Source organism: Saccostrea cucullata, unplaced genomic scaffold (genome assembly GCF_032062105.1).
Source record: "Saccostrea cucullata isolate Sc308-1 unplaced genomic scaffold, CSIRO_AGI_Scuc_v1 ctg119, whole genome shotgun sequence".
Lineage (NCBI taxonomy): Eukaryota > Metazoa > Mollusca > Bivalvia > Ostreida > Ostreidae > Saccostrea > Saccostrea cuccullata.
Window position 1 is genome coordinate 69276 of NW_026929195.1, and position 71191 is coordinate 140466.

General features: G+C 32.5%; 10 protein-coding genes and 1 long non-coding RNA gene across 11 annotated transcripts; 6 read left to right on the forward strand and 5 right to left on the reverse strand.

Moving 5' to 3' along the window:
* Nucleotides 1-1206: 1206 nt before the first annotated feature.
* On the reverse strand, nucleotides 1207-2910 carry LOC134280044 (uncharacterized). The gene is made up of 2 exons (XM_062762479.1): nucleotides 2880-2910; nucleotides 1207-2757 (listed from the first exon to the last, which is right to left on the reverse strand). The coding sequence occupies exon 2, from the start codon at nucleotides 2755-2757 to the stop codon at nucleotides 1348-1350; it is 1410 nt and encodes a 469-aa protein (XP_062618463.1). The 5' UTR covers nucleotides 2880-2910; the 3' UTR covers nucleotides 1207-1347.
* A 3630-nt stretch (nucleotides 2911-6540) lies between these two features.
* LOC134280056 (uncharacterized) lies at nucleotides 6541-15472 on the forward strand. Its single transcript, XM_062762491.1, has 11 exons — nucleotides 6541-6629; nucleotides 6820-6910; nucleotides 7544-7679; nucleotides 7902-7979; nucleotides 9501-9593; nucleotides 9729-9777; nucleotides 11100-11167; nucleotides 11608-11667; nucleotides 11917-11971; nucleotides 12084-12169; nucleotides 14004-15472. Exons 1-10 carry the CDS (start codon nucleotides 6587-6589, stop codon nucleotides 12152-12154), a joined length of 744 nt encoding a protein of 247 aa, XP_062618475.1. The 5' UTR covers nucleotides 6541-6586; the 3' UTR covers nucleotides 12155-12169; nucleotides 14004-15472.
* Nucleotides 15473-17828: 2356 nt separating this feature from the next.
* On the reverse strand, nucleotides 17829-23881 carry LOC134280045 (uncharacterized). Its single transcript, XR_009994826.1, has 4 exons — nucleotides 23750-23881; nucleotides 23247-23469; nucleotides 23008-23058; nucleotides 17829-17921 (listed from the first exon to the last, which is right to left on the reverse strand). It is a non-coding gene; the product is annotated as an uncharacterized LOC134280045 (long non-coding RNA).
* A 3923-nt stretch (nucleotides 23882-27804) lies between these two features.
* Nucleotides 27805-28937, reverse strand: LOC134280046 (shematrin-like protein 2). The gene is made up of 3 exons (XM_062762480.1): nucleotides 28833-28937; nucleotides 28166-28616; nucleotides 27805-27899 (listed from the first exon to the last, which is right to left on the reverse strand). The coding sequence occupies exons 2-3, from the start codon at nucleotides 28614-28616 to the stop codon at nucleotides 27844-27846; spliced, it is 507 nt and encodes a 168-aa protein (XP_062618464.1). The 5' UTR covers nucleotides 28833-28937; the 3' UTR covers nucleotides 27805-27843.
* A 1926-nt stretch (nucleotides 28938-30863) lies between these two features.
* LOC134280047 (uncharacterized) lies at nucleotides 30864-32290 on the forward strand. The gene has a single exon (XM_062762481.1). It carries the CDS (start codon nucleotides 30864-30866, stop codon nucleotides 31827-31829), a length of 966 nt encoding a protein of 321 aa, XP_062618465.1. The 3' UTR covers nucleotides 31830-32290.
* A 1387-nt stretch (nucleotides 32291-33677) lies between these two features.
* Nucleotides 33678-34853, forward strand: LOC134280048 (uncharacterized). Its single transcript, XM_062762483.1, has 2 exons — nucleotides 33678-33885; nucleotides 34302-34853. The coding sequence occupies exons 1-2, from the start codon at nucleotides 33763-33765 to the stop codon at nucleotides 34851-34853; spliced, it is 675 nt and encodes a 224-aa protein (XP_062618467.1). The 5' UTR covers nucleotides 33678-33762.
* Nucleotides 34854-35514: 661 nt separating this feature from the next.
* Nucleotides 35515-36590, reverse strand: LOC134280049 (shematrin-like protein 2). The gene is made up of 3 exons (XM_062762484.1): nucleotides 36537-36590; nucleotides 35811-36261; nucleotides 35515-35614 (listed from the first exon to the last, which is right to left on the reverse strand). The coding sequence occupies exons 2-3, from the start codon at nucleotides 36259-36261 to the stop codon at nucleotides 35559-35561; spliced, it is 507 nt and encodes a 168-aa protein (XP_062618468.1). The 5' UTR covers nucleotides 36537-36590; the 3' UTR covers nucleotides 35515-35558.
* Nucleotides 36591-40606: 4016 nt separating this feature from the next.
* LOC134280050 (uncharacterized) lies at nucleotides 40607-41566 on the reverse strand. The gene is made up of 3 exons (XM_062762485.1): nucleotides 41165-41566; nucleotides 40857-40955; nucleotides 40607-40685 (listed from the first exon to the last, which is right to left on the reverse strand). Exons 1-2 carry the CDS (start codon nucleotides 41562-41564, stop codon nucleotides 40900-40902), a joined length of 456 nt encoding a protein of 151 aa, XP_062618469.1. The 5' UTR covers nucleotides 41565-41566; the 3' UTR covers nucleotides 40607-40685; nucleotides 40857-40899.
* A 2243-nt stretch (nucleotides 41567-43809) lies between these two features.
* On the forward strand, nucleotides 43810-44921 carry LOC134280051 (complement C1q-like protein 3). Its single transcript, XM_062762487.1, has 2 exons — nucleotides 43810-44214; nucleotides 44488-44921. Exons 1-2 carry the CDS (start codon nucleotides 43827-43829, stop codon nucleotides 44919-44921), a joined length of 822 nt encoding a protein of 273 aa, XP_062618471.1. The 5' UTR covers nucleotides 43810-43826.
* Nucleotides 44922-48826: 3905 nt separating this feature from the next.
* Nucleotides 48827-51068, forward strand: LOC134280052 (uncharacterized). The gene is made up of 2 exons (XM_062762488.1): nucleotides 48827-49234; nucleotides 50638-51068. Exons 1-2 carry the CDS (start codon nucleotides 48859-48861, stop codon nucleotides 51066-51068), a joined length of 807 nt encoding a protein of 268 aa, XP_062618472.1. The 5' UTR covers nucleotides 48827-48858.
* Nucleotides 51069-53475: 2407 nt separating this feature from the next.
* Nucleotides 53476-54182, forward strand: LOC134280042 (holotricin-3-like). The gene is made up of 2 exons (XM_062762476.1): nucleotides 53476-53866; nucleotides 54107-54182. Exons 1-2 carry the CDS (start codon nucleotides 53476-53478, stop codon nucleotides 54157-54159), a joined length of 444 nt encoding a protein of 147 aa, XP_062618460.1. The 3' UTR covers nucleotides 54160-54182.
* Nucleotides 54183-71191: the final 17009 nt, after the last annotated feature.

Consider the following 71191-nt stretch of genomic DNA (forward strand, 5'->3'; position numbering starts at 1 on the left):
AATGCGATGGGGGGGGGGGGGGGTATATAAAAAGTTAACACTGATTTCTTTATGTAATTATTACCTTTTTACTAATTACACATTGATTGCAATTTAAATAATGCATGCATAATAATTTTTATTTTTTAGTAACTTTATACATACATTTTATTTGTCATGCAGGAATGATTTTTTGTTCTGGCCCCGGGATCATACAGCATCTTAAGCTTAAGTCAAAATCCTTCTGTTGTGCACAAATGTTGTAGAAGTCAAACAGGCCAAAATCAAATTGTTTTCAATACTGCTTTACAAAAGTGTTGCTAACTGCAAAATAAGAGATTAATTCAATAAATAATAAATATCTTGCACAACATTTAAAATTTGACTTAAGTTTAAGTTTGTTTCATGATCCTGGGGCCAGGCGTCAACAAACGTTCAGATATTTCATTTAAAATGATAAAATTTGATTCATTTTAATAAATTTTGAGGTATCAATGAAATAACTTTTATCCTACTTGATGTATTTAAATAAAGAGTATTTAAAAATGCTGGGCAAAGACACTATCAAACAGTAATTAATTGTATTATATTTTACCTGAGTGTTTTCGTTTTTAACTTGCTACAATTGTTGAAATTCATTTAATTCAGTCAAAAAAAAAAAATCGGTCAAATAAAGTCAAACTAGTACGGATTGTAAAATTTTGAAAAAGAAATAATACATCATTTTTTCTTATTAAGAACATTGGAATGATAAACTTGGATTCACTTCATTATATATAATTCAATACATATATTAAAGGACCTTCAAATTATATTCATTAAAAGGGATTCCTGATCGCCCACCGTGATTTTTTTTTCACAGAATTAGATTTACTAGGGCAGCATATCTATGCATTAATTGACTTGAATTACGTGTACTTCATTTAATATTTTTATGTACTTATTAGTTTTCGCCCCAAAATATTCATTTTCGAAGACAAATTTTTGATGGATAATATTATGAAATCTCTCTCTCTCTCTCACACTCTCTCTCTCTCTCTCTCTGCATATAAATATTATCATTTGTCATTACTGTATGTATGTATATTGACATCATCAGTATCATCACGAGATTATAAAAAAGAAAATACAACTCTTCTGTACAATTAAAATATTTAATTAAAAAATACGAGACAATACATTTTTGAGATCCTTCTAAAATTATTGAAAGTTGAAACATATCCTCGCTGTATTTGTGTTCAAATGATATCGCACAGATGCATGTAACGTTCAATTACTGGAAACGCTGTCCCGTTTGGCTTATCTCATTGAAAACAGCTTTAATTATCGCCTGACACAAAAATGTTGATGCACTTTTTCTTCTGAGCTTCAAATGCAAATATTGTCAATTGATATCGTGCTGCTATGCCGTACAGATTTTTCTTTTGATGCCTTTTTACGGTATGTCTTCTTGGGTTTGCTGTAGCAGTTGCTGTTGCTAGCGCTATGGTGATCATGTTTCACGTATAATCTCTCCGGGATAGCGCATCTGATTTGTGGATCAAATGTCGCCGTGCGTTTGTTAGGATTCATGTATGTAATTGGTTGTTTGGGATTTCCGTATCCATTGTATTCATGTAGAGCCGAGCGTCCACTGTAAGAAGAGAGATTCATTTGTTCCAATACTAGATGTTGATCCATGTACGCAGCGTATTCATTTGGAGCCGAGCATTCACCACTGTAAGGAAATGGATTCAAGTGATCCAATACTTCATGTGGATCCATGTACGCATCTTGTTCTTTTGGAACCGAGAATCTTCTAGTGTGAGGCAATGGATCCAAGTTATCCAGTACTTGATGTGGATTCATGAACGCATCCTGTTCTTTTGGAGCCGAGAATCTTTTGGTGTGAGGCAATGGATCCAAGTTATCCAGTACATGATGTGGGTTCATGTACGCATCGTGTTCTTTTGGAGCCGAGAATCTTCTAGTGTAAGGATTCAAGTGATCCAGTACTTGATGTGGATCAATGTACTGTAAACCTTCAGTTGGAGCTGTACATCGATTGTAATTAACTGGATTCATAAATCTGATGGCTGGAGTAGGATCCTTGTAGACAGCGTATTCAGCTGGGTTTGGGTACTCCATATATTGCTCAGGATTCACATTCCTGGAACCCTGGTCAAAGACCATGTAGTCTTCACTGTGGTGTACGCTTCGCTGCAATATAACTGAGTTCATAGGACTTTCGTACTGCCCAATGTCTAGATCACGGCATGAAGTTGACTGTCGAAGTTTGACAATTCTTCTTTGTTTTGCTGGATCGTTTGGATTGGATGGTGGTCGAGGAATATGCGCCTGAGGCACTGTGCTTTCGTGTTGTTTATTTGAATCGTTTATTTGTTGATAGAATTCTTTGGGAGGAGGCTCTGTCGATTTCTTCTTCGCCTTTCTGCTTTTATTTTTGGCTTTGTCAATTGTTTCCCTTATTCTCTCTGTGTCGAGACAAGCAAGTGGGGCTTTCATTTTCTTAGTTTTCGGTTCAGACATGATAGTGTCGATCTTTGGGTGGAGTCTAGAGGTGTTGGCGGGAAGAGAAGGTGGGAAAATGTCTCCTGCGCGAGGCAAAACTTCATACCTTTTGCCTGATGCTTTAAGTGGAGATGGTTTTGGCCTTTGAATACTGAGGACCTTTTCCTTCTCTTGAATTCCTTTTGCTGTCGGTATGTCTGGAATAATACTATACATCTTGTCATGTACAAATAAGAGCTCTTTATTCTTCTTTTCTCTTCTTCCCATCTGAAACAGAAATAAATTGTTTATCAAAGTATGTTATGCTCGAATCTCAGGGCCCAATTTAAAAGAGAAGAAATACTGGTGTTGATAGCTTTTCCAAATTTAAGCATACAAAAAATACATACCTTGATACAATTTGCAGATTTGCAGATGCCTTGAAAACGTCAAAGTTCTACACTGTGTTTTGCCTAACAGTGCGTCACCTGATAGCAACATGTTATTATGACGTATTTGAAACAAGTATACAATTATTATGACGTCATTTTATTGTGGCGTCATAAATGAGCAAAAAATGCTTTGCAGGGTGTGGAAGAGTGGTCTAATGAGCAAAAGGCCAAATGTCTGTTCAAGGGAAATAAAAAAAAAAAGCATTATGATATTATGATAATAGAATATCAATTTATTGATTTATCTCGCTGTTTGCTAACGTAAATGCCCATATACCATATGTAAAATGCATGTTCGTATAATTTTTGTTATTACTTGATGAGATCGGATGTGTCACTTTAATTCAGCTTGCAATTAAATACTCACACCCATTAAATTTTTAAAATGACGGGTGACAACATTGCTATTTTTATTTATTGCAATATATATTTATATTAATACAACAAAATGCATTTTTCATCAGGTTCATCCCTCCCATCTTAATTTTTCATCCCAAATGAACAAATAAAAATTAGATAAAATCGCTTACGTCTTGTTTAGTAACGTAATAATTAAGGATAAATCATTATTATTTCTGAATTTCTAAATAAGTAAAACAATAAAAAAATAACCAAAAAAAAATGCCCTTTAATAAGATACATATGTATTTCATCAATTTTATAAACTTACTTAATTTGGTAAATTGTGACCTTTGGAAATTGAGTTAATATACTCCATTGATAATGCATATATTTTATTTCGACGTCGAACATCTTCAAGTATGTACTGTTTTAGTTATTTTGGTATGTTGTGACCTTTGAAAATTGAGTTAATATACTCTCAAACATTGATCATGCATGCACTTTGTTACGAAGTTAAACAAGAGTTGATCAAAGGTTATTTATTACAGTCATTAGCAAAATCTAGAGCAAGGACAAAAGAAAAACCAGTTTTTGTTAAAATATTCGTTATGACATTTTCATATATCATTTTGTCTATTCTAATGTATTGTAATTGCAGTTGTAAATGGAATTGGTAAATCATATCATAATGAATCATCGAAAAATTCTTGATCTTACATGGAAGTTCAAATAAATCATATAGAATATTCATTGCTTATTTGAAAATTTAATCATGGAAAATATATTTGTTACTGCGTATCTAGTCGAAAAGAATTTTCTTTTTTACCCATGATTCATTTTTCGTACAAACAATTACCAATTTGTGCATGCTTCTTTTTTTCCAAGCCAATGTGAATGCTATCAGTCAGCGATTTCGATTCGTATATTTGGAACATTTAATACTATAATTATTCAAGTTCACAAATTACAGTTAATGTTTATTAACCTTTTTGAATGTGAAAAACCAAGGAGTTGGAATTTGTAAGATTATATTCCATGCATAAGTACAATGCAATTACATGTACCAACATTGGTCCGACAAAAAAAGTTTTTGTTCGACCAACGTTTGAACAATATTGGTATTAATCTCGATAAAAGACATGCTTTCTATTCCGTTGAATTTGAATTTAAAATATTACGAAGTTTTATTATTATTAAGCTACAAGAATACAAACAATCCCGAAGATATAAACGCAAATACTATACATATTCATGAATGGTGTGCGGGAAAGATATCATGGTAAACTTTTATGTGTTTTGTGTACTAGAAAGTGTATTTACTGACATTAGTTATCGGATTTTTGTTAAATTTGACTTTTATTTAACATTGACATGTAGGTACAATATATTAACACCCATTTTGCGTAATTACATAAGAATGTTAATTTCAATAATTAATTACATCAAGTAACCATGTGACATTTATAAAGACAATGATGAGTCTGGATCCTTGGGATGCCAGCTGATATGCAAAGGTTACATTATGCTGAAAATTTTCAGAGGAAAATCAAGAGCAAAATATGTTATTTTGGTCAGGTAGAAAAGTACATGTACATATACATTAAACCATCCATAGCTTAAGTCAGTGGATGTATAATATACAGTATGCGCACGAGCAGCTGAAGTCGTTATAACCCCATGCACTGAACTGAAAATATTAATCAAGCAATTGTACTGAATTGCAAAAAAAAAACAAACAAACAAAAAAAAAACATTCTTTTTTTTCCTGAGAGATAGAGGGAAAGGGGTGATACCATCCATCATCATTCAGAAACGATCACTATATTAATTATATGAATTGACGTTTCTCGAGGTTTCTTATTTTTTAAAGGGGGGGGGGCACATGATCCTGTAACATTCAATTAATGAATTTACATTCCTTTTTTATTTATTCAACCATCTTTTCTGTGGTTTCCACGCTTACATTCAGCCCACGTGACTTACTCGGCATTAATGTCTTGGATTTATCAAAAAGCTTAATATATGTCTAAGAGAAAATTAGTCTTATAAAGTTCCTTTCTTCTGAAATGCAAATGCCTTGTGTAAAGCGAGATAACTTTTTTCACAAAAAAAAATACTGTTCGACCAACAGATCACTTAGAGAACCTAGTTTTTAAATTTTAATTTTGGGTGAAAATTCACTTCGATGTTTATCTCTATCATCATCTGAGGGAGCTTGTGGACTCAAAACTATGATGTGGTTTGCGACAATTTCTCTTTTAAAAAGGATTTTTTTTTTTTTTTTTTAAATCGGACAGGGGAAATTTAATAATTCTTCGGCACAAATGTGGGATTTATTTATTAACTTTTGATTAATTAATTACAAATTGATTTATTTATTTATTTTACTTCATTTATTTCTTTATAATTTAATATTCTTGTCTCTCATAACATTTTGTATAATATCTTATTATCAACATTTGTCCTTGGGATTCATGAAAAATTCCAGATTTAATGAATGTACCTTTAACTTCAAACAATCTTACCTCATGTAAACAAGCATCATTCCATCTATGTATCAGACCTTTTTCCCATCACTTCCGTTACTACGGTTGTATTATTGCGCGGTAAATTTGAACTAATAAAAACAACACAATTTTACATCCCCAGTTGTTTAATTATTTTAAAATAAATTATAAGGAATGACTCTAATTCTTGGCCAGATTATCGAGTATGGTTTGGGTCAGTTTACGCTTTTTTATAATCCGCTTCGCGGATTATAAAGCGTAAACTGACCCAAACCATATTATACTCGATAATCTGGCCAAGAATTAGAGTCATTCCTTAAATACGTATCAACATGTTGGATTCCAAGAGAAAATAAAAATAGATGTACAGTTTCATTTGAGATTTTTTTTCTTTTAAATATTTAAAGTAGTTGATTAAATCATTTTAAAAATTCTTGTCAATTCTATTTCAAAACTATCTGCTAAAATCTTTATTATTATTTCTCAGTCTCTTTCTTTCCGATGAATTCTTCGGTTTTATTATTATTATTTTCAATTTAAATTTTTTTCAACGAAATCTTTTGTATTTGTATGTGTATGCACGTTTGTGTTTTACTTACGAATTTATTTATTTATTTTATAATTCTAATTATTTTTCATTTTCATTTTGGACTGTTTATCTTTTTATTTTATGCTTTTATTTATTTATTTTGGAAAATCGAAGTAATAAAATTTTTCCAACTTTATCCGGTTTCCTGTTGCGGGACGTAACTTCAGCTTCGGTGCATAGTAAATTTTAGAGTGCATTCCCTTACAAGTAAATGGCCCACATGAAAAATGGCAAACATAAGCAAGTCCGAATTGTTAAAGGCAATAAGAGGTACTTAGCATTGTTTTGTGAGAAATATTTTACGTAAAATACATAATGAATAAAATGTAAAGCTCGCGCTTGCTAATATTTATCTCGAAGAAGCCATATTTATTGGAACCATTATGTTTCTTCGGTGTGTTTACGTTTTTATTGTTTTGTGCAACGTGCTGCAGGTATGTGTTGTTTTGTTTTTCAACAGAAATTGTCAAGGGAAATGATCTTTCATCCTTATCAGCGAAAAAAGTTCGAAGGTCATTGGAACAGAAGTTCAATGCTGATTTCACAGACAGGTTTGTAGTATTCTTTTCTGCACATGAATTGTTCAAATGTAAAATGGGGGGGGGGGGGGGGGTGTCAGTAAAATTCATCCTTCCTTAGTGCCTTAGCAAAAATTTGCATAATTATGGAAAAAATCAAATGATATATGTGTAAGAAAAGAATCTGGTAAAAGTTTGAATTGGTGATTACATGTCAGTCATGTCCCCTTTTAATATTATTTAAATTATATGTTTAAAACACTGACAGGTAAACAGATTCATTTTATTTACATTAAAATTAAAAAAAAAAAAAGGTGAAATTTCGATTTTTTAGCATATTTTAAAGAAAAATAATGACTATTCATTTAAAATCATTGTAAAAATTGCTCATAAAAATATGATATTTTTGGAAAAATCGTGATATATCACGATAAGAAATTTTTAGCGATACCCATCCGTACGAGCTACCCAGGCCAATATCTTTGGCCCAAATCGTTAGGCTACATAATATTGTATGTACATGTAATATCCCTGCTAATTTCTGTCATCATTGTCTATGATGTAGTGATGCCTCAAGATCTCATGCCTGATGATTCATGAAAAATAAGACCTTTGATGTTTTTTAAAGAATTAATTTACATAAACTGGGTAATTTTCTTTATACAGAAAGAAAGAAGTGGATGCCGCCACAATGGCAATAGTGAAAGAGATGACAGAGGCAGGGTCTGACGCAGAGGAAAGCGATGATAATGCTGCAGAAAAGAAGAGTAATGGAGCTCATGAATCATCAGATGACAATCTGGTATTATGTGTACATCATTTATTATAATTAGGATCAGATCAAGTTAACCATCCAGATGTTTGTTAAATACATGTATAATAAAACATGCTTATAGTAAAGACACTTATAGTACATTTTTAATGAATTGATGCTTATAGAGAAGTGATTTTTCATTTAATCCTGCTTTTAAATATACATGTATTGTGAACTTAATGAATAAATGGAATTCCATTTCAATCACAGTCAGATGATGAACCCCCAGCAAAGAAGGCCAAACCAGAAAAGAAGAAGAGAGACTCCGAATCATCGGCTGGTTCTGGGGTATGTACATGTATACATGTAGAAGTAACAGTCTTTGTAGAATGCTTCGTAATACATATAATTTGTTGTATTCATTAACAGTATTATTTTTCTATTAGATAAAATGATTATTATTATATTTAATGTTTTTCTGTGTTAATTCATTTTAAACTGAAACCCATGTGTGTAAATATGCTTGGTATAATGCATATGTAGGGAAAGGGGATATTAAGTTTTTAGAACTTTTGCCCAATCCCAATTGTAAAGTATATACAATAAAATATGTTCAAATCAAAAATTATATGGTAGCATAAACTTGCTATAAAGAGGTTTCACAAGTAAATAAGTATGTCTTGATGTAATCAATATTTATGTTACAAGTACAGGGATCACTCTGGATTTTAATGTTGATGGGCCAATGGGCCAATGGCCCATCAACATTAAAATCCATGGGTCATCCGCCGGGGGTATGAGGGCATTTCGGGCAAGTGTCTGGATACACAATGAGTAACTTGTACTTGTTTTGTTTCGAAATAAATAATCAAAGTTTTAAGAAATATAAGAACATATTACATAGTGGAGTATTACTTTCAAGTGTTTATTATTTAAATCATTACATATAATTTTAATAAATATAATTGACTCAGTATTCGGTAAAAAAAAATTCTAGTAGTGTAATCTTAACGAAGGAAATATTCCATGTACAATTCCGATTTTAGTCTTGATCAATCAGACGCTTTCCTGGTGTAAAGAACATACGCAGCTACAGAGTCTGATTGAACGAGTAACAGTATGCTCAGATACGTCATGAATACAATTGGTCAGCTTGAAAACGGTCCTAAAATGCACCAATATAAGAGTTTCGACCCACAATTTTGCATCTTATAGCGCCATATCTGTAAGACATGCGCCAGACTGACCCCTTTCTAATTTTTTAGTGCGCCATTTACAAATATTGAGCGCCAATGGCGCAAAGGCGCAGCCCAAAGTGATCCCTGCAAGTATTGATGAAAATATAAAGCATGAAAATTGTCATTGTTATTTGAAGCATGCATATAACCATTAATTATGCAAGTAGCTGTGTATTTGGATACATTTAATGGTCTAAGGATAAGGCTAAGGGATTAAACTAATCTTCTAACTTGCTGGAACAATTGACTGTTACAATATACAATATTATGAATATGTATACTTTGTTTGTTGATGATTTACCGCCTGGCTTTACATGTACATGTACAAGCACTTTCTTAAAATTATGGAATAATTTAATGTGCAAGAGAGTGAGGTAGTTTATCTGATACAGCATATTGTTGAATGTTCAAGTACTCATTAAGGAAAATTTTCACCCTGGTTTGATTTTACCCCTTTCATCCTTATAGGAAGAGGGCTAATTCAGAAGGACAGCAATATCTTGTTAACTTGCTGTGCATCGGACAAGATAAAACTGGCATTATTATTTTCATGCGTAAAAGGACCGAAATGGTATGGTTAAAAGTACAGTGTAAACTTTAATAGTACTGTAGAATTTTCTTGTAATTACAGGATGGAGGTGAAGATGATGAGGACATTGCTCGTCGATTACAGGAGGAAGAAAACACGTCTCGACGACCATCCCGAGCAGTCGCTAAGAAACCAGTAATATTTTACTAATCTTGAAATCTTTTGTAGTCCTGTTGTAAACTTAAAATGAAGTATTTATACTGTAACTGTTATGTTTGTAAAAGAAAAAATATTTTAAAAAAAGAATATATTTTATTTTTCAAAATGAAGAAGAAACCAAGGAAAAAGAAAGAAAAGGATCCTGAAGAGAAAAAACAGAGTGAGTTTAAAATGATTTTTTTCCTTGTACTGGGGTTTCATAATTTCTTGTTAAACACAATTTTTCGTACATTTTATTGTTTAATCAATCAACGGAATCAAATGTTCATCTTCAGAGTTTGTTGCTTAAAAGTACAGATGTAAACTTTAATAGTACCTTTTAGAAGCTATTGTAATTACAGGATGGAGGTCCCACCCAGAGACCCCCCCCCCCCCTCTCTCTCTCCACCATCATACTTGCCAACCTCCAGCATGTAAATATCTGGTCATGACCAGATTTGGAAAGTAAAAAATCTGGTCATAACGCGTAACGACATTCATGACATATTTACCATGATTAAATTTTATACATATATATATATACAAAGTATTTGTGTATTAAGAATTCTTTTATTGAAAAAGGATTTAATCTACTATGACAAAAAATTCATACATAATTTGATTTAATTTACATGTTAAAAATGAGAATTGAAGGTTTCATATAATGATATTTCAGTAATGACCTGAAGTAAGTGTGCATTTTTTTTAAAAACGCCTTTTCAGTTTCTTAAAAAAAAGTTCAATATATTATTTTTTCTCTCAAAATGCAATATGTTTTAAATGTGAAGTTAGGCCTACACTGGATCACTTTATTTTATCTAGAATGAAAAGGATTCCTTGATATGCACAAAAACAGTTCCTCTTTTTTTGAGTTTAAAATGTTTTTTTCAGTTTGTTCCTGTTGGCCCTGATAATGATCTATTTCTTCGGAAGCCATTTAATTGACTTCAAACATTGATTTGTCAAAACAACACCCAGTTAATTGTTTACACCTGCACTGATAATTAATCCAAATGTTCATCTTCAGATCTAAGCTTGGGTTGTAACTGGAAGTTAAAATGATTTACAATAAAGAAACCCTTTCCAGTTACCCGCTGGGTCATAAAAAATAATCGGGTTATGGGTTGAAAAATCGGGTGTGACCTGACGAAATCGGGTGAGTTGGCAACTATTCACCATCCTTATACATTGTCTTTTCGAAGTGTATGTTATCTAAAAAGAAAAAATAATAATTAAAGAATAAATCAGGAGGGGGCAATGATTGATACTGTAATCCCTTTTCAGCAGTCTCAGAAACCCAGCCAATGTCTTTAAGACAAAGTGTGGGTTGAAACAGCCAAAGTTTCACTGGATTATGCTGTCAGTTTGCTCTTCCTTTGTATGACTGAGTTAAATAGATTAGAGACTAAAGCTAGGGTTTAATAGTGAAATAAACACACTAAAATTAGGAAGAGTAATGTAAAATGAATAGGTAAGAGAAATCAATTTACTAATATCTTTCAGAGAAGTCTGTATACAGCAAGCCCTGTTCCTTGTCTCCTGCCCTGGCAGAAGTTGTGGGTGCTGACAAGGTAAGATGAACTGTTTCTTAAAACTTAATGTCCCAAAGTCTATTATTTTTCTGATTTTCCCCATACACAACAAATTTAACATGATACATACTCCAAACTTTCAGAAATGAATCTAGGAATGAAAACTATGCTTTGGATGCTGAATATACATGTATCTTACCAATACTTTCCATAAGCATTGTCAGATTAAATTTTTTTTAGCAGATCTATTGATTCTATTCTCGTGTACTTTTGTATAAGTCTTATCTGGGCTAAATGTGCATACAGTATGAAACTAAGTATCAAAGAAAAGCAGTATTAGTGTAGCATTGCTTCAGATGCTCTTTTTATAGCATTAAATATTCATGGAGAGAAGCTTTTGGGTTTTTCTTTACAATATGTATGCTTTTGATGGTACGTTTGTATTCTACATGTATTAATATTATTTTTTATTTTTCCAGATGGCAAGAAGTGAGGTTGTGAAAAAAATGTGGGCCATTATCAAAGAACGGAATTTACAGGTACTAATAAATGGGACCTTTATGGAGCAATGCTTTTTATCAATAGATATTTGTCACATCATTTGATAGATATTGATATTCGAAACTAACTTAAATAGTTGATGGAAATCTTTTTCTGTTGTGTTTTAAGCTATGTGATTTTATTCAGTATGGATGAAATAATCTTTTCATTCAATGGACTCTGTATGAATGAAGTTATCTTAACAGGCATATAGATTAAGAATGATTTGAAATATTCTACTTTTTAAGGACCCCAAGAATAAGCAGTTTTTACTGTGTGATGATCAGCTATTCAATGTGTTCAGTGAGTATTTTGTCAGCAAGCTTGAGTTACATTTATTTCTTGTTAAAATATCTATGAATGTTTTGAAATTTGAACTGAAATATATAGGTCCTTTTTATTTACAAATTTGCAGAGAAAAAGAGGGTGAAAACATTTGGAATGATGAAAATTCTGAGAAACCACATATATGATCTGCAGGAATAATTGCCATTTTTCGTGGTAAGCACTTCTTTAGTGTTTTTAGGTCACCTGAGTAACTCAGGTGACCTATTGCTATCTGTTTTCGTCCGTCATCGTCTGTCGTTCGTTGTACGTCGTGTGTAAACATTTGAACATTTTCAGCTTCTTCTCTGAAACCAATGAACCAATTTCAACCAAATTTGGTATACAGCATCTATGCATGAAGGGGAACATAAATTGTGAATTTCATGGTCCCTGCCCCCCTGGGGCCTGGGGATGGGGCCAAAACCACTAAAATTATTGCAATCTTTAAAAATCTTCTTCTTTACTCCATACATCAAGCAGGCAAACTGTTGGCATGAATGTATTGAGCATTGAGTTCTCTACAAAAATTGTGAAATTCATGGCCCCAGGGTCAGGGGTTGTAGTGCTAGGGCAGGGCTATATAGATTATATAGTGAAAATGCATTATTTCTTTAAAAATCTTCTTCTCTGCTCCTGGGTATTAAATAAACTAACTAAGTAAAAAGTTATGATGAGCAAGAGTGCCTCTTCCAAAATTGTGAATTTTATGGCCCCAGGGTCATGGGTTCTGGTGTTAGGGCGGGGCGCTATTGAATATATAGTGAAAATGCATTTATTCTTTGAAAATCTTCTTCTCCGCTTCTGGGTATTAAATTAACTAACTAAGCACATAGTTATGATGAGCAAGAGTAGCTCTTTCGAAATTGTGAATTTTATGACCCCAGGGTCAGGGGTTCTAGTGCTAGGGAGGGGCTATATAGATTATATAGTGAAAATGCATTATTTCTTTGAAAGTCTTTTTCTCTGCTCCTGGGTATTAAATAAACTAATTAAGTACATAGTTATGATGAGCAAGAGTGCCTCTTCTAAAATTGTGAATTTTATGGCCCCAGGGCCAGGGGTTCTGGTGTTAGGGCGGGGCGCTATTGAATATATAGTGAAAATGCATTTATTCTTTGAAAATCTTCTTCTTTGCTTCTGGGTATTAAATGAACTAACTAAGTACATAGTTATGATGAGCAAGAGTGCCTCTTCCAATATTGTAATTTTATGACCCCAGGGTCAGGGGTTCTGGTGTTAGGGTGGGACTCTATTGATTATATAGTGAAAATGCAATTATTTTTTGAAAATCTTCTTCTCTGCTTCTGGGTATTAAATTAACTAACTAAGCACATAGTTATGATGAGAAAGAGTGCCTCTTCCAAAATTTTGAATTTTATGGCCCCAGGATCAGGGGTTCTAGTGCTAGGGAGAGGCTATTTAGATTTTATAGTGAAAATACATTAATTCTTTGAAAATCTTTTCCTTTGTTCCTGGGTTTTATGCCAATGATCCAAGTATATATATTTATGATGAAGAAAGGTGCATCCAGAAAAATCGTTATTTTTAATGTCCCCCTCCCCATCTCTGGGTTGGGGCGGGGGGAGGGGTTACATAGTCTGAAAAAAATTAATGTTTTGAAATCTGCTCTTTGGTATTAATCAACCATTTTATGATAAAATTTGCAAAATTTTGAAATATATGGCCCCAGGGTCCGTGATTCCTTTGGGGTGAGGTGCAAAACTGGTTATGAAGTGGAAGTGCATTTTCTCTTTGTTACTCTGATCAATCTCTGGGTATTAATTATTAGAGTAAGCATGCTAAGTTTATAATTATGATAAGTAATGGTGCCTCTTTCAAAATCATGAATTGTAAATTTCATTGCCTCGTTTAAAACACGAACCAAAGTTATTTGTTTGAAAGTTGTTACACGATACTCAGGTGACCTATAAGGCCTGTGGGCCTCTGGTCTTGTTTTTGAAATGTATTCCAAAGCCAACAAATTCCGAGTTTTTATTCTGCTTTCCAGTTCTGGAATGAAGACAAATCTAGTTGTTCATCCCTTTGGTGCATTGTTACAACACAGAGCCTGTTGACTAGTCAGAGACTAGAAACCAGTCATGTGTGAGAACCAATCAAGGTGTGAATGAGTGTTTGAATGGAAATCTTGTTAAAGCGTATATATCTTCAGAGCACTGCATTCCAGGCCAACAAGTGATAAACCATTACTGTTCCAAATCTCGGTTCACTGTTATTGTAATCATTGATATTTTTGTAAGATGATGTCTTTTTTTTTCTCTTTCTTTTCTGCAGCTTTCATTAACTACAGACTTTTAGTTCTTACCTAGGGCATTTTTTTTTTATCAGTTTCCTTTTTTTCTATTTTGGCAGCCTCTTCTTTTTTTCATTGAAGGATACATTTCATTTTACATGCACATCCATTCTGTAGATTGGATATTTTTTTTTATCATCAACTGTAATATTTTTGTTTCCATGCATTTTTACAACTTTCATACAAGTCCTTCAGAATATATCAGTCATGCTGTAAAGTGTTTACAGTATTTTTGCCTGAGCAAGCTAATAGGAGTTCTTTCATACTATGGTACGTTTAAAAATTATATATACCTGCACAAAGATGCTTAAATATGTCTCTTATTGATTTTTTCTTTTCTTCTTCTTTTTTTTTTTTTTTTTACATATATTGATGAGTTATTATTAGTATTAAAGATTGTAGTGGTCTAAAAGACAGTGAGGTTTTATGAAGTACAAACCTAGTACAATCTCAACCATGTGCCTATCAGCTATTTTAAGTGCTTTATGTTTGATAATTTCTAACATCTTCCTTTTTTCTGTGGGTCTCACTCTAGATCTGATCCCAATATAAATATCTTGTTACTTCTGTGTATAGAATTGAAATGTCTACAGAGTCCTGAAAATTGTGAGATGTTCGCTTTGTAGTATTAATTTTTCTAAATTTAGCTGTTTGTTCCAATAATCGAGGTATTTTCAAAACAACTAAGATGAAATCTTAGTTTCTGGTATCTTTGAGCTGAAAGTTTATAAAAATGTTCACATGAAAGTAAATCACCAGATCTGTTAGTTTTCATACAATGTATATGTACATGTAAGTGCACATCTTGTCATGAATCAAAGGATCTAATTTTAGAATTAGAGTGCATGGTTATCAATAACTTATCATCTATTACATGTATATGTACATTGTATAATTGCTGGAAGCAGAACAGTATTATAGATTTAAAATTATTAGGCCCAATGACTTGTAGAAGTATATGATATATGTATGAAGACATACTAAGTACTAGTAATTTGAAGTGAGTGATAACAATTTCAAAATTATTACCATGATCATATGTATGTACATTTGTAAGAAAGGCACATGTTGATTGTATGTTACTACTTGATATTATGAATGATGTACTTTGTACAGTGTATATTTGTTGCTTTTTCACAAAATGTGAATAAATGATTCTGACATTGGCATATATTTTGAGTCTCTTTTTTAATTTTATATATGGTCAAAGTACTGTATTGTTTTCCTTGTTATAACTTTTTAGGTCACCTGAGGTTACTATTGCTATCCGTCGTTGTCCGTTGTCCATCGTGTGTTAACATATGAACATTTTCAGCTTCTTCTCTGTAATCGCTCAATCAATTTCAACCAATTTTGGCACAAAGTATCTATGGATGAAGGGAAACAAAAATTGTGAATTTCATGGTCCCCCCCCCCCCCCGGGGCCTGAGAAGTGGGGCCAAAACCAGTAAAATTTATGAAATTTTAAAAAATCTTCTTTACTCCTGGACATCAAGCAGTCAAACTGTTGGCATGAATGTAATGAGCATTGAGTCCTCTACCAAAATTGTGAAACTCATGGCCCCAGGGTCAGGGGTTCTAGTGCTAGGGCAGGGCTACATGTATATAGATTATATACATGTAGTGAAAATGCATTATTTCTTTGAAAACCTTCTTCTCTGCTTCTAGGTATTTAATAAACTAAATAAGTGCATAGTTACGTGTATGATGAGCAAGAATACTTCTACCAAAATTGTGAAATTCATGGCACCAGGGTCAGGGGTTCTAGTGCAAGTGCAGGGCTATATATATTATATAGTGAAAATGCATTAATTCTTTGAAAGTTTTCTTCTCTGCTCCTGGGTATTAAATCCACTAACGAAGTACAGAGTCGTGATGAGCAAGAGCGCCTCTTCCAAAATTGTGAATTTTATGGCCCCAGGGTCAAGGGTTCTGATGTTAGGGCAGGGCTCTATTGATTATATAGTGAAAATACATTAATTATTTGAAAATCTTCTCTGCTCCTGGGTATTAATTAAACTAAGTAAGTACATAGTTATGATAAGCAAGAGTGTCTCTACCAAAATTTTGAATTTTATTGCCCCAGGGTCAGGGGTTCTGGTGTTAGGGCGGGGCTCTATTGATTATATAGTGAAAATGCATTAATCCTTTGAAAATCTTCTTCTCGGCTCCTGGGTGCAGATGAACTACCTTTATAGTTATTAGTTATGATGAGCAAGGGCCTTTTTTTCCAGTATTGTGAATTTCAAGGCCGCAGGGTCAGGGGTAACATAAAGGAGGGGAGGGGGGCTCTACTTATATACTGAAAATGAATTAATTGTTTGAAATCTGCTCCTTGGTATTAATCAAACATTTGGGATTTGCAAGGATGAATTTTCAAAATTGTGCAATGAGTCGACCTTGGGTCAGGGGTTCATGTGTGTTATGGGGACTACTGATTATTGCTGAATATTACTAATTAGTTGAAATGCATTTTTGTTCCCCTACCCTGCCTGTGGGTATTAAGTAACCAAATTATGCAATTGCTAAGTGTATAGTTATGATGAGCAATGGTGCCTCTTTCAAAATTGTTAATGCCATAGTATATCTAGCTTAAAACATGAACCAAATTTAATCACTGGAAAGTTGTTGCATGATGCTCAGGTGATCTATAAGGCCCATGGGCCTCTTGTTTTCTTTAATGGTTTTCTTTGAGCCTTTACAAAAAAAATTCTAACTTTGTTTTTGTTCTTTTTTTTTCTCTGAGTAAGAGATCAAAAGGTAAAAAAAAAAAGAAGTTTTTTTTTATGTAGGCAATAACAGCAAAGATGACTACAACATCAAGAAAACAACCTGACGAAATTTTATCAGAAAAGCTCACTTGAGCCTTCATACCCAAGGAAACACGGGCTCTGTAGAAATTTTTGACACCGAAAAGTGGTTTTTACAACAATTTCATCTCCTATTCCAGATCAAACCACTGGATCAATTTTAACCAAATTTGCCTCAAAGTAGCCTTGGGTAAAGGGAATTTAAATTTGATCAAATTAAACGCCACACCATCTTCCAAGGGAGATAATTACAATTTATGGCATCTCTTAAAAAGAAAACTCTCAAGAATCACGGGGTCAGGAAACATAAAACCTTCAAATCGAGACACCCCCCCCCCCTCCACCCGGTAAGGATGAGACCACAAAGAGCGATCCATGTTTTACAAAGGAATACATAGGGAAAATCTTTAAAAATTTTAAAGACTTATTTCTGCTTTTTCCTAGCCAAATTAAGTGTTCAGGAGAGAAATGGCTCGTTGACCTCTTATGTCTTGTTTCACAAAGAAGTTTGATAATTCTGAAAATTCCAAAGTAGATCTGGACATTCCTAGATCCAGGTCCAACCTAGGAGCCAAATCATATTAGATCATCCAGGTCCAACCTAGGAGCCAAATCATATTAGATCATGAAAATCCGTTCGATTTTATGCCGATAAAAAAAAGAAATTTTTCTACTTGTTTCAATATTATAAGATTTATAAAAACACATACATTGTAATGACAATAAGATCATTATTTTTTACAGTTTAATCTATCCTAGATCAGCAACTCATCTAATGCATTTCTTGGATCTATTTCTTCTTTCCCTGTAAAAGAAAGTAAAAGTTTAGCTACGTTAAAACTATATGACTGCCGTCATGAGAAAAGGGCCCTTAAGGTCAAATTTTCACAAATTGACTTTTTGGTAAATTTTGATAGCCGGACTCTTTCTGAATGCAAATATACATAAATTTTGAAAATATCTCACTTTTTCGGTACTTTATGAGCATTTTTGTGAGGCACTCCAAAAATAACTTTCACGTTACTCACGTAACGTAATGACGTCGACTGCGTCTTATTTAATTTTCAAAAAATCTTAAAATTACATGTTATTTGAATAACTTCAATCGTTTTCAGAATTAAAAACATGAGAAAGTATTCAATTTTTTTCTTCCAAGCGACTAGTATGTACCTATTCCAAAGGGATTTCGTATGTTATTGCTATTTTCATGCTAATTTCAGAGCAGATCAAGTAATTGCTTAAAAGAAAGGGGGGTGTCTAAACAGAATCTAGGAACGGTTTATAGCATAATCAGAAGGGAAATAATATTTGTTTAAATCAATACAAACTATTCTTTGTATATAAAATAATCGAATTCAATCTATAGAATATATAAAGCACTTTTAAGATTAAAAGAATTATGTACATGTATATATACAATGTATATAGAGAGAGAGAGAATCCGATGCAGAAGGACGCCGCGCGCAAAAAGGGACACCCCTCGCCAAAAAGCACATCGATCCCGATTTAAAAAAAAAATCTTATGAGACAGCATTCACTCACCTCACCAAAACACACGCAAGTAAATTTATTCCCTGTAACTGTTACGATAAAAAAATCATGTATTTTCTGTATCACCGAAAAATTCAAACGAGAAATAAGATCAGATATGCTAAGATATGTAACCTTGTTTTTAAAAAAGTTTATTCCTTTTATAAACATTCATAAAAAAAATATACGTTCCCCTTCTTCCATGCAAGCGGATTTTAAAAATTTTACGTTTTTGAACATTTTATTAAAAATGTTTAAAGCTCTAGGTTTCCATTGTATATACAATTCATTTTCGTCGCCTGTCTTAGTAATGGAGTAGACACGTAGTAAATAGGCAAATAAAGGACAAATCAATTATTTATATAACGTACCTCAAACTGAAACTTTCTCTGAATTTATACCTCAAATTGAAACCGCCGTTTAGTTTCTAATTTTTTAAAAAAGTAAATCACAATCAAATTATGTCACAAATATTTCTGCACATTAACCCCCCCCCCTTTTTTTATTTTGTGGCACCTGTATCCTGTTTCACTTGAACACAACTTTTGTATATTTCTTACAAGGACCGCAGCTAGCTACTATGATCTCAAAAAAAATGTTTATGTATAATATTGTATAATTTAATCAAAGAGATAGGAATTGTGCTGTTCTTGTATATTTTTATTTTATGTACACTAAAAGATGCTTGACTTTTCTGTAGAAAATTACAGTTCCTTTAAAATTTTGACGAAATCTATTTGAAACTGAAACTGAATGAATACTGGTAGTGGAGCCTCATTTATCCGGACGCTTTGGTTCCTAGGCAATTTGTCCGGATATGTGAATCGTCAGGATATCGGAATTATCAGCTAAACAAGACAAAATAACGTTAAAAACTTTCGTACCGATGAAAAATTGGCCGGATACTAAAGCATCCAGATATCTGGCGTTCGAATATCTGAAGGTCCACTGCATTTTTATGCAAGAACGGCAGGCCCTTAGGAAGCTATTTCAGTTTTGGGGGGGGGGGTATTTTTTTTCAGTTGTGGGCACTATCAACCACCAAATTTTCTTTGACAAGCAAAACAATTTTTGTACGCCACGAACAGTCATTTATAATTTATTTTCCTCCGTGATAATGGCTTATTAACTTGATACCTTATAAACCTTTCACATTTCGATGCGATTGTCTTATCCAATAATGAACAATTACGAGGGTTGATCCAAAAGTTCGTGGAATTTCTTCATAATTTTTTTTTTATTTTTAAGTGGAATTGGTTGAAAATTACAAATGAAAATATAGACACTTGATGAATATTTTAGATTGAAAAACATTTTAAATATCTTTGACAGTAACTCTATGGCAGTTACCATAGAAACGGTTGTTTTGAAATGCGGAGGAGACATTAACGTGTTTATTATCATTTTAATTCTTAATACGTGAAATGAGAATTAAACCGCCCTATGTGCTATATAAAACGAAAATCATGTCATTATTACGATTGCTTGATCTTTCATAAACCTTTGTGTAAGAGTTTTATTGAATTTACTGGATATTTAGTTTATTAGTCGATGATTTATTGTTCATCTTTAAGTTGTTAGACTACGTCAAATTTCAGTCAAGTCATACGTTTTGTAAAAATCCCGGGATCACTCTATCTGAAACGCGTATATTATTGACATAGGCTTTGGAAAAATGCATTTAGCTACTGGTTTCCTAGTGGCATAAGAAATTTAGGAAAAATGGAACTTCCATGGACGTTGATTAAAGGCATAGTCCACTTTTTGGAGGCTCTGTTTTAAGTGTGTATCCCCCTAGACAAATTTAAAGCGTTAATGGACGTTGTCGGCTGCCGTGCTGTCCTTGACATTGCTACTGAAATTGGAACATCATATGGAGAGATGGGTAGTATTTTGAAATATGAGTGAAAAATGAAGATAAGTTGGTACAAGAGGATAATTATGCTTTTCTTGAGAAAAAAAATGGAGAAAGGGGCGGCATTTTGTAGAACTACGTAGTCAAATTTGACATTAGAGGTAGATGCTTCTATAACGCGACGTGGCATATATAACTTGACGTTACGTCGAAGTCTTCCCCGGGTTTCACAACATTCCATTTTCAGAAAGCTCGTGTGACCTTATTGGTTATTTGAAAGTGATGAAATTTTCCAATATTGTTGCATTATGACTCTATATTATGAATATGCCTGTTGTTTGCTTTTATCAAATCACTATAAAATTTTACGAAGAAATTCCACGAACTTTTGGATCAACCCTCGTACGTCCAACATACGTTAATGCTTTAAATAATAATATACCGCTATAATTTGACTCTCTTTCGTTGAAAATATTTAGGCAAACCAATTTTTCCCCAGTCATTACTTCAGAACAAACCAAACATACCCAAAAAAACCATTTGACTCGTACCTTTGCCTGTCCCCGCACAACTCGTTTGAAAAAGAGGGGGGGGGGGGGTTCAAACAGAAAAAAATAAATTTAACTTTAAAAAATCAACCAAAAAGGGGGATATCGAAACTCGAATCATATTTCGCCGTTGGGGAGGGGGGGGGGGTAGGTTCAGTCTTCTTTCAGTTACATAATTCATTGCATTATTCTTTTGCCCTATAGTGCATGAATTTGACTATACTGCAACAAAATGTGTGTATGTGTGTGTGTGGTTGCATGTGGGAGACAGAACTTTCAATGTAAATCCCTACCCCCGTTGCTACTTGCACGCGACTGTAATGACCAATATTTTCTTTAAATGAAAAAAAATGTATTTGTTTATTAATTACACTTTCCGTAGAGTCATGTTAGGATTATGATATAAAGTCTTATGTGGTTTTCAACGGAACTTCAAGAAATTAATGTCGAGATATGCGGGGTATTTTGATACATGTATCAGAGTTGAAGATTTCAGCGCAAAATGTGACTTATTTATTCCATATCATGAATTCAATAGGCAATGATATATATTTCACGCTCATCAAAGTTTTTAAAGATTAGGAACATTTTCATAACTTTTGGAAATTACACCCATAACAATTTGTCACACACTTTTTGCTCTTTTCAGTGAATATATATTCTTAAGAGATGAAGCCATATATCTGATATTATCCAGAAATACGTACGTCTTTTTTGCTTAATCTATAGTTTTTTTAATTTCTTTTGGTTTATAGATATCCTCATTCATGATATCACTGTTGATGTAATATTGTTAATTTCTTCAACATTGGGCATAATGCTTTTGGGAAAAGTGTAAAATAGCTGTATTTAATTTCTTATAAAATATATATTGCAATATAGGTTCCAGGGGGCTTTCATTCATTCATTCATTTTATCGGAATAATATCCGAAATTTGAAACAATAGTAATTTCTACCACACAATTCTTTTGAATGTATTTATTTGATCATTCTAAATTGGTTTTTGAAACAAAAATTATTTTAGCAAAATTTTCGTGGCATCCCCATCATCCGTATTTTTTTCCTTAGCATATTCTAATACTGTTAATATAGTAAAAAATATTTATTGTTAATTGATGTAGAAGGTTTGGATCTCCCATTTTACCAGTATCTTTATTCAATCAAAGAGGGACTATGTTTCTCAGCTTTAACTTTAAATGGTCTTTTTATTCGAAGATATTTTTTTGGCTGTTCTTCTTACCCCTTCCCTTTTTAATCAACAGTTCACCGAAGGCTGTTATCGGGGTACATCAGTATGATTAACTATGGATTAAAATTAAAATGGCTAAATACACTCTTTACGTTTTAAATTATGGTATATATTTTCAGGGGAAAAAAAGTAGCGCTTATAAGAACGGTAATTACTATATGTGCAAAGACCTCTCATTCGCTCGTCTCTCTCTCTCTCTCTCTGAAAAAAAAAATATAAAAGTATATGGAATATACCTTTTAATATTTAGACTTCTTAACATGAATTCAAATTTAAGCATTTGTAAATTGCCCAGAAAACAAATGTGCAGCATCTTTAATTTAGTCATGCATAGACATCGTTTTAATCGCTGCTTCAGAGCTAGCAATGTGCATGTCCAATGTTCCGTATATCAACATCAAATTAAATACATAAACAAAATCATCAATAAATTTACGTACTAAATTGTAATAATATCATATTCCTTTTAAAAAATGTCCGCATCAAGTTTCAAATTTTTGTTACACTTTGAAAATCAATTTTATTTTTTGTTTACAAAATGCGGTCAACAAAAATTACTTCCGTGTTTACAATACCGCGACTTTGACGTCGTTTTCTGAGCATTGTGACGTCAAAAGATAAGGGCCCTTTTCTCATGACGGCAGTCAGATGTATTTTTCAACTTATGAATAACGACTTACGAAAACGGAGAAAGAGACAGAGACTTACTTTTGATTTGTTAGTTCCCCTGAATCAAGCCTGTCAAGAAACTGAGAAGCACTGCAAAAGGTGAAACATTTGCTCATTTAATTATTTTTCATTTTTTTCTTCTTTTGATGTAAAAAAATATGTAGTCAATAAAAATAATTAATGAATTCACTATGCACAGAAAAAATAAATACTTCAACTGACATATCCTACTGTAGTAAAGTATTTTAGGAGTTTTGTTCAATTTCTGTTCTACATACATAAGACAAAAAACGGTGTAATTCCTTGGAATGGGTCCTCTTCCTCGTATAATGTATCAACTTGCATCTGAGCAATTGAGGGTGGAAGTCCCCCAAAGGATTGTCCATAGGGGGTAAAACTCGCTGGGGCAGCACCGAAGGAGTAGGGGGATTGTACCCCATAGTACGCAGAGCAGACGGCGTACAAAGACATAAGGAGGACTACACAAATTAACTTTGTCATCTGAAATAATAAGATATTGCAATATAATTAAAATTTTCAGTTTCGTATGTATTTTTTTAAATTCATATGTAGAATATTTCCTAGTACGCATGCATACAATCATGTTTTGCATTTAGTATGAAGGCGTGAAAATGAGATTTCAAAACACGTTATAAACTTTTTTTTTTAATAATGACAAATTTTGACGATATCTTCAATTAAAATTTGATGAATAACTATGATTTATAATTCCTTTGAATTTGTTTTACCCAAACTAACTTCAAATGTTCAGACCACTTACCTTGCGATATCTTTCTTAAAATCCAGTTGCAACCATTTCAAACTGTTTCCAGAAAACTTAACGAGCCAGTTACGCAAAAAGGGAACCCCTATTGCGTGATTTACCTTCTATTAGGCGTGATCTACCAGGAACGATTCGTTAACATAGTATTACTAAACACTCTATATGATATATATATTATGATATTAATGTGACCATATACACCGCTAATTACATCTTGATCACACTGTGCGTAATAAAACATTTTTATTAAGTCCACGTTCATAAGCGATGTGTCTCGCTATTTTTTTTAAGTTAGCCGAAAAATGATTTATATGTGTAAAACTTCATTTTAAATGTACATGTACACGATGTGTGCAATTTTTTTTTTTTTTTTTTTTTTGAAATATAAAAATTTCTTATTATTCTATCAATTTATATTTTATTTATTATACAGTGTACATGTATTCATTTTTATGCCCCTCTTCGAAGAATGGAGGACAAATTGCTTTCCTGCTGTCTTTCGGTCGGCTGGTCGGTAAGTGTGTCCGTACACCAAGTTTCCGTTCATTTTCTTCACAAATGTTGCACATACTGAAATCAAATTTGATATACAGATTATCATACGAATACTAGTATATAGGTCAGGTTCTGTTTTAGGTACGATCAGGCCATTTTGGACAGAGTCATGTCTCCTATATTTAGATATTTAGAAAAATTCCAATTATTTGCAGTTTCCGTTCATTTTCTTCGCAGAGGTTGCACATACTGCACATACTGAAATGAAATTTAATATACAGATTTATCATTTGAATATCTAGGTCAAGTTCTGATTTTGGTACGATCGAGCAATTTGGGACAGAGTTATGTCACTTGGACTCAGTTTTAATATATTCTTCACAAGCACTTCAACCAACATCCCTCACTGAATGTGCAGTTATTTAATGTATATACGAAGTCAACTACCGCGGTAAATGTGACCTTGGAAAACCCCACCCCACTCCCAATAGAAAATGCAGATCTTATTTAAAAATTGTTGTGAAAAATCATAGATACTAGTATATTAAACTTTAGGAGTCAAAGACTACTCACCCCACTCCTCCACCCCCACGAATGAGGTTTTTAACTCTTGGGGAAGGAGATCACGTTTCATGACTGGGATCCCCCCCCCCCCCGGGAAAAAAATTTCATGGATACGCGGCTTACAATTTATCTCATCTTCAAGTAACTTGTAGAATCAGGTCTCTTCAAATCAAGGTACCTGAACCTATAATAAGCTTATTTCGAGGGTCAAATTTTGAAATTAGAATGCACATACATACATAAGGAGAAAAAAATCTATGAAAAACTAAAAAAAAAAAAAAAAAAAGACACAGCTAGTCCTATTGATACACAAGGATTTTTTTTCCCGAATTTGTTCAAACAAAGAGTCGGAACAAAATAGGCTATCAACATTAGACATGAGAATGAATGAATATAGGAAAATATGAAAAAAAATCTGAGGAAGTAATAAAATAGTAATACATAGTGCATGAATTATTCAAACCTTTATACTATAATGAAATAATAGACCTCAGGGTAAGGCTGGTCTTACTTGAAGGATTTACATGTAAGTTTTACGGTACCGTATATACGCGTATTTTTAAAATCTAATTTTATTGTACAGAGAAACATAAATGGTCAAGGTTAAATGTTATAAATTAACAGAATATGTCCATAATATTCAAAAGTTTGTTTTGTACATCATGCAGAATATACTAGTAAAAAAAAAATCTTCGCGAATCTAAAAAAGATTTGAATGATACTGGTAAAATACACATTATATGACCCAACTTTCTTCCTTTTTTTCGATAAGTAGATTATTAAATACAGTCCTATAGAACACTGAGGACCACCCATACCCCTTTATTTCAACATTTTCCAAGAATACAAGTTTTAATATTTTATAATTTTACTACTCTGTACAATTTCGCCAAGAAGAGACCCCCTAACTTTTTGTGTTGCTGGCAAATTCCAGTATTTACCGAAATATTTGAATTGCAACTCCCCACCAATTTTCCTCCAGATCCCCACAAAGTTTGAATAACCCAGCGGATATAGGATTTAGAGTTTGAGCTTTAGTTTTCAAACACTATTCCCTGTCAGTATTTTTGGGGGGTGGGGTGAGGTCCCTCCCCCTTCCACTAAATTGCTACGAGCATTTTTATTCCCATTTTTCTATTCCCAAGAGAATAGATATATACATTGTAATATTTTTTAACTCTAGACATAACCAAATTCTATTCCTTTCCTAACTCCTATAGTGCCTGAGTCGTAGGTTCAGAACATCTAAATGACAAAATGAGGAAAAAGACATTGAATCATTGTTATAAATCATCAATGTTAAAGAAAGATAAGTAATGAAAAACTGAGAATTCATCTCTGGATCTACACTCCCAAAAAAAAAAAGTCATTTAATTTCCACATCTTCATGAACAAGATGGATCATTAACGTGCAAGGACACTTGACTCGGGAACAAAATGGACTGACAAGGAAATATGTTGGTTTTTTTTTATCCCTTCACAGTTGGTGGGGATGCAGTGACGCAGTCGTGTATGTTTGTTTGTGCCGGTGAGTAGGTGAGTGAGTTAATGTAATGTACGAAACGGAACCGCGACGTAATTCACATCAGGATCAATGCCAGGTGCTGTTTTCAGTAGTGTATGTTCTTTGTTAGGGGCCTGTCTGTTGTCAACTTTAACCTTCGCCATAACTTTTGAACCGTAAGAGATAGATACTTAATATTTGGTATGCGTACTCCACTTTATAGGCTCTTTCAAATGACACCAAGTTCAATGACCTTGTGACCTTGACTGTGACCTATATGCAAAAAATATCTTTTTTGAACTTTGGCCATAACTTTTAAACCATAGGAGATGGAGACTTCATATGCATACTCCATTAATCAAGTTCTTTCAATAATCAAAGTCAATTACCTTGTGACCTTGATTGTGACCTATATGCTTAAAATAGCTTTTTTGAATATGGCCATAACTTTTGAACCATAGGAGATAGAGACTTCATATTTATATGCTTACTCGCCTAATCAAGTTCTTTCAATGATCAAGATCAATGACCTTGTAACCTTGACTGTGACCTATATGCTAAAATTGTTTTTTCGAACTTTGTTGCCACCGGGAGCATAGTGTCAAAAATACATCTTGTTTTGAAATTCAAACTGTACTTTAAAAAAAATAATTGAAGTTCTTGAAAAAATTAATGATAAATCAGGACTAGAGGTATGGCAAGCACTTTTGCTATTCATGAATTGTCAAAATTTTATTAGTCCCATACCGGTGAAACCGGAGGAGACTATAGCTATATGTTTTTTTTTTCTAAGGCTGTCCGTCCGTCTGTTTGTCCCTTTGTCAGTCTCTCCCATTTGGGTTTCCACGTTTTTTTCTGAACACTTGCAGAAAATGAGCTGATTTTTGGTATGTGACTTGGCCAAGATGAGTTATAGAGCTAGTTTGCATTTCGTTCCGTTTTATGGATTTTTTACGGAATCATATCTGGCTTTTTCAAATTTTAACAGGAACCGTATTACTTTTGCTGGTAGGAGACTTGTACTGCTAATGCGATATGCTCAGAATACGCATTGAAATTGTGTGACATCAAAGATGACGTGCACTTAAAATATACGTTCTCTCAGAATAAAGGTTCTGATATATTCTATTCCGGTCCATTTTTCAGAGAAGAAATTGAAAAAAAAAATAACAATTTTCTTTCGTAATAGTGTTTTTATTTCAACATGTAAAAAAACAACAAATAAATAAATAGTTGAAGCTTGTTCCCCTTTGGCGACTCCAAAGTGCGTGGCAAAAACATCTGAAAATAAAAAAAAAGTTGTACAAAATTATTCCTAAGGGCATAAATAAAGTTCTGCTGATACGTTCTTAATCTTGTTTGAGAGAAATAAAGTAAAACTTAATTATATAATGATCATTGAAATAATTTCCCACAGCACTACATGATACAACGGGTTACGGTAAATTTATATTTTCAGGCGAGTAAGGGGAGTGTTTAATTCTCTCACCTGTAAAATTGGAGAGGGGGAATAACTTGGTTTCTGTATTTAACCGGAGAGGTTAAGATTTCCGTTCAAAAGGAAAGGAGATAGGGCCAACAAAGCTGAAATAAACAAGATTGAAATCTCATAATTTGGCGAAAAAACAGCATTTTTAATTTAATTCACAGTTTTGTAAAATATTTACATGTATATATAAATAATTACAGAATAAAACAAAGGTTTTAGATGAACCTTCAATATTTTTTAAAAACTTTTTATATGTAAATGGATTATTCATTATTATTCATGCTATTTTGATTTAAAAATTGCATTCAGCGATATTTAGTATAGTTAAAAGAACTTGCGATGAAAAATGCGTAATTCTTACCCAAAAGAGCACCGTTTCCTCCGAAAACTCCTTGGTCATTGTTATCCTCTAGACCCAGACCCAAACCAATGGGGAGGGGAGCTGGCTGGACAGGGGCGGCAACTGGTGTGGGGACAGCATATGGCACGTAAACGGTCTTTGATTTCTTGTGTCCGTATCCATGTCCGCTTGATCCGTATCCGGATAATTTGTGTCCGTATCCACTCATTCCTGTGCTGTATCCGCCATATCCTGTATCATATCCGCCCATTCCTCCGGCATATCCAGCATCATATCCACCAATACCTCCGGCATATCCGGCAACGTATCCGGTCTGGTCGTATCCACTTGTGTATCCGGATGAGTATCCTGATTGATCGTATGATCCGCCACTGGAATATCCGTAATCGGCGCGGACAAGTGCGACGCCGAGAACCAGAAGGGCAGCGAGAGAGACAGCTGAGGAACGCATCTGAAAATGAAGAATAATTTAGAATGAAATACATGTCAAAACATTTTTAAAGCTGTTTCTGCAACAGTGTTTTCAAAACGATTTAAATAATTAAACATGAATGAGATTAAATAAAAAATCTCCCATATCCCTCAATAAACTGAAATAAGTCTTCTTTTCTGTATTACTGTATTTATTTTCTAGGAAAAAAAATCTGCTTTTTAATACGAGGTTTACCTTGAGTGGTCTGTGAATATATATTTTATAAAACTTTCCTCAAGCATTTATACTTTTAATCCTAGACAACTGTTATGATGTTATACGCAATCACCAAACCTTTTTTCCAATTCATGTTACCTTGGGATTGACCTTACCTGACTTACGTAATATGTGTGTGCTATTGATTAGGAAGGAGGAAGTAACCGTATGTGTAAGGTGCCACTTCAAATCTTAAACTTCCCAAGTACATGTATTATCTTTGTTTTTATTAAAAAATGATTAAAGGATTTAAAGTCAACTGTGAAATGCTTCAAAGTAGTCCCCTTTTTTAACTTCTTGTTCTATATTGTAGTAAAAGTAAAACATGGACTAACCATGGACTTGACATTAATATACAAAATTAATATTTGAAGCTGTACATACATTTATAGCAGCAACAAAACGTTTTATATAAAACACTGTCATATACATATAAAGGTGTATTTTTTAATTGTTAGAAATACTTCCAAACCGGTACTACTTTGTATTTTGTCCCCCCCCCCCTGTAATTTGCCCTTTTTGTTATTTTGTTCATTCCATTTTTCTCTTTTGTACATTTTTTCTTCTCTATGTTACTTTGTTCATTTTTGTCTGTGTTTTTTTTTCTCTTCTTTTGTACATTCTTTTATTATTACTATTTATATTGTACCTTGACCTAAATGTAGGGAGAGGGCTAAAATAGGCTGCGCCTGCTGCCCAATCCTCTTCACGATAACATAAGTGAATAAAATATTGTTAAAAAAAAGTAAAACAGATATTTTTCAAAACAATTTATTTAGCCAAAAAAGCACAATCAAAGGTCATTTAAGTGTAGTAGCTGGCAAGTTTTACCGGCTGTTTTACCAAATATTTAAGTTAATAAAAAGGGCAAAATTATTTATTTCTTTAAACATTAAGGAACATGATACGTGTAAAAAGGATATTAATTAATAATAAAATGAATTAAAATGCGAATTTGATGTACGATGCATACTTTTAACAATCAAATAAAATAATGTAATAGTACATTAAAAGTAAGTCGTTTAGTTTTTATACATTATCTACGTATTTTTCGCTCTTTTGAAAATTAAAAGTTCCACCCTTGACCAAACGAAAATCACCCCTTTCCCAAATTGATAAAAATTAAATAATTATTCTCCCAATTGAGAGGCACCGGATGAAACCTTTACGGACACTATACACTCGAATAATTATTCATTTTATTTATTTATTTATTCATTTTTTTAGTAAGATAAAATTATATGGGACGAAGGAGCTGGAAAGATCTATTTTGAAATTAATTACAAGGAATTCATTTTCAATATAGTGAGCGCTTTTTTACTCGGGAAAAATCTTCAAAGACAATTGAGAAATGATGAAGAAAAATTGCCTTTGTTTACTCAAATGGAGAAAATACATGCAAATTAAGTTTTCCACGACTCTATCTTGATCCATCATAATGTTTCAATATTACAAGTATTTATTTTAAATTATGACATAAGGTGCAGATAACAACACGTAGGTCAAGTGATGGTAATAATCAGAGCCAAGCTCCTTTTTTAAAAATGAAGTGATTTCCGTATTTTTCCTCTCCAGTTTAATAATTCGGAAAGTTAATATTCACGTTAGTTGTTCTTTCTTTAGGATCTCTATGACGACACAATATGATGACGTCACAATTAGTCAGCGGCGTCATAATAGTTGTTGGCTATCTTTTCATGCAAGTTTACCTCGATCTTTAAAGCAGTTTGACATTTTCCAAAGCAAATTCTGGAAATATCATTAAGGTAAGATCCACACTTGTTTTAAATAATTTTTCTACGTAGCATGGGTTTTAAGAAGGAGACAATTTTTGAAAAAAAAATACATGTAGGACGTGAGAAACAATACTAACAGTTCAAATCCGTAATGATTTTACATATTTACATTTCTCGTTTAGGGATGCTGGCATATATATTGTGTTCATATTTTACATTGATGAGAATAATAAAATATGTTATATGTATTATAATATAAACATTTTTCTTTCAGATGGGACGGAGAGATAAAAAGAGCGATGACACTCTTTTTATTCATAGCAATATGTATAGTATTATCCCGGACATACCAAAAGCAAATAGCATACAGCCAAGGGAAAAGATCCCTAGCATTCCCACAAAAAAGCTTCCTTCAAAGAGCAAACAGTATGAGGTCTTGCCTCATCTAGGAGAATTTGTGCCACCGTCTTTCTGCAACAACGCAACCAGATCTGCTCCGTGCATAGAATTAGAGAGGTTAGCTGAGCCAACAGCCAAAAAGTTGAGACCTCCCCTGGCTTGCCTTGATGTGGAGAGTATTAGGAAGAAGATCGACAAAGCTGAAAAGAAGCAGAAGAAAGCGAAAAAGAAGAAGGCAAAGCCTCCTCCAAAAGAAGTCTATGTGGAGAGGGAGAACCCAATGCAACAATTAATGGAACAATATATTAAGATGATGCCTCATGAAGTGCATATCCCCCATCCTCCTCTCTTTCCCCTAGATCCAACAATGCTGAGAAGAATAGTTAAGATAAAAACGCCGACGTCAGTAACTGAGTTGACTATCGAGCAGTATGTGAGCCTCGTGACCTCAGGGCAAGATCCTTTCTCGGCAGGAGATCCATCAGCATACACCAGTTATGCAAATCCAGAAGAATTCATTGGATACCCAGATCCACAAACTGGAGGTAGGCTTCCAGATCTCGGAGCATATATGGATTCCTTTCAAGGAGATGGATACATGAATCCACCAGATGTTTACCAAGATAACATAAATCCAGATAGATATGGAAATCCGGAATTTCCATCCGTGGCCGGGGGAAAGATGCCAGATATACATAAGAGTCGATTTGCTCCAAAGGAAATGTACGGAGGTGGCCGATTTACCGCTAACAGGGACTACAGAAACCAGTTTAACAACGCATCCCAGAAACCTTCCATGTCTCGCAATACTATTTCCATTGATAGCCGCATCACCGTATAAAAAACTCGACAGTTTTGAGCGGGAAAAATGCAACCAAATTTTTGTCATGATTTCAGAATACATTTATTTTTATACATTTCCGATGTGTATGATGCCGCAGATGCTGTAAAAAATAGTTATTGAGAATATACTTGTGTCTAAGAATGGATTTTTTGTCAGAGAAAATATTCCCGGGAGGAAAAAAAACCTTATTAGTCCGAGATTCGAGCCTCCCAACTCCCAAACCCATAGCCTGCATGGTTGAAGATAAGCACATTGTATATCGATCCGTCATGATCTTACGCGGTACTAATGAAAAATGTACTACATATATCAGGAACTGAATCGGCGGATCATGACTCAATAAAACTTCATCATTCTTCATGATCTTTGCGGGCAGTGCTTTACCGAGCTAAGAGCAGATCCATGGACACAGTTAAGAAATAGCATAAAATAAATAGTAAATTCTACGATGCTTTGTGCTTGCTGTTTCTTCCTATCGAATAAAATTAAATATTGCATTTGAAAACCGTTTCTGTTTTCTTTTCATGTTTTTTTTTTAATTTATAGTTGTATGACATATTTATGAAAATTTTCTTATCAAAGTTTTTTTTTTTCAATTAAAAATCCAAAACTTGATTATACATTGATCAAGATATTATACTGGAACATAAATGATTTTTTTGAAAGAAATGTTTATACTGTAAGTAAATGAATTTACTTACAGTAATCATTGGACTTTAAAAACAATTTATGAAAAGTTAAAGAGGAAAAGAGGATAAGTTGTGCAAGTGATTAAAAAACAAACGATCATCATTATTTACATATATATATATACATGTGCATAAATGTACATATGCTGTATACATGTAATTAATTTCAATCGATTTCCCAGTGAAAGTGTTAAATTACATGAAGACTTGTATTGGTTGCAATAAAACACCCTGTATATCTCCTTATAACTCACCAGATGCATGTATTATACAATATCCTTGTACCACCTATGGTTAACACATTCTTGCACGCTAGGAGATTGAAACATATGCACGTCTTTTCCTAGTTCCTCTTTTGGCGCTTTGTCTTTTGGTAATTACATGTAGTTTCTTAATCAATACAAACAATTATTTAGTATTACACATGGCCGTAGGAACCGAAGGGGATGGGGAGGGGGTGGTTGGTGGGCTCCAATAATTTCACCGGTGTGAGGATATTCGTTTATTTACATTGGGAAAATTTATGAAAATTATGAATTCAATTTCTTATTCTTGGTCTTATATAATGATGAAAATATTTTAATATATTACACATGTTACAAATCGTATAATTAACTGTAAATAAATTTTTTAAAAATTTACTCGTGAGGGCAGATCACTCTAACTGCATAAAACTACCCTGTAAGTAAAGCTCTCTATAGTGTGCAGTGTTTATATATAGCTTAAAAACCACCTAACAGGTGCCTCACCTATAAATTACCAATATAAGCTAATAAATGTAAATATAAAGAACCAGTGCTTTGTTTGCTGGGTGTCATAGTTGGAAACATCACGGTGGGATAATTTATTTATAAAAGGCTTTGCCTTTATGACAATATTGAATGACTGTACTAAAAATTGTAATTTATGCGCCGATAAAGACAATATACTTCATTTACAACATAATAAAATCAAAATTTACTTAATTGGTAAACAAAATGTCTATTATCTGTCACCATCGCACTTATTTAATTAGAATTACTTAATAGCCATTTTACATATCAATTAATTAATCCAAGATCAGGCCCGGTTGGTGTTAATGAAAACATAGTTTACTCGCCTTAATCAACTCAGTACTCAGTGTCAAGCAGCCAATGAGCGCCACTGAGTCACTAATTAAGGGAGATCACTCCATATAGGAATAATAAAGTGCCTTCAGGAGTCAGTGTGTGTGGAAGTTCAATGACTGGGTATTGTTAGACATGAAGGAGGTTTTACCAAGATATGCCCCCGGAAAACGGAATTACAGGGAAAGTCCCTCAAAAAGACGGCGGCTACGGGGCAGTCAGGACGAGGAACGAGAAAAGTTTTGGCAAAACTATCAGGTGAGAATATAAATTTTACGATCATTTAGTCTAGAATGTTTCGTCTTCCTCTTTATTTCCAAGTCTATTTGTAATGCATGGAACATGTCTTCTGTACAAGCTTGATGAAGTACATGTATTCATTAATTGGTGATATGTATGTACTTATTTTTTAATTGTTCATGACATGAAACCTGTCCGTAATTAATTCAGACGTGAATGTGTAAAATTATTTCTTTATAAATGTTGTAACCCCCCTTCAAATACTAGTAAGTAATTAAATTAGTATGTACACTGTACTTATATTCTATTTTGTATGTATACATACATGACATAGAAACTGTACTACAGTAGCTGCTTACCAGTTTTGGGGATTTACTTAGTATATATCGAGAACATCGGTCATTGTTTATTTAAAATTATTTTCTTTTTCATAGGTGTCCGCTAAAGAAAACACTCCACCACCCGCAGAACACCCAAACTTCCGTTCTAACACAGAAACGCTGCCATTTTCACCGACTAGTGAAAACTCACGTGGCGACCCCCTACTACCCAGATCTATTGAACAGTATTTCCTCCCCATTTCCCCCAAGGAAGAAAACAGTATTCTAGACGCTCCCAACAAAGAAAATAATATTCCAGACAAATCCAACAAAAAAGAGTTTAGTCAGCCTCTTTGTACTGACAAAGAAATTTATTTAGATCCAAGGGAACTCTCAAAGGATTCCGTGGTCCCATGTCATCTGGATTCGGAATCTTGTACAAAAGGTGCGTGTTTTCAAGAACTTTCAGAAAGTTATCACAATATTTCTATGACCGAGGAATCAATGGAACAGGATATGTTGACAAGGATTATAGATCGCTCCCCCAGGAAGGTATTCCCTGGCAAAACAAAGACAAAGACCACGTCATTTCTATCCCTTCTGTGTTGTATACTACCTAACGATGACCATGTACTTACTAGCAATGTGTATCGTCATAAAAAATAAAGCATATTGAACAAATGGAAGACTTCGTTCTGTTTTGTCTCATGGATATGTTATATGAATGTGTAAGTGCATTGTCACTGCCCAGGCATTCGTTGTCTGCATACAAAATTCAGACGTACTGGTTTACTTAATTCTTGTATTCCATTCTCAAATCTAAGACCATGTGAAAAGTGTATCCTCAAATTGTAATATATAACTTTTAATTATACATTGTGTATTTGAACTTGTAATTTATATTTAATTCACCTGCTTTACCTAAATATTTATGTCTTAATCAAACTGTTTCAGTTTTTTTCTGGACACATGCGTCCTGAACTAAGTTAAGTATACCTCAAAAGAATTTTCTTTTATAGACAAAAAAACCTAGCTGTCTAGTGTTAAAACATATTTATTTCAATATGTTATATAAATAAAAAAGCGAAAACAGTTCCCGCTGTCAACTCCGAGCTGCCACAAATATATCTACAAAAGACAGAAAAAAAAATAAAGAAAAAGTTGGAAATTGATTTTTTTAAAAAAAAATCAAAGTTACATGTAGTTCTTTAAGCACAATTTCTAGCATTTAAGTTTTTAAAAAATCGAGCTAATTGTAACAAAGTGATTCCATTAATATTGATACATCAGAATATTAAAACAAAAATTCTTATGGTGTAATACCTTAATTTTGTTGTGATTTAGGCAGGGGAGGTAACCGCCAGTAACCGCTTAACCTGAGAGGTTAAGGTTACCGTTCAGAAGGAATGGTGTTAGAGCTAAAAGAGCTGAAAATAAAGAATAAAAAAAAAAATTAAATTCATGAGCATATAATCTTAGACTGATTATAAAAATCTTAAAATTTGCATAAATTAATTCATAAATTGATTCTTTTTATTTTATATGGATATAAAAAGATTTTTATAAATATATTCTGATTTGTTACCAATCCTATTTTTTAAAATCACATAAAAGCAATCTTACCCAAAAGAGCACCGTTTCCTCCGAAAACTCCTTGGTCATTGTTATCCTCTAGACCCAGACCCAGACCAATGGGGAGGGGAGCGGGCTGGACCGGGGCGGTAACTGGTGTGGGGACAGCATATGGCACGTATACGGTCTTTGATTTCTTGTGTCCGTATCCATGTCCGCTTGATCCGTATCCGGATAATTTGTGTCCGTATCCACTCATTCCTGTGCTGTATCCGCCATATCCAGCATCATATCCGCCAATTCCTCCGGCATATCCAGCGTCATATCCACCAATTCCTCCGGCATATCCGGCAACGTATCCGGTCTGGTCATATCCACTTGTGTATCCGGATGAGTATCCCGACTGATCGTATGATCCGCCACTGGAATATCCGTAATCGGCGCGGACAAGTGCGACGCCGAGAACCAGAAGGGCAGCGAGAGAGACAGCTGAGGAACGCATCTAGAAACGAAAAATCAAAGATGAAAAAATACGAAATTTATACAGAGAACGAAATGCTAAAAAAATATTCATGAATTCCACGCAACTTTTCTTTTTCAATATTCAATATTTAGTTGACTTAGAAATTTCCGATATATTAACCTTGTAATTAAATGATTTGTGAAATGATAGTAAAATTGACTTCTTTATATATACCCTTCTATCCGACACGTTTGCAGACAGGTTATGATTTGACTTACAACGACAACACTATTACCTGTTAATGTGGGACCTACCTTGTTAGTATTACGAAACAGGTATGTGCTCAAGAGGAAGTCATAGTGGTAAAAAATCTGAAAAGGTCATTACGCTCCATTCCTTAAAAGTAATAAAAAATCGAGTATATTTAGTAAAAAATGCTTGTTTTTATTGTTTGTTAATACATAATAAAGAATATTTATATGATACATATATTACATATTAGTAGTAGTATTTATATATAATATAGAAAGAAAAACTAAAAAAAAATGTACACTAAACCAATACGTTAGTTAAAAAATCGGACTGCAATAATGCAATCATGGGTGATCTAATTTTCTTAATGTGAAACTAACCTTTAATATCTCTAAAAAAGATGAATAACAAATTTCGATTTCAATGTAATTTGCAACTCTCCATTCCTTAAAAGTAATGGAGCGCTCAAACAAAAGAATGACGTCATAGGTGGATTTTACATATATTACTAGCACACATACGAGTTAAATACCAATAATGCAAACTAAGCTAAAGATGAATATTTTTAGTAGCTGCACCATCCCCACCCCTCACCCTAATTTTTTAGCATCTATATTTTTAAATTATTAAAATAAAATTTGTGGATGAACGTTGTGTGTGTGTTTTTCCGCTTTAACGTTCTCTGATCTGAAATTAAATCAAGGCCTGTAGCTGATATCCACCTATATTGTACGATCATTCCTTATGGCAAATATTTAATTAAAAATATGTTCATCGTCAAAGACACAAATTTATGTGTATTTCACAGGTCACGTTTCTCTCCATTTATAAAGATTTCCTGTACTGCTATAGTGTTACTTTATCATGTCGATCTGTTTGCGAAGACCGAAGGACCGAAGAATTTTCAATTTCTGACAAATATAAAAAAAAAATGATTTTTAAAAAATAAGTCATGACGTTTTTTAAATGTAAAAAAAAGTTTTTAAATTAACATGGTATTGTTTGTTTGGGGTAAAAATTACAAATTTGTTAAAGTCATTTTGCATCAAATATTTTCAAAGGTTTACCTATAAGATAAAAAATCAATTTGTAGCAAGAAACAGCAGTATCGAAACCAAAAACAAAGTACATGTACAAGTATGAGTAAAAAAAATCCAAGAATCAGAGAAAGACAAAGTTAAAAAAAAAATAAAGTTAACATGATCATTCTATCATAAATATAAATAGATACATGTATATATAGAGAGTTGTTTTATTTCGAATTCTGCCCAGGTTAGGCTAACTTTAAATAATGTTTGTTTGCCCTCTCCCGACTCAGGATGAAAATAAATGGGTCGGTAGGTAGGTGTACAGGAGTTCGTGTACTTATCAATTTTACTGAAAATTTCAGTAAGTTATTAAAAAAAAATACGTCATATCTATTATTTTAATTTACTGAAAATTTCGGTAAAACTGATACCATGTAGGTACGCGAACTCCTGTAATAATGCGAATTTTTATTTTCAGAAAATTTCGAGTTTAATGCTAATTTCTTAAAATCTTTTTTCCAGAATGCATCATAAAAGCATCTCGGGGATAAGAAAAAGTTTAGTAGGCCATGGGTCATTTTTTGCAAGCTTGGAGAGGTAAACCAAACACTTTTTGAAAGATGTCCTTAAAAGAATAGAGCTTTTAACTGCATGAAAACAAGATGCATTTGTGAAATAATGATGCCCCCTATGGCAGCTTATGGCGAGGGTTGAATTCTCTCAAATTCTGAAGATAAAACTCCAAAGGTCAAAGTCAAAAGGTGTTACAAGGAATACACCTGTGAAATATGAGAACCCTAGTTCTAACTGTTCAAAACTTACGACCAAGGTAACTTTTTAAAAAAAAAATATGTAAGCTCTTAGGTCAAGGTTAAAAGGTCAAAATATTAACACCAGCTGAAAGGTCTTGTCACAATAAATACACATTTGACGTATAAAAGCTTTACCTCCAACTGTTCAAAAGTTATGGCCAAGGTTAAACTGTGGTATTTTTAGTAAAAGTAGGTCAAACTTATAGGTCAAGAGGTCAAATTTGGTAATACCCAAAGATAGGTCTTGTCACAAGGAATACACCTGTGAAATATGAAAGCCATATCCCCATCCACTCAATAGAAATTGGGCTAGGCTAAGTTTGACAACAGGTAGACAGAAAAAAAAAACAGATAGACAGACAGACAAACGGAACAACAACAATATACCACCGGGATCTTTCGATCCAGGGACATAAAAAAATTGCATGAGTCGATTAATACTTCTCTGTAGTATTACATGTACATGTATTCATGTCGGTAATTCTGTGCCCGTAATTGTTCGGCCAGATTCCGCCCCGTTTGCTTAGATCTGTTTTAATTATTTATTTTATTTGTTGAGTTTTATATCTACCTAAATAACTTTTAAATGTAAAAGTATTTGATTTCATACATGGATGCATATATAAAGTTATACAATTTGCCAAAATACGTGTTTTAATTATATGTATACTTTAAATTTTTATTTAAAAAACCTCAGTTCTCCCTAAATATTTTTTTTAAATAGGCTTGCATTAACATTTTTAGATTAAAAAAAATGCCTATGTGTTTATCATAAGTACAATATTACAGAATTAATGAACTAAATTTAATTCATTTTTAGATTAAAAAAAAAAAAATGCCTATGTGTTACAATCACTCATAGTAGTTTTACCATATTTACAGATAAATTAAATTTGAACTAAATTTAATTCAAAATAATTCAAGTAAACTGAAAGTTTATTCCCAACGCTTTACGAGACACACTGTTAAATTATAGGTTTTCCTTTTGAGACCATGTTTTATTCGCATAAAATTATCACACCTGCTTGCTTCAAAATAGCTTGATCTTCATCATACAAACAAAAAATAGACATTCTTCATTAAAGTGATTCCGTAGATCACATGCTATACCCCCACCTCCCCTTCCCCGCAAGTGATTTATTATATCACGCCTACAAGAAAAAGTAAAAATATGAATATTACAAGATCAATATTGGTTATATATTAGATACGATTTATGTATTGTAAATCCGATTACTAAATTACATGTACATATGTATGTGATTTTCGATGTATGAAAAGATATCACATTGCTCAAAGTAAGCAATTCAAAATATATATTTTTTCAAACATCGCTTTTATTTATTAAGTAGAGTTTGTTAGCATTACGGGTACCATTCATACTTGTATATAGCATAAGTGGAACGACTAAACCTATAGAATGTTAAGATTAATATATTTTCAAATATAATAATATGTTATTTTTGTGACTATAGAATAATCATACTTCATTACATACGAGTATATCTATCCCACAAATTGGAAGAAATATGTAATGAAGTTGATTTTGAGATTATCTCCCTTTGAATATTCTACGAACATTGTATTACATCTTCATTTCCAATTTCTGGATATTATCTGTGACACTAGTATATTACTCTCTATTTCGTGTTGTTTTATATTTTGAGGGATTTGTTCCATTGATATCATTATCATTGATATCATCTTGAACTTGCTCATCAACAGTGTATAATAAACATTAAGTGTGATATATTTTGCATTGCACACCCTTTAACACAAACTTCATTTTTATTCCAATACTATTTAGAGTACCTAACATCCAAAGCGTTATGTACACAGAGAACATGTAGTCTTATTATATCAGACAATGCATACTTTGCATCCAAACTTCCACACAAAGAGACCATTTTTATTTTTAAAACCTCCCAGAATGATAGCCGATTGCCCGAACTATTTTTTTTAAATAAGTAACTAAATGGCCCCAAGTAAGGTCGATCAAAACATTCGCTCTGAATCTCAAACCTCAAAGGAAAGATTAACTGCAACATACCCAAGTTCGAATTCATTTAGCCCACTCCTTTTATATGTAAAAGGACATAAAAAATGTCAATATGTTTTTTTTTTCTATTTGGAAGAAACTCAATCAAACCCTGCTCGAGCATGATTTTAATGAAAGAGTTTCTTGTTTACTATGCGCTTTGCGTACCAATTCTTCAATTCACAAGTGTTGATTTTCTCGGTGCATGAAATGACCTTTTAGCAAATAACAAAATAAATATACTTATGGTGAATATTTCTATTTTTATTACAGATTTCTCAATTTGTATACAATAAAAATAGAACAAGATGCACATTGGATGGCTTGCTTCGCCTAAAAAAAGAAAACGAGAATGAACAAATATATCTCTTTACGTATATGAAAATTAATGTACAGTTATGATGCCTATCTTATCATTTATAAATCTAAGAATTTATAATAGGATTTTCATAATTTCTTCTAAATTATTTTACAAAGTCTGACAGTATTTTTTTCAATATTTACCTTCATTGAGGACATATTTGGTAAGCTGATGATCACGTTAACTTTAACCGGTAGTAGTAGCGGTGTTCTGGAGAAGGAGGGGCAACAAAACCAAGAGGACTGCAAACAAAAATGAGAATATTGATATATATTTATTTTAATTTAAAAAGTTATTCACCTTTGTCAAAATATATTTAATTTATTTTATTTCAATTGTCTTGCTTTTTAATTTTTTTTTTTCGTTATATGCTTTTATATTAAAGAGATATACATTTGCAGTGGTGAAAATAAGGAGTTGTTTTTCATTGATACGGATTAAATGAACTTACATAAAAGTCCAGCGCCGTTTCCGCCAAAGATACCGTTATTCTGGTTCTGTGTGTTGCCAAGAGCCAGCTCCAGAGGGATAGAAGGAGCAGCCACAGGAGGAGTGACTGGGGTGGGGACGGCGTATGGGATGTACATAGTCTTGCCGGATTTTCCCATACGAGCATATCCCATTCCGGATCCCATTGTGTAGCCTAGTCCTGATCCTACTCCCATGGCGTAACCAGTGGACAGTGGTCCGTAGCTGGGAGAAAATCCTCCTCCAATGTAGATCAAACGATCGTCATCGAATAGATCATCGTCAAATCTGTCATCGAAATCATCAGAAATAAAACCAATCTGGGCGTGGACTGCAGCCACAGCAACGAGAGCTAGAACGGCGAGAGTGACGAAGGAGCGCATCTAAAAAAGATAAGGATCATTTATTATAAATAATTTTTTTGCAAAATAAATAAATCAAGTATATTTAAGGAAAAAGTAACAAATGTTTTTGTAACAAAACTTGATATGAATAATATATTTTAATTTTTTTTAAAAAAAGTTCAACCATATGAATACTGAATCTTTGGAAACATTTAATAAAAAAATAAAGTTACTGGCAACTTGATCTTTTACCTTGTAGTGCAAAAGTTTGTGTGGTGAAAGAACTGAAATTCTGGAAATATATATGCAAAGGATTCATGGTCGGTCGCCTTCAAGACGTAATCCTGCGGGTAACAGTCAGACAGACTTTACATAGAAGTAGATATGTATAGGTAATAAGCATGTGATCTCGGGTAACACGTCTCCTCTCAGGGCATTGGACACGTGTTACATAAAATGTTCTGCTTTAATTTGTTTTGGTACATATTTTTGTGCATTCCATTTCATAATCTTGCATTAATGTGTTTATCTGTAGTACATGATATGATTTTTCTTTAAAATAAAATCCATTTGCATAAATCAGGAAGGATGTTAAATAAATTCGTTTATTTAGAACACGTACGCAAGAAAGAAAATATAATTATTCATTAAAGCTGTGATCTTTAATCCTAAAATATTTGCTTCGAGAAATCAAATATTCGTGACAATTTTTTATATTGAAAAGTAACATTCATATCCTATTCAAATTCAATATTAAGATTTTCTTAACTATAAACCATATTTCGTGATAGTTAATGAAATTCAGAAAGTTAACATCAAAGTTTAAAAAAATATCGCATTAATTATGAAACAAGTAGCATAACCCTAAAGGAAAGAAAAGTCTGTCAAAGTTCTTATTCGAAAAAGAATAAAAGCTAAATTAGAGAATTTGATGTATCAATTTATTGAAGCTGAATTCCATTACGTATTCATGTATGAACATGTATAGAGAAATACAAATGTGGGTGTATATCCTGCAGTAACCACAGCGTGGGGCTGCATAGCTGATGAGACAATATTTATTTTTATTTATTCATTAAGTTTAGATACAGTTTTTTATTTTTGAAATTTTCATTTATTTTTGAAATCTTTCATTTGCTTTACTGATACCACCTCATTTTATTTTATTGTTGTCTAGTGTTTCTTTTATATCTATAAATTAAACCTTGTTATTTACTTTAAAAATTCCTGTAATAAGGGCCCTGGGGACTGAAACCTTTGGAGTAACATCATATGATGGCAAATGTGTAATCTCTCCAGGATCCTATTTTCTTTCAATTTTTGGCCTCTTGAACAATTTTTTTTTCTTTACAGTCACAACAATGCATATCTTACCTATGTAGGTAGGGACTGACCCAATCACTAGGCAGGACGTTTATTGATGAGGAACATAAATTATTTTTTTTCTTCTTTCTTAGTTTGGTTTAGCTATATCTGTGTGAATTTTTAATTCTCTAAACTTTCAAATTATTTAATTATTTTTTATTGTTATTAATAATACAATTAATTATTTTTAATCTGACTTTATGGGTTAAACGTAGTGCTTAATTTATATTACTGTCATATGACTTTTATTTATTTATTTTATAATATTCACATTATTTTTATTTTTGTTCCTCTTAATGCAATCATATTGCTTTTCAAGTTTGTCTTTTTTTTTCTTTAACTAATTCTAAAAAATCATTAACTCTTAAAATTTGTTGAATTCTTAAAAATTCGTTTTATCTGCCATATGTATGTGTATATATGCACATGTGTTTTTGCATGTTAATTTATGTTGTAAATGTTTTCTTGTGATATTTTAACTGTGATAGTCGGTTTAAGAGCTCTACAGAGCTAATGTTTATTGTTATGCAATGTATACAATGCCGACTTCAGATAAAATTTACTTACTTACTTACTTATATAATGTGTAAATTATTTGAAATGACATAAAAATTATATTTCTTTTTTCAATTAAAATGGGAAATATCAGTAGTAATTATCTATGCTTTCAAATAAGTCTATTTTGCAACTTGCAATTGCCTTAAACCAAAATTTAATGGTTTATGAAAACTGTGTCAGTGCATTGACAATATTAAATTAAAAACCTGTGTATGTTTCTATTAGTGAAATGATTCCAAGAGGTCTTATCACGCAGAGTTCCTGAATTAAAAACGAGACAATGTCATATTAGATAACTAGCATTCGTGTTAGGGTCAATCTAGGTTAAATTCAAGTATTTGTTGATATATCAGATAGGAGACCTAAATTTTGACGAGAATGGCTTTTAATGTGGAATTTTTATTAATTCTTTGCATGATGACGTTTGCACAGTCTAAGTCAATAGAAGACGAAGAAAACAATGCTTTCCTGTTGAAAATTATTGAAAAGCACGAGCGAATGATAGCACGTCTTGAAGAGAAAATAGACAAACAGGACAGACGGATTTTTGAGCTTGAGAAAAATTGTGCGCCTCACTCACTAAAACTTTCAAAAACATTCCGTGAAGATTCCAAAAGTTCATCTCAAAGTGCAATATTGATAAATGAATCGGGAAAAGAGGGAAGTTTAAAGAACAGTTTCCTTCGATCAGTATCCCAGAGGAATAAAAGCAAAAGTATCAAAACGTTGGAAGGCAAGAAAGAGCGGCCCCGAAGGTTACTTCTGGGTATGTACATGTACACTTACATCAAAAGAGGAACATAATACTTCCCTCCATCCCCTCCCTTCCTTCTTTTAAATTTTGGAAGGTAAATGTAAAGGTAGATTACTTGATTGGAATATTGTAAATCATGGTGGCATTAAGCATCGATCCTGATGCAAATTACGTCATTTTATCACGCACAAAGGACAAACTAACCCATCCACAAACACATGCACAATACTATTTACCCTCCAACTACATTACAAGGGGATAACAAATGGCATTTTTCCTTTGCAGGGTCAACTACAGCCCCATCAGTAGAAGACTCCGGGGCGGTAGGATTTTATGCATATCTTGGAGCTCATGATTCAACACCGGCAGCCAATAAAATGATTAAGTTTGACTCTATTAAAGTTAATGTTGGTAACGCTTACAATCCCTTCAGTGGCGTCTTCACCATTCCCGAGGCCGGAGTCTATGTGTTTTCTTGGACAATCGAATGTGATGGCGGTGGAAGCATTTTCACCCAAATAGTTAAAAATAACGAATTTTTCGGTTCTATCGCATCCGATAGTACCCAGGAATCAGAATATCGCATGTCCACGGGCGTGGCCCTGACCTTGGCGAATAAAGGCGATATTGTTTTTGTTCGCGTCAATTATGTTCATGGTTCCAGAATTCACAGCTCTAATGAGGCGCGCTCTTCCTTTAGTGGCTGGAAATTAAACTGATTGTGATGAAAAGATGAAAGTGTTATTTTCTGTCAGATAATTTTTCAAAGTTACTTTAAGAAAATAATAAATAATTCTACTTTAAATTTGTTTAGTTCACTTCAATTTGTTTTCTTCTGATTTGGATGGAAAGATTGGTATATATTCATAGTAATATTGATTTTTTCATGTACATATCGAAAAAAAAAAGAGGCTAAAAGTTCAATTCTCTTCAGAGCTTCTTTGTTTGCGTTTGCAGTTGCTACATGTATGCCCTTCCTGTCAGACGCAGCAGATTTATAGTATTTCATATAACTGGATTCTGTTTTGTATAAATATACCTTTAAAAATAAATGACAAGAACAGGAGCAATACTAGGCTTATTATATTGATTCAAAAAAGGGAAAAAACCCTTTATCTTTTAAACGACAATAACGTCTGAAAACAATTGAAACAGTCATCTGTCATTTTAGGCTACTCATGTCAGAAAACACACAGACCTCTTCTTGTCTTTATTCTTTTGTAAGTGAAATTAAGTATGTACATTTACCGGTTTACATTGAATTTTAAGGAAATTCGTCTCCAAGATTAAATTCAAATGTACGCGTAGAGTTTGGTTGAATTGTTCAGTCCCCTTTGAGAATTTTTAGTGAAGATAATGATTTGCAACAAAATCTATCAGAGAACAAGGAAAATCACTTTGACGTGCTTTTGGACCGTGAAAGGGGCCAATGTTTGTTTAGATCCTGCTGTAATTTCTATGTTAATTTGGGGACCTTGAGAATTTTTCTTATTCCCGATACGATGTTTACTCAAGCCCTAGAGGGGCTTGAGTTATCTAAAACGATGCTAGGTCATCGATTTACTCAGTTTTAAAACACGAAAATATATTATTTTGGTAGATAAAAATATTTCTAGAAACAAAAATGAAGCTTATCCTGAAAACGTCTGTATATTCATAGATATTAAGTGTTAAATGTCGAATTCTTTTCTATGGCGAATGAACAATGAGTGAAGCCCCGCAGTCGCAACAGTTTCTAAACAGAGATTTCGCGCTTTCCTTTGCGTAGGAATCTCAGGTAACTTTCAGTCGCTGACGTTTCGGTCGCCGACAAAGCATCCTTGGACGAGTCCACTGGTGACTGTGAAAGGTGACGCAGGTTACCCAATCGTTAACAAATTCTACAATGAATGGCCAGAAAATGGATGGCTGTGCCCCCCCCCCCCATCTGATATTGTAACTCACTTGCCTGCAAATGATGTGTACTTTGAGTGACAATAAAATGATAGCACAAAATTAATGATAATTTCTCCCTCATGTACGTTTGTTTTTCTAAAAAATGGTATCATCGTCAGTTTGGTAATAGAACCTATGTAACTTCTTTTGGATTCGTACGGAATATGTATTGGACATGCCGCACAGCTGGATGAATCCGTAGTCACGTGGATTATTTGCAGCCCGCAGCCCCCCCCCCCCCTTTTGAAAAAACTTTTCTACAGGCTTGTAACAAGCTATTTGGATTGATTAGTCAGCCCGCGGGCTGACTAGTTATGGTACGAAGAACTTCCAATGCGCTTGCGTGACCTGGAATTCTGGGAGTGGTTCTGCAGTAAATCACGCCTGCTAATTTTATTTCAGTAAAATCAATATAGATTGTAAACCAACAAATCCCTATTAAACACCAAAGTAATCTGTAAATTTAACTCAAAAAAGGAATTTCCCGATGCTTATTTTTGTATAGAAGGTTTCAAAAGTTAACTGGTTCGCAGTAATTTAACTGGTTCGCACATGATCATGTGTTCTACGCAGCGAAGCATACAGTTGCTACTGTTGGATGAATTTAGTGTTTGACGCGTAAATTGAAGCTCTTTTATAAAATATATTGAAAGTATTTTTACTTATGTATTTAAATCTACAGTTCAAATATTGGTTTATTACATATTTTTAGCTTTTCAGTTTTTACTGCTTTTACTTTCGTTTTCACTACAAATCATTTCGATCCCGATGCTAAATAGTAGACAGACTTGTTAAGTCATACAACAGATACTTCGGAAAGAAAACACAACTGGCTAAGCTTGCTCGTTTGTTGCCTCCCGCTGAAATTAGAGAATATCAATTTCAGTCTGTCTGTCCGTCCATCTATAGTTCTGTCTGTCTGTAACACTTTCACTTCCCCGCAATATCCCATGAAGTCTGGTTACACATATGGCCTTTGGAAGACCCTCTTGATTTTGAGGTCAAAGGTCAAGGTATTAAATTCAGAAATTCTGTCTCTTAAACACTTGTTTTCGCGCGATATCTCTATAAGCCATTGAGCTTTTGCAATGAAATTTTATACCACAACTCCCTATGGCCATATATATGGCGTTAGGAACATGAAGGAATACCCCTGTGTATTTGGAGTTCAAACGTCAGTGTCATAAAGTCATACTTCTGTGTGACTCTGTGTAAAACTTTCATTTCATTTCTAGTCAATATCTCAAGAAGGTTTTGAGTTTTTGCAATTAAATGTCATAAACCATAATTCCCTATGGCCCCGCCCTGGACCCCCCCCCCCCCCCCTGATCTGCGCATGCTTTTTTTTATCCGTAAATTGGCTTGTTTTTTATATTCTACGACCTGATAATCTAGGTTGTGGCAATCATATTTATGAATTAATAGGTTTATTATATTATAAGAGGCCTGATAAATGAATTTGTAGGTCTAAGTAATGTTTGCTTTATTTCAATTCTACTTTTTATGAAAAAATTTTAAGCCAAAATTCAGCTAGTTACTAGTAAGTCAAATGACGATAGTTAATAAACTAAAAAAAGTAGAAAAAATATTAAGACGATGTTTTAATTTTAGTGCCCAACTCTGCTACTGATTAAAAAATTGTTGAAGGCATTTTTTCAGTTCTCTATGATTCTTTAAAACATTATCACAGAGAAGAAAAATCCACTGGCTGACTCTCTAAGCTTTTTTTAAAAGCTAAACTTGTGTATATTAATGTTGTCATAGGCGTCGGAAGTAAACTGAAAAGGGGGGGGGCTAAACCAACAAAAACACGTAAACCCCAATTTTCAATGCCTATGTTATGTCTATCTTTGCAAAAAAAAAAAAAAAAAGCAGCCTATGGGTTTGAAATTAAGCAAAAAATCAAAAAAAAAAATGTATATAGTTTGAAGTATATTAAATGTCATGTATAAACAAATATTTCATTAAATTAAGAAACGGCAACTATCTTCTATAAAATATTCCTGAAAGTGTGTAACGTAAATTCATCTTAAAAAGTAGTACGATTAATTATATTTATTCTAATTAAATTCAATATATGAATTTTGTTTCATGTAAATGTATTTTATTCAACGGAAGATTGAACTCAATAGCCCTCATCTTATACCATTTTAGGATATTAATTAATGACACTTCCTAGCTGACTTTCTACAGCTTGAGTATCTCTGACGTTTTGTCAGTAAATACTTGTTTGTTTTTGTATCAAAACTTTTAAATCATAATTCAATTATTCTATTGTAAATAGGAGAATATTATTTAATGAAAGTATGGTTTCAACTGTGGAAAGAAATCAAAGAACTATGTCAGATATTAATAATTCATTTATTTATTCATTTTGGCATGTTTAAATGCTAAAAATGCATATAATAATTGATAAAAACCTAGTTAAAAATAATAAAGACAATGGTAAAAACATTAGCCAGTTATTTTAGACATGCATGGAGCGGAAAATGTATTTTATTTCCTTAAATTATTTTTTTGAGTTGAGAGAAGCAAGAAATATGCTGTCTATGTTTTCAATAGAATAAGTGGTATGCAATTGTGTGCAATACTGTCCTTAAATAACCTACTGTCTGATCTGATAAGATCATGCAGGTGACAATCTAGGTTAAATTGTATAAAATAGATAAGTAGTAGAAATCACAAAACACAAAGCCGTCAAGCGCATTTTATATTCTAAACATGAATTTATTTCTTGTGTATATATTGACAGTTTTTGTGACTCTTGGAACAGTAATTGGTGAGGATGAAAGTGCTACATTGCTGAAAATTATTGAAAAACACGAACTGATGATTCGACGTCTAGAGGAAAAGATAGATAAACAAGACAAAAGAATCGCTGAACTTGAAAGAGGATGTGATCATCGGGTGCAGAAAGTTTCGGATATCCATGATGCGGCCAATCCGTATGAAGATGAAGTGCATTATCATGGACGAAATGAAACGGAGAAACCAAGAGATTTGAAAAACACATTAAAAGCTGTGACTCCAAGGAAAAATAACAAAGGAGAGAATAACGTAGTCACCAGCAATCTGAAGCACCGAAGGTTTCTATTGGGTAAGTCTCAAGAAAATGACAACACAAAAGTAATATTAATGCAAGGACAAAGATGTTTCTAAATGGTTGTTTGCTTTTTACTCAAGCCCTAGAGGGGCTTGAGTTATCTAAAACGATGCTAGGTCATCGATTTACTCAGTTTTAAAACACGAAAATATATTATTTTGGTAGATAAAAATATTTCTAGAAACAAAAATGAAGCTTATCCTGAAAACGTCTGTATATTCATAGATATTAAGTGTTAAATGTCGAATTCTTTTCTATGGCGAATGAACAATGAGTGAAGCCCCGCAGTCGCAACAGTTTCTAAACAGAGATTTCGCGCTTTCCTTTGCGTAGGAATCTCAGGTAACTTTCAGTCGCCGACGTTTCGGTCGCCGACAAAGCATCCTTGGACGAGTCCACTGGTGACTGTGAAAGGTGACACAGGTTACCCAATCGTTAACAAATTCTACAATGAATGGCCAGAAAATGGATGGCTGTGCCCCCCCCCCCCCCCATCTGATATTGTAACTCACTTGCCTGCAAATGATGTGTACTTTGAGTGACAATAAAATGATAGCACAAAATTAATGATAAATTCTCCCTCATGTACGTTTGTTTTTCTAAAAAATGGTATCATCGTCAGTTTGGTAATAGAACCTATGTAACTTCTTTTGGATTCGTACGGAATATGTATTGGACATGCCGCACAGCTGGATGAATCCGTAGTCACGTGGATTATTTGCAGCCCGCAGCCCCCCCCCTTTTGAAGAAACTTTTCTACAGGCTTGTAACAAGCTATTTGGATTGATGTATATTAATGTTGTCATAGGCGTCGGAAGTAAACTGAAAAGGGGGGGGGGCTAAACCAACAAAAACACGTAAACCCCAATTTTCAATGCCTATGTTATGTCTATTTTTGTAAAAAAAAAAAAAAAGCACCCCCCCCCGGTTCCGACGCCTATGGGTTTGATGTACGTTATTAAGCAAAAAATCAAAAAAAAAAAATGTATATAGTTTGAAGTATATTAAATGTCATGTATAAACAAATATTTCATTAAATTAAGAAACGGCAACTATCTTCTATAAAATATTCCTGAAAGTGTGTAACGTAAATTCATCTTAAAAAGTAGTACGATTAATTATATTTATTCTAATTAAATTCAATATATGAATTTTGTTTCATGTAAATGTATTTTATTCAACGGAAGATTGAACTCAATAGCCCTCATCTTATACCATTTTAGGATATTAATTAATGACACTTCCTAGCTGACTTTCTACAGCTTGAGTATCTCTGACGTTTTGTCAGTAAATACTTGTTTTTTTTGTTTCAATGGCTTTTATTAATATTGTTAAAGTGGGTTTGAATTTTATAGTCGAATGTAGTATATTCAAATCCTCTTATTTTATTTTTGCAGAAACTCCAACGCCCTCAGCTAAAACATCAACTGTCATAGGTTTTTACGCATATCTCGGAACTCACGATTCTTCGCCAGCCCCCAACAAAGTCATCGTATTTGATACCATCAAAGCAACCTCTGGTCACGACTATAACCCCTACAGCGGAATCTTTACCATTCCCGAAAGTGGGATGTACGTCTTCACTTGGACGATCGAATGCGACGGAAATGGCCAAATCTTCACCAAAATCGTAAAGAACTCCAGCGTATTTGGTTCCATTGCGTCTGACAGCAACCATGAAATAGAGTATCGCATGTCAACCGGTGTAGCATTGACTCTGGCAAATAAAGGCGATATTGTATTTGTTCAAGTGCACAGTGCACAGAATACGAAAATTCATAGCTCCGATTACGCAAGATCTTCATTCAGTGGCTGGAAATTAAATTGATTAAAAATGTAAAATGTTTGTTTGATTTTTTTAAAGCTTTTGCTTTATTTGTGCATGTATAGTTACAATTGCAAACTGTGATTCTGATATACTTTTCACTCAGACTCTGTCATAACATTCAAATTAGGCCCTTTAAGAGAATGCTTATGGAACCACGATAATAAAATTTTAAAAAATTTAAAAGGAAACAGTGCTATTCCAAGAGAGTGTATTATTTTATTAATGCCTTTTACTTATCTGACCAATCTAGATTTTAATTAGTACAATTTTTTTTACGTTCCTTAATATTTTAATTATTCAATATTAGAAAACCTACCGGTACTTTTAGAGGTTCAACCCTCAGCAATACTTTTGATATACTGAACGAATGTTCATATGCAGTTTCTAATTCGATTGTCATTTATTTAGCTTAAACGTTAATTATGACCCGGAAGCTTTGCAAGATTAGAGTTTAGAGCTTGAAATGTAAGTTATATACCAGTATGTATGATAAATAAAGCAACCACGAGGTAATATAGATAAACTAAGATTTCTTCAAATAGTTCATGATACTGCAGATTATTGTGCATATTCATCCATTCAATAGTAACTGTTTATGTTAATAAATTAAACCTTAATTGATGCACTCAATAATCATTTCTCTTCTTTTCATGTAAGAAGTATTTTATTCATAATATACAGAGAAGTGTACAATATGAATATGGATTGAACAGCAGGCCAAGGGCCTATATAAGTTCTCTCCATTTGTGATCAAGGTACAATTAAATTACTGTACATATTTTTAAGTTCCACAAAACATGTATTATAAATTAATATTGAAAGTATTATAAAGAGTACATAATTGAAGAAAAATTGAGGGAAAAAAGTGCGTAAAGAAAACAATAAAATAAATATAAAACAAAAAACAAATGATGGAAAAAACAAACAAACAAAAATTTAAGTAATAAGAATATGGAGAGGAAGGTTCAGACCCATACTTGTATGTTTATGTGTACTTTCAACCTAAAGGTCAAGATTGAAAGACATGCTGCACATTATTTAATATATAATATATCATTTCTCTTCAAGTGAAATACTGATATAAAATAACACTGATGCCCACAGTAATTCATTGGAAGAGAGCAATTTAATTCAATTAATGCATGAATTAAATATATAGCATTATCTGCTTTCCTACATGTAATTTGAATTACTGAGCTCGTCAGTTCAGTTGTATTAAGAATGTAACAAATGTAAGTGTAAAATAATTCGTACTACCTCTCTGGATATATAAATTCACTAGTGGAACACATACTCAATGGAAAAAAAAAACATTTGATATCATTGAATAAAACATATCATAATTGTACTACATTAAAATATCAGAAGGAAGTGAATTTCTCAAAATCAATTATTTAAACAAGATATTGGTACATGCATTTCTTTCTCTGAATTCAACTATAACATTTCTTCAAATTAAGCGCTTTAAATAAAGCAATTTTCTATTAATATTAAAAGAAATTCTTCTTTACAAAAACCTTTCCCCTCTATATTTTTGTGATGAAATGTGATAAGATGCATGTATATGTTAATTATCAGCCATAGGATATAATAATTATTTAGTCAACATGGATGATTAAACAATGGAATTAATATTAATTTTAATCAAGATAAAATTTAAAAGTCATAAATAAAATGTTTTATTAAAAAAGTGTTAAAATAATACATGCACTTAATGCCCCAAAGATATTTTCACCTGGGAAATAATAATTTAAGTCATCTTTTAATTCTATTTTCAATATGACGCTACAATTGACACGTCGCATTGGTTCTAATCGACCGAACACCTTCATCAAGCTACTAAATAAGTATATGAATGGATAAATACATAAATAGATAAAATAATTAATGATAATTATGACAAAATAAAAAGTTTGTATATAACAGTTTTACTCCATGTCGTACCCAAATATAAGATTTTTGCCGTTTAGAATTGCCAAGAAAGAAAGAGGAAGGCATGTCGGCCTTGGCTGTCTGATAGTTACATAAAACCTACACCTGTTATAATTTGAAGGAGAGTACTGCAGTATTACGCCATGTTGTTACGTCATTTTACTCTAGAGTCCCCTATATAAAGGGAGACTAACAAGTTTTCTTCAGTGTTCCACTCATACAAACCTAACAGACAGAAGGTAAGCAAAGCTAACTCCCCAATATTTTCTTAAGATAAGGACCTACATTTTTACAAGTTCTTAAACAGCCAACTTTTATTTTCAAAAAAAAAAATGAAATGAATAAATAGAGGAAAATTTAAATATATACATGTAGAATAATATACAAAATCCTCATAGGTAGATTGCATAGTAATTATTTTTTGCAATGTTTAGAATAGTTGAACTTCAATTTGATTAATATTTTTATCTTGCAGATGCGTTCATTCGTCGCCGTTGCAGCAGTTATGATGGCCGGTATTGCCGTTGCCATGGCAGAGGGATACGGTAGCAGCTACGGTAGCAGTTACGGAAGCAACTACGGAAGCAGCTACATGTCTTATCCTAACTACGGATACGGAAGTGGCTACGATACCGGATACGGATACGGAAGTGGATACGGACACGGAAGCAGCTACGGCAGTGGATACGGAAAGGGATACGGAAAGAAAGGTGGTGTACAAGCTGTTTATTACCCAGTCCCTTACCCAGTCCAACAGCCAGCTGCAGCTCCCCTTCCCCTGCCCCCAATTGGTCTTGGTGCCGGTTTGGCCGCTGCTGACAACAACGATAACGGTATCTTCGGTGGAAATGGCATCGGACTTCTCGGTAAATGAAGATTTCCTATTAACTTAAAATTGATTTTTGAAATATTTTAATTTTTTTTAAACAAATCTTTTTTTTCACCATCAGCTAACAATTAGATATCCAACACAGAAGCAATCAGAATATTAGAACATTTTATGTATTTTTTACAAATATTTAATATTTTAAACAATAATTCTATATATTTTGTTGTGATATTTTGTGTCATATGAATTTATAGTATCTTCTTTCATTCCTTTTTAGCTCTTCTTTTCCTGATCCCTCTGCTTTTCAACACCAACACCACCACCGGTTAAATGACCACGAGATTGATGTCGTCATCAAATTGAACGTCAAGAAGAGACTAATTTATATAAATTTATTTATTGGACAAAACTTCTGGTCTGGTTTTGTCATCCTCTGTTAGGTTGTTACCCTGTTGGAAAAAATAAAATTTGGTTAAGACACCAGTTCGCTCTCTTTTTATGATTTCTACGAATATTATTGTACAAGCATATGAAAGAATATTAAAAGAGTGGTAAATGGCAACCACGTCCCGCCTAATTAACTGATGCTCCTTTGGAGTTCATTTGAAAAAGAGACATACACTGTATAACCTCTTTTCATTCAGAAATCCACAGACTCTGTGCCAAGCACGATTGGATTTTCCAAAGTTCTTTGAGGCAATGAAAGTATTTTACTATGAAGAGAGGAATGCATATAAACGCATATAAAATGGCATAAATATTGGATACTTGATTCCTCGATGCTTGTCACTCACCTTGTCTTCCTCTGAGTGTTCCGAATCACTTTATCAAAAAAATCATCAAAGAACAAATGCAAGAAATTTATTAAATAAGTATATACACTACATGTATATCTCTATTATGGGAAATCTTTGAAGAAGGGATACCAGCAAGATGAAAAAGTACTTAGACAAAAAGCCGAAGGATTCTTCCACATTTATAATGTAAAAGAGATATAACTGTAAAAAAAGTCTTCCGATCTTTACACTGATTTTGTACAAGATTTGATGAGTGAAATTAGAATATAACTTTAAAAGAGGAATGCTCTTCAGCATTCAGTTTACTCTGTCATTTTAAAAAGTTGCACGTCTAAGTTCTAACTTGTATTAATAAAACTATAAGTAAAACTTGAATAGTTCCATTAAACGCAGTATTTTATTTTAATAGAGACAAATATTGAATAATCTAAAGCAAGACAATGCCATTTCTTTCAATCTCATCATATCAATATCAGAGATTTGCCATAATAACGGGATCGGTCGAGCATCATGTTAGAAAACACCTAGATTTGAAGACAGACAGATTAAAAAAAATTTCTACATAAGATAAAAATAAATAATAGATAATTCATGTATGATATAATATTTTTAAAAATCATGATAAAACATACCAGTATTTTAAAGTTTGATTATAACTACCCCCCTCTCAGAGATGCTATATTTGATAAATTTAGCTGTTATTGTAACATATTATACGAGGGTTGTCCAAAAAGTTCGTGGACAATGACGTTTTTGTTAAAATAAATGGTTCTATATAAATCTATTGTATATCAAAATATTTTTTATGAAAATCCAAGTCAGAATGATTTAATTTTTATTGATGGAACTTTATATTTTTGTAAAAATCGGGGTCTTTAAAGGTCGAGGATAGTGTGCACGAACCAAGGTTAAAATGCCATGAACTCTGATATAAAGTGTTCGGAATAAAATGATTATTTTCTATAAAAACAAGTCAAAGCGTAATGAAAATTATATGTAACACAAATAAAGAGGCTATAATCGCTTTCTGATATCTAAATTATCGCTTACTATATGGACATTGAAAATACTAAACTAAAACCGTAACAAGTATGTGTCAAAAATCGATAGAAAAAGCGACGTCGGCTGTCCGCACGGGGCAGCGTCCAATCAAAAAATTATGTTTTAATACGGTTGAAACGACGTAAGAGATAAACTATTTGTTAAAACAACCCAAAATCATTTAAATATTTTTAGTTTATTGATTTGAGATTGGTATATACGCATGTAATTTGCTGAAAATGGAGATTTCTATTCATGACGTTGTTATAAATCTAGCTCAGCGTCGGAGTTGGCTGTGCAGTTTGTGTATATAAACTGTTTATGTTGGTGACGCACGTAATTTTTTTGTGCATTGTTTTGAATTTTAAAATTTAAATTAATTATAATTTATACTTTAAAGATTATTGATAGCACTTGGAAGTGTGGCGCCATAAAAAAGAAATGTAGTGTCTGTCCATGAACATATGTTAAAATTCAAAATCCAAATGTTGAATGAAATTAGCTTGACGTCAGACTGGTCCGTGCGCATTATCTGCGACCTTTGAAGACCCCAATTTTTACAAAAATATAAAGTTCCATCAATAAAAATTAAATCATTCTGACTTGGTTCTTCGTAAGAAATATTTTGATATACAATAGATTTATTTAGAACCATTTATTTTAACTAAAACATCATTGTCCACGAACTTTTTGGACAACCCTCGTACATGTACGCACAAATGAACAAACGAATGCTTTTTGGACAACCGTCTGTTCGTACATCTCTTATCCGCAACTCCTCTCATACCACTGAATGAAAATTGATGCAACTTTCACAGAATCTTTATTACAATTGCCATTGTGCACTATTTTAACGACACATATTTTGGGTTTGCATTTATAACCATAAAAAATATATTTATTTATATTTTACAAGGGAATGTGATGGTGGAAATATCTTGCTTTGGATAGAAAAATGTTTTTGATAAGCATTCTGATGTTATAATATTTTTTTTTTAAATTAAAAGAGTTATGTATGAGTATTAAGTATTAATAAAAATGAGTGTTTTTGAAATCCTTTTTTAAAAATTTAAATGCACATCAAACTCCAAGGTCACATGGAAATCACTTTTAAAATAAAGTAGGCATAACAACAACCATTCAAAAGTAATTATCAGGTTAAAATCTTAAAATAGGCCATGGTTCCATGGCCAATATCAAAATTTATGTTGGCCTTTGAAAGACCTTGTCAAAAGGAATACAATTGTTGAATATAATAGCAATAGTTTCAACCATTCAATAGGTTTGGCCAAGAGGAAAGAGGCAAAATTGTTCAAACCCTAACGAAAGCTCTTGTCACAAGAAAAACAACAGCAAAATGAAAAAAAAACTGTTTAAATTAATAGTGAACATTCAAAAATGTTTGTCAAGGTTATAATAAAGTTGATTAGAAAATATCCAAGGTAAACTTTAAAGGTTCTAGATTGTTAGTACCCAAGAAAATTTCTTGTAACAAGAAATACACCTGTGAAATATGAAAGTCATAGCATATCTTACTAAAATTAGCTGATGTTAATGTTTTCCAAAGTAAGATACACTATAATGAATTTTTACAACAGTAAAGCCCTTTTCAAAAGGAAAGCAAATAAAAAAAAAGATAGACCCCTAGCACCAATGTTCAAAAGTTATGGTCATGTTTCATAAGAGGCATAAAATTAAATTTTGCAAAAGCGGGTCACATCAAACCCTCAATAAGGGATGACATATCCAAAGAAAAGTGAAAATTCCATATGACATGTGAATCACATGAGACAACTTTCTTTAGTGTTTTACATTTTTAACATTGTAAGAATCGAGACATGTGTATGAAGTTGTATGAAGTTACGTATAAAAATCCATCAATATTTGAATTCCTAAAGATATCACAATGGGTATTACATTAATTTGTTAAGTTGCATTTCATAATTCTTTATAATTTTTTCCCTGAATCAATATTATAAAACACATATATAAGCATTGCGGTACCATGAAGGACATGGAGATATCTTTTATCTGGAATCAGGTCAAAACGATTTAGCCAAAACTACACATTTTCACTTCAAATATTTTAAAAGGTCTGACGTTTTAAAATTGAAAGTTCGAGGAAAACAATACATCTGAGTAAATACAAAATATACTTTAGACATAAACCATTTATAAATTATGATATGATTGTCATGATTTTAGGGATACAATTACATGCTCTTTGCTAATCAGACGAATTGTCACATAACCGTTACATCAGATACCGTGGACCTATACCCTGGGGTCTGTCCATAACATTAAACCAGGAAGTCTTTACTCCTTATTGTCCGGTGTGTAGGGGTAGGAGCTTAACAAGCTAAGGTAAGATCTTTATGCAGAAATTTTATTATTTCTGTTTTTACTGTAAAAAAATACACTAAAAATAAAATGAAATTCATGTTAAAGTTTCTTTTTATGCGTATATTTTGTGCAATTAGAATGAACAATATTGTTGGAATGATTTATTTTTAAGAGGTCAAAATGCGAAATGAAATGTAGAAATTAATTTCTTTTTTTCCATAATATATACTCTGAAAATCGGACGATTTATTTGAGAGATCAATAAGATATACAATTTTAAAATTATATTAAAAAATGAAATGCATTGTATATGTAACAATGTTAAATTAAAGAAAAAAATATCGGAAGCAAGAATAAAGGGGGTTGGGGATCTTATTTTATTTTTAGTCATAAAAATTACTGTTAATTAAAATTTTTATACTATTTATCTTATTTCATTGATACTGTAATACGGGTTGTAAATAATTAATAATTTGTATATTCCTAAGTGTATCCAATAAACTTGTTTTTCATTTCGACTGTTGTTTTTTACCTTTAAAGAAAGCTAAAAAAAAACAGTCGAAAACATGTTACGTAATTATATAGATGCACTAATGTGGTCTAAGAAAACGAGTAAACATTACATTTATCCTTTCCTTTTTAATGAAAATGTCATTTTTTAAATATTTTGTGAAATTGATAATTATTAGTTTATTTTTTAAATAACCTTTTATCTCTCATCACGTTTCATTTATTTATTTATTGATTTACAATAAAATAGTTTCAAATAATTTCAAATATTTCGCTCTATTTATTATTATTAATTCATTGTTTTCAGATGAGCATAACGCTAATCGCCTTCCTAGCGGTTGTCTTCCTTATCGGACTACAGATTCCGTTCATTCGAGCATGCGCTATAATGATGTAAATTCAGACAGCATGATGGAGTGACCATACCTTGATTAAGCCATTGGCCTATATGCAGTATTGCTGAACACAAAGATCATTACAGACAAAGCACCAAACAACATGAACCGCTGATAGAACTTGCTAAATACGTGTTTTAAAAGTGTTTTCCTATTTTCAACATGTTCAACAGGTATTGAAAAAATGTACTTTATGAAATTTTATTATTTATTACATGTAACTTCACACGAAAGACTTTTATAAAATGTGTTAAATGAAGGATTTTTGTAAATAAATATATAAATATTTGCTATAAATTACCTCTTTTTCTACGAAAGCCCAGAAGGCTCATTCGAGATTCGAGTTTCCAAATACGAGATTCGAAATTCGAGATTCAAAATTCGAAATTCGAGATTCAAAATTCGAGTTTCGAGATTCAAGATCCAAACGAACCAATCAAAAGCGGGTTCAACATTTGATTACTCCCCTTTATTATGTTTTTACTATCAAGAAATATATCAAATGGGTCATTTGATTAAATTACAATGCAAGAAAAAGTGTTATATATATTAGACGTAAATTTTAATAATTAATGGATTTTTGATCAGCAAAAAATATATCAATTTATATTAAAGATTCTTAAATATTAAATAGATTACATATATCAGGAGTATATATATTTTTGTATCGTCAACTAATTTCCGGCCAGGAGGCGGTCGGCTCTATGATATGAAAGTTCGAAGTCGCTGTGCGTTTCTGCGGAGTTAAAACAATCTAAATAAAAAATATTTTAACATTAATATAATTATTAGTATATTAAAAAGAGCGTCTTAAGGTTAAAGAAGAACGCACCATAAACATAAAATTAAAAATTCTTATGAAGAATGAGGTAAATATTTCATCCAATCCTATTTATGTTTGAGGTGCGGAGAAAATTAGGACATGTGTTGGGCGTAGTCTAAAGCAAAGACCGCGTTATGTATATTACGCAATTTTACTTTCTCTATTCAAACGGGATTTGTTGTACGTATTTATTTTAAAATGACGTGTACATATGTACATATATAAACATTTGAAACATATGTTTAAATGTTAATTCATTAAAAGACTTAGCAGGCTACAGAATATTACAAGATTTGGCCCTTAGCAGACGAGGATAATGCATGTTTTACAATGTGCCAAGAATTTTCCCGCTACAACTCCAAGAGAAGAAATGTAGTGGCGGATCTAGAGGGACCATAAAAGGAACAATTAATTGGTTTGCGGCCGATTTTTGACGCTTGCGTCAATATATGTTTCTTGTCTTAATTTTTAGAAAAACACAGGTACGTGTGGACAATACCCCCCCCACCCCCATCCCCTTGATATTGAACCCCAGGGCTTATTTCTCTGTTATGTGTAACCTTAGAATACGAAAAAATCGCTGGCGTAAAACCCCCAGAATAATCGCTCAACCAAAAAAAAAAAAAAAAAAACAAAACAAAACAAAAAAACACAATTTATTACCCCACTTTACAAGAAAGAATGCTGTTTACGGAGAAAATGTGGGATTATTACGTGATGCAGAGTCAGTCCGATAGCATGGACATTGTATATTTAGAGACAGTGCAGTGGCGGATCCAGAGGGGGGTTACGGGGGTTGCAACCCCCCCCCCTTTTGGATTTGCAATTTAAGAGAAAGAGAAATAAGAAAGTTCCAATTTTTTCGTTGTGTTTTTACTACAGGAAATGTAAGGTGAAAGGCTAATGTTGTATTATATAAAGAAATTCGGTTGTAAAAACAAAATAAAAACCCTCCCTTTACAAAATAGGATTTTCAGGTTCGGAGATTTATTTTCCTTTCTTTTTCAAAAACTTTCTGGTAATGTATACAAGTACTTTTTCCCAGATTGATCAACGTCCCACTTTCAAAAACCATACTCCACCCTGTATCGATATTCTATTGAGTTATTTAACTATTTGTATGTGTACAATGTACGTTTTAACTGTTTTCGCCTTCAACCCCCGCTTTTGAAAAGGTAATGACTAGAAGATATGGCGTAAAAGAAGTCCCCCCCCCCCCCTTTGAAAAATTTCTGGATCTGCGCCTGCAGTGTGAATCGACATTTAAAGTTAAAACAAAATAAATGCATTTAATACCAGAGGGGGTACAACGTAAACAGACTGGAGTGGCATATCTTTCTCTTATAATGTATAGTGGGTATTTGGGGGGGGGTGTTGAGCGATTATTCTGGGGATTTTACATTTTTTTGTTATTGTATACATGATGAATAAGTTAAATAAATATATCTTATGAATAAAAATTTCCAATAAGCCCTTGGTTTGAATATAAAGAGAGTGTGCAGGGGGGGGGGGGGGTCCCACCCACAAGTACCTGTAGTTTTCCTAACAGAAGAAATTCATAAAAATGAAGCTTAGTAGACAATTCAAAAATGTATATACTCCTGATATATGAAATCTATTTAATATTTAAGAATCTGTAATATAAATTAAAATATTTTTTGCTGATCAAAATTCCATTAATTATTTAAATTTTCTTCTAATACATATAACACTTTTTCTTGCATTGTAATTTAATCAAATGAACCATTTGATATAATTATATTGAACTATTTCTTGATAGTAAAAACATAATAAAGGGAAGTAATCAAATGTTGAACCCGCTTTTGATTGGTTCGTTTGGATCTTGAATCTCGAAACTCGAATTTTGAATCTCGAATTTCGAATTTTGAATCTCGAATTTCGAATCTCGTATTTGGAAACTCAAATCTCGAATGAGCCTTCTGGGCTTTCGTATTTTTCTCCTCATTTATATCGATATTATTTGATGAATACTGGCAACAGGGCACGCAGAAAGGTAATTTAATATTCAAAAATCATTATTTAGTCAGCGAACAATCACAACAGAAAGATACATTGTTGAAAAATATCCATGATTTTATAATGCACATTGTTATGATTGGTTAATTCAAAGACCAAACATTCACGTTCATGGATGTTATTGAGCTGCAATTGAGGACTTTGAGGCCTTGAGCTGTGTGCTAAGCATTCCATCAAATTTGTATGCTTTTTGCAATCACTGCTTTTTGTTTGTAGTGTATAACTTGATTATGTGATGTAAGAAGCTCAGTCATTTTAACCATTTGCTATTTGCATTCACAGAAAAATTTTCTTAAAACAAAAAGGTTTCACAACGAGAGAAATCCCTGGTTTTGGCCTTACATGTAACATCGATAGGTTGCTTGATTGTATATTGTTTACGTCCCCTCTGAGAATTTTTCACTTATCAAGAGATATCACCATATACCCGGGAAAGGCTTCAAATTTAGTCTGAACTAAGCTCTTATAATAAGGGCTATTTAGAAATAAAAAAAAAAAACTACATCGTTCTGAAATATTCTTAAAGATCTTTAAATCATAATAAATATTGCAAAAGAACACAATTTATCCAGGTGAGCTTGAAGCAAAAGGAACCACAGAGTCCGACACATCCGTTTCATATTAAGCCATTTTACTTGAAAAAAGACGTTAATTGTAATCTAACAATGAAGCTTTATAACAAACGAGATGACTTTAACTTTTCAATCGTCAACTCAATATACCTTTAACATCTGCACACTGGATTTATAACTCTCAATTAATTTGATAAGCAAGAGCATGCCGTACGTATAAACATTTTTTAAAACGAGGTAAGTTATTAGCAAACAGGTTGCTGAAACAAGAATATCAGCAGTCTCGTTTAGTCATCATTTCGTAAGTTCTACATGTATGGTCGATACAATGACTTTGTCATCAAATACAATTTAAGGGACTCCGACCCTCAGCCAGGAAGGACAACTCTTTAATTTATAATTTAATTCAAAAAGTCTTTAAATGAAGCTTGACACTTAAATATTTTCATGCAAAAATTTTCATTATATGCCTTTCAATGTGCTTCAAGGTTCTCTGCAAAGCTCCATAACTCACTTCTAATTTCATATCATGTTAATAAACATTGGTATCTAAAAATGCTTTTAGGAGATAAAAATTTCTACTTTTAATTAGACCTCTCTGAGAAGTTCAAAGAACCTTGAAGCACATTGAGAGGCATATAATGAAAATTGTTGCATGAAAAGATTTAATTTTCAAGCTTCATTGAAAGACTTTTTGAATTAAGTTATAAATTAAAGAGTTGTCCTTCCTGGCTGAGGGTCGGAGTCCCTTAAGTCAAATGCTGGCTGACGTTTTTTTAAATACTTATTGTTAGACAATCATATGCACACTGAATTGACGACGGATTTTCCCGTTATTTCCTGATATGACAAGGTGCACGTGGCGGGTGTGAACGGTCAGCAGGGGATGCACATTCCTCTATGGTACTTAATCTCACCTCGGATGTTTCTGAGGTCCGTGTTTTTCTGCTCTAATTTTGTATTGTTTAATGGAGATTTGAGCTTGAGTACTGCTCGTTTTCTCTATATATTTCATTCATAACAATAAAAAAGTACCATCTACTCCAATAATATAAGCAATATTTTACTATCAACTTTTTGTCACCAACATGGATGTCAGGGTTTGTATAAAACAACTGAGGTGAGTATAGGGAAGGGCTTCAAATTTAGTGTTTTTTTTAGATTGAATCACAGTCATTTGTGAACTTATATATGACCATTTTATGAAGAAGGAATTAAACTTTTGAGTGTTAATGTTTCGAAGTTATGACTGCATTTTGTTAGTTTCTTTGTATTTGCTTAATTCATGTGTACTGTATAATTGCATGTAGTGTTCGGAAATATTTTTGGTAGATATTTTGATTTATTTCTATAATTACTTATACATGTTTGGGTTGTTGATCAAGATTTATTTGATTAATAAAATAACAATTTCAACATATATAGTGTTTATGTTTTGTGGTGGTAAAGGAAGGAGGAGGCATAAAATTAATACTTTCACCATAATTATCTAATTGGCTTAATCCAAGTCAATTTGGCACATACAAATGACAACTATGATTTGTTAATGTCAAATCGATAAAATTACATGATTTCGCCCTATTCCCGAATTTTTACAGATATAAAAACATCACTTTGTCCCGATAAAAGATTTATATTATGATTTTTTTACTCAGAACACTCAGAGCCATATATTGTACAAACGCCCACCATGATATGACACCAATTAAAGACATTGACATTTCTCTTCTCAACGTTGACTCAAATTTATATAAAAAAAAAAATGAAAATTGGGGTCAGTAAACAAGGTTTCCTTTGTGTTATGTTCCTTTTTTCCATTTTTCGAATAGGGAATATCTTCTTTAGTCTTGTTCTAAGGCAGATACCGAAAAATACATGGCAGGGATTGAAAATGTAGAGTTCTTTTCCATTTTGGAAGGGGAGGCTAATCACTCCATTTACAAACTTCTGTTGGGGTCCTTGCAATTTTTTTTTAAAGTGCCGATATTTCGGAACTACTAGGAAAATTTGAAAGTAAAAGAACCCTTAACCTTGGTGTTTTATATCAGAAGCAGTATAACTATAGTGTACGTACAAGAGGAGTACTAACGAAATGATATTAAGAAATCGAAGTCGTAAAAAATTAGAAAATTCTAATTTTCAACTGAGTTTACACCTTTACTATATTTTTTTCTACTTTGTTAAGCTTTTTCATTTGATCTCATTGTTTTTGTTATTAACAACTATTCTTAGTACTCAGTGTTCAAGTGATGTTTACATAATTATCGATTCAGCTATTTTGGACTATTAAATTTACTGAATTAAAAGAAATGACGACAAAGTTATAGATTTGAAATACTTCCTCATCGACAGGAATTCCCTGTGGAAAAAGATTAATTTCTAATTATGTCAGAGAACTTAGTCAAAATGAATGATTAATTATAGATAACTTTTCCTCTTTTTTTCCAATATTTTACATTGGAGACCGATTATATCTCATTTTGCCGAATACGGGGGAAGCAATTTTCATGCACTTGATAGGATTATAAATCAAATTTTAGGTCTAGTTCAATAGGGAAACATTACATAACTATATCGCCCCTTGTTTCAAATTTCAAAATTTTAATCCAATTAAATTGGCTAATGTTACGTAAAGATATCTAAAAATGATTAACAAAGGCATCATTATCAAAAAAAGAGTTAGGATAGAGAAATCTAAAATTACGATAGGGATTTTAAAGTAATTTAATTTAATAAATAGAGTACCATACAGTTGATCACAAAACAGACCAAAATATGAATGTTCATTTTCAAAAAGCTTTACACTTAAAATCTCACCTCCTATGTTCGTTGATACATTTTTCATCCAAAAACATACACAATAAGCTTCCCTAAGTGCCGAAAATGAATATTTCATCCTGAGTAGCAAAAAAACTTAAACACATGAAATTCCAGAGAGACAAGATTGTGTTTTCTTAATATAAAACAAATGGAAGTCCGTAGAACAATACAAATAGAAGCAGAGAAAACACGGACGTCCAAAACATCAGAGGTGGGATCAGGTGCCATGGAAAAGTGCCATGGAGAAGTGAGCACCCCCTGCCGACAGGTCACACCCGCCGTATGATCTTTGACTTAATGATTTGGAAATAACGGAAATACCCATCGTCAATTCAGTATATAAGTAATGGACTAACAATGGACTAACAATTAGTATGAGATATGACCACTGAACGTACGAAATGATGACTTTAATGATACTGATGATATTCTTGTTTAATCAACTTATTTGTCAATAAATAACCTCGTTTTAGAAATTATTCGTACGTAGGTTCATTCGTACGTCAGATATAAAAATTAAAAATAACGAAAATACAAGAATTTAACATAAAAAAAAACCTATTAACAAATACAAATATGTAAAGAGAGCATAAACCACGGACCACTTGAAACTACAGAGGTAGGATCAAGTGCCAAGGAGGAGGAAGCATCCCTTGTTGATCAATCACATCTGTCATGAGCCCTATGTATCAGGTAGACGGCACTTTCCGTGGTCTACTTTAGGATAAGGCCTAACAAATCGTATAAAACAAGTCAGTCAAAATACGATCAGCCTTTATCGTTTACATGGTTTATTGTCAGTAAAACATCCAAATAGAGGTGACAAATCCTGAGGAATTCTTTTCTTTCAAGTTCCCAATAAAGGTACATTGAAAAAACCTAAAAACAACCGATTTTCGAGATTTTTCGGATTTTTATCATATATCCAATTTTTTATGCAGACTTGTTGACTGAATTTTACAATATACATGTAAGTAAAATATACTTATGTATTACAATGCATGGCTTTTGTAAGTTATAACTTATACTAATCACTTAGATAATATCGTAGGACAGTCCCTCTAAGTGTTATCAAGAAAGTATTTAATACCTTCTGGGATTCCAATATAGTGTGCTTAACTTTAAAGTATATACAAAAAGTATATATAAATTAATGCTGAGAAAACTTCGACAAAAAATTGTAATTGAAAGACATTCACACACAGACATATAGACAAACAGACAGACTTAGAGACAGACAGACAAACAAACAGATATACACACACAAGTGTGAACGGTAAATATGTTCCACTACCCCTCTGAGCGGGGGTATAAATATGAAATAGAAGCAAAACAAGGATTGAGACTTTATATCTGCCTACCAAAAACGTCACTTCAAGGTATATAACATTTGCCAAAACGTTGATCATATTATATATATAGAATTAACAGATAATATGATGAAAACTGTTGTAATTAAGAGAAAGCATTAAATCTTAATTTTCTTTCCACATCACAACGGCACATACCGTGATAAATTCAATTAGTGTGGAATTAAACATCCTACTGCTGCATCGATCGAGAAGCCCTACGCTTACGACTACCGAACAAATGTGAAACAAGATACATAGATTTTCTTATACTCTCGTGTTTTACTACAATTTACATTATTATATTGTTCAACCTCATTGTACATTCCACCAGATCACCAACTGAAACATAAAGATTTCTTTCAGCTTAAAAATGCTTTATTTTAAACCTTTTAGCGACTACGATCAGTTTTATGACGTAAAGATTCGTGAATTCTCGTGAGAGTTTGTGTCTTACCAGACGGAAAATATGAACTTCTATTTATTGTTCACGTGACAAGAATATGGCAACGGATTTACTTTTGCTTTACGTTTTTTATTTACTGTGAATATGACCTGAAGTTTATAATTCGCTTGAGGTAATGTATTATTTAACTTTTTTCAATTTTCTGTGTAAATTAAAAAAAATAAGATTCATCTTAAAACATTCCAAAAAGCTAAATATATATATTCAAGAAGAAATGTTTCAGAAACAATTTAACAATATTTGTTATTGAACTTGAAATAAACAGGAAAAATTGTGAACAATTTTCCAACGGTTAAAAGAAATTACTGGAGATATTTATGCATGATATTTTAGATTAAGTCATGGTTGAATTTATAAATCCATATTTCTCGGACATAGCTTTGGACGAGAAATATCCGATCAATACTGGTTTATCTGTTGGCTTTGTCAATTGGAAAGAAGAAATGTAAATAAGAGGATTTTTTTCATTCTTGTTTGCTTTCCGCAACATAATGTAATTTACTTGGACACATGGGAAAAGATAAAAAGAATTACAACATGGACAAACTAGATAATTCAATTAATTGAAATAAATAAAATGAAAATGAGGCTCTAAAAAGGGACTTTTGCCGGAATGATAGAGGTGAATATGTCAAATTCTGCAAGAACTCCAGAAATAACAATAATTAAACTGTCCTTAAGAATTTTTGTGAAGGAAAGTATTTTAGAAAGTTAATTATCGTCAGAGGAAGATGCATTTGTGGCACATTTACCTAAATTTCATCTTGAATTCGACGTAAACAGCCTTCCCCAATAAAAATTGAGACAATCTTGGCATCAATGTTGAATAATTACCACAAATATGGGAAGCGTTCGAAAAATATGGTTTAGTAGTGTATGACAACAAGAAAGTAAGGTCAAGGATTACATGTAGAAGTCAGACAAGGAGACATAAAATTGAAAGAAAGAATAATTATATATATTGACCCTCTTTTTTTAACTAATAAAAAGAAATTGAGAACAGCTTCTTACATTTTTAGAAAAGATTTATTTGAGAGCAAACAGCATATACAAATAATATTAAGTTTTTTCTTAATATACACATATGCGAAGTAGTGCATTTAACAGCCAATGAGCTGTTCAAAGGATCTTGATAAAAGCAACATGTTGACCAAGTTTAAGATCGATTTTCTGCTGTTATTGTTTTCACACTCTTTCTACAAAACGTATATTTTGACGTTGTACACAAGATTTATCCATAGTAATGGCGACGATAGCTAAGGATTATCTTTTTATCTGACCCGGACCATTGTTTTGAATTTCTTAGCATTTTCCTCCTTCATATTTTAATTTTTTAAATAATTTAAAACAAATTAATTGATATATAATATATAATTTGTATCAAAGTTAACAGAAAAGTTAGGAAAAATAAGGATTGATAACTATTTTCTTGTTAAAGTTGGATAAGACTGTGTGAATTCAAGTATTTATGAATAATTTCATAACATATTAAGCACCGGACTTTTAAAATTTGTATTTCATATGGTGTAGAATAAGACTGTTTTGAATTAAAGTATTTATGAATAATTTGATAACATATGTTAGCATTAGCCTTTTAAAATTTGTATTTCATATGGCGTAGAAAATTTTGGTAATTTCCGTTAAAACCTATTGCATACATTTAGACCAAATAATGTACAATATAATATATGTAAATATTGCAGTAATTCCTAAACCACAGAAAAGACATTTTAAATATTGATGTTAGCATTTATAAGTGTACCATAACATGCAAATTATACAGGCAAAAGGGCTCATATAAATTTTAAATGAAATTCACATGAATTTTGTGTGAATTCTTTGCATGAGATTTGAGACGAAAAACTAGACTTTTGACATTTATGTGAAAATAAGTATTTTGAAAGTATGTCGACGACGTATTGTCAATTAACAATAGTTATTTTCATTTTTTTTTTGGTCGATACCCTATTTCTCAGTGAGTTTGAAGTAAAAGATACCACGGAGTCTGACATATTTGTTTCATATTCAGATATTTTTCTTAACAAAAAAAAGATGTTAATGGTAATCTAACGACCAAATTTTATGATAATCAACATTGTTTTAACTTTTCCATCGTCAACGTCCATTTTTTTATGCAGCAATATACCTTCATCACCTGCATATATCAATATGCAATAGAATGCTCTCTATATAAACAATTTAGTAAAACAAGGTAAATCATTGAGTCAAATGCTGACTGAAGTTTTTCATACTTAATGTTAACCCTTTATATACACACTGAATTGTCGACGGATTTTCCGTAAATTCCTGATCATGGCAAAGGAACACACGGCTGGTGTGACCGACCGGCAGGGGATGCTCACTCCTCCATGGCACCTTATCCCGCCTCTAAACTTTTTAATGTTTGTATTTGTTCTCCAAATTTGTATCGTTTAATGGACTTTTAAGTTTGAATAATGTATGTGTATTACATTTCATTTGAAGGCTACATGAAGAGTATATAGTATATATATATAATATAAGTATCGTGCAAAGAAAACTTTACATGTTTTAAAAATGTATTATGTGAATATCATACAAACATTTTCACATGATATTCGCACGAAAATGTATTTTTATAATTTTTACGATTTTCATATGATTCTCAGATAAAAAATTAATCACATGAATATCATGTAAGACACTGTTCCCTGTGCAACATTACATAAATTTTATGTATTTGTATAATACTTTTGCTCACAGAAGTGTTATATTTGTGTCTGAATTTGAAGCTTCTGACATGGAATAATGTAGTTTTAAAAATTGTACCCTCAATAACCCCTGTTTTGATTTAGAAGAAGTTGAAGGGTGAAAATAAACTATCGTGTTGTCTGTATGTTACATTATTCTAATAAATATCCAGGATTCGTTTTTTGTTTTGTTTTTGTTTTGTTTTGTTTTGCAAAACCCGCCCAAGATACTTTATGTTTTATGATATGCTTTAGCGTTAAAACAAATTACCAAACAAGAACCTTGTTTCATACACTACAACTTATCAATTATTTAAGTAATTTGGTGAAAACTATATTAACACAGATTATTACCCATTAACATGGGTTGTTTGCATGTTTTTACGACCCATTCGAGAATTATTTACTCATAGAGAGATGTCAAGAGAAGAAATATAGAGCATTACATGAAATGCATTAAGCAGTGAGGATCCTTTATGGTGACAGTGTTTATCTATCTATATCTATATATACAGTCTCAGTCAGGTCCCCTCCGAAATACCCGTGATTTCCACATATATTGCTAGATGGTTGCGAAGAATAGTTGTTGCCTTCATGTATATTACTGTATGTTTAATACTATGATTGAAGCAGCGCAACATTCCATTCCATTCCAGGCCTCAGCCAATTCATATTGAGGATATAACCTTGATTTATTAAAGTGTACGAAAAGTCAATCAAGGTTCATGAAAAGGTATTTACAAAAAGAAAAACATTGATGTAATATGATGACTTCAACTTCCCTATAGATTATTTTTCTTACCTTTATTAAAAAAACCTTTATCACCTATTGTCCCAAGTTGATTCATTAGGCAGGAGCATTGTCGAAAAGGTTGATGAGACAATGAAGTTATCTTTTCACAAGTTCTATCGTCGATACATTGATATTGATATAAAAAAATAACCTATCTTTAGGTCGAAAGTCGACTGAATGTTTTCATACTTATTGTAGGCTATTGTTAACACATTACGAATTTTTACGGACTCTCCCCTTTACCCGATCATTGCAAGGGGCACAAAGCGGGTGTGACCGGTCGGCAGAAGATGTTTACTCCTCTATGTAACCTAATCCCGCCTATAATGTTTTAGGACATCGACCTTGTTTGCTCTGCTATCGTCTTTTTCAAGTAAAATTGTTTATTTGAACTTTAGTGATGCTGTTTGTGATCTCGATATTTAATAATTCCTATAACCATTTACTCTCTACAAAACCTTGCCTAGCCCTAATATAGAAGATTTTGCCAAACACTCAACCATCGATTGTTCATGGGCTTTACCAACATGAGCTTAATAAATCCCATTTGAATTAAGTCATTCCTCTTGTCATTTATATCGACATGTAAGATTTAATTTACTCAACAAATTTTTGGGGTGTTTACCCATACGACTGAATAAAGCAGTTGAGTAGACTAAAAGAATGGTGATAGACACATTCCAAGCT

Excerpts from the sequence above, each read along its gene's own strand:
- LOC134280044 (XM_062762479.1), bottom strand. The coding sequence starts at position 2,757 with ATGGGAAGAAGAGAAAAGAAGAATAAAGAGCTCTTATTTGTACATGAC.
- LOC134280056 (XM_062762491.1), top strand. The coding sequence starts at position 6,587 with ATGGCAAACATAAGCAAGTCCGAATTGTTAAAGGCAATAAGAG. Across the intron at positions 6,630-6,819 it reads ATTGTTAAAGGCAATAAGAG|AAATTGTCAAGGGAAATGAT; the intron begins GTACTTAGCATT and ends GTTTTTCAACAG. Across the intron at positions 9,594-9,728 it reads GAGCAGTCGCTAAGAAACCA|AAGAAACCAAGGAAAAAGAA; the intron begins GTAATATTTTAC and ends TTCAAAATGAAG.
- LOC134280046 (XM_062762480.1), bottom strand. The coding sequence starts at position 28,616 with ATGCGTTCCTCAGCTGTCTCTCTCGCTGCCCTTCTGGTTCTCGGCGTC. Across the intron at positions 27,900-28,165 it reads AGGAAACGGTGCTCTTTTGG|CTTTGTTGGCCCTATCTCCT; the intron begins GTAAGAATTACG and ends TGTTTATTTCAG.
- LOC134280047 (XM_062762481.1), top strand. The coding sequence starts at position 30,864 with ATGGGACGGAGAGATAAAAAGAGCGATGACACTCTTTTTATTCATAGC.
- LOC134280048 (XM_062762483.1), top strand. The coding sequence starts at position 33,763 with ATGAAGGAGGTTTTACCAAGATATGCCCCCGGAAAACGGAATTACAGG. Across the intron at positions 33,886-34,301 it reads AGTTTTGGCAAAACTATCAG|GTGTCCGCTAAAGAAAACAC; the intron begins GTGAGAATATAA and ends TCTTTTTCATAG.
- LOC134280049 (XM_062762484.1), bottom strand. The coding sequence starts at position 36,261 with ATGCGTTCCTCAGCTGTCTCTCTCGCTGCCCTTCTGGTTCTCGGCGTC. Across the intron at positions 35,615-35,810 it reads AGGAAACGGTGCTCTTTTGG|CTCTTTTAGCTCTAACACCA; the intron begins GTAAGATTGCTT and ends CTTTATTTTCAG.
- LOC134280050 (XM_062762485.1), bottom strand. The coding sequence starts at position 41,564 with ATGCGCTCCTTCGTCACTCTCGCCGTTCTAGCTCTCGTTGCTGTGGCT. Across the intron at positions 40,956-41,164 it reads AAACGGCGCTGGACTTTTAT|TCCTCTTGGTTTTGTTGCCC; the intron begins GTAAGTTCATTT and ends TTTTGTTTGCAG.
- LOC134280051 (XM_062762487.1), top strand. The coding sequence starts at position 43,827 with ATGGCTTTTAATGTGGAATTTTTATTAATTCTTTGCATGATGACGTTT. Across the intron at positions 44,215-44,487 it reads GCCCCGAAGGTTACTTCTGG|GGTCAACTACAGCCCCATCA; the intron begins GTATGTACATGT and ends TTTCCTTTGCAG.
- LOC134280052 (XM_062762488.1), top strand. The coding sequence starts at position 48,859 with ATGAATTTATTTCTTGTGTATATATTGACAGTTTTTGTGACTCTTGGA. Across the intron at positions 49,235-50,637 it reads GCACCGAAGGTTTCTATTGG|AAACTCCAACGCCCTCAGCT; the intron begins GTAAGTCTCAAG and ends TTATTTTTGCAG.
- LOC134280042 (XM_062762476.1), top strand. The coding sequence starts at position 53,476 with ATGCGTTCATTCGTCGCCGTTGCAGCAGTTATGATGGCCGGTATTGCC. Across the intron at positions 53,867-54,106 it reads AAATGGCATCGGACTTCTCG|CTCTTCTTTTCCTGATCCCT; the intron begins GTAAATGAAGAT and ends ATTCCTTTTTAG.